Consider the following 60948-nt stretch of genomic DNA (forward strand, 5'->3'; position numbering starts at 1 on the left):
CCTTTTTGGACCATCTTGTATACATCGTGATTTCTTGGTAGGCACAGGCATACATCGTCATCCTGAAGTTCACCCATTAAAAAAACAAGTAATACAGTATTGAAACTTAAAAAGAAAACTATTCAATGTTTCAACACAATCTTGCAAGCGCGGGAGACCAGACAAACTGATCAGATGTTGACAGATTACTGTCCCATGATATTTTCCAGAAAAACACAGGTCGTTGCTCGAGATTCGTATTTTTTTGATGGAACGAGCTTGTAGCGTGTACTGTTTTGAGATTCATAGGACACAGTCATTGCACAATTGGAACAGTATCTATAACTCGTATAGTGTCAAAAAATCGAACTTTGCTGTTATGAAATTCGCGACTGTAATTGGTGATAACGATGCAGAATAAGTCCATGGTAGCGGATAGTGCTATATATTGTTCGAAAGCTTGAAGCCACCGGCAATACAATATATCCAAAAATCTTTAAGTTTTTCACAATATGGAACCTCAACTTAAAAAATGGAAGTCTTCAAGGTTCCTCAATTACAAAGAATCTGGATCACTCCAGCTTCATGAATCATAATCATAAGAAAAGTGTGCCAAGAGAAAGCAGATTCAACACAGAAGAATTTGAGATAAGGAACATAGAGTCGGAGAAGCCACCGTTACGAGATATGGGCTGAAACATATCGAGCTCTGCCATGTACCATCGTCCATAGGAATTACATGTAAGTAACATGTATGAACAGGTAGTGACGTTGATGATGACGTACAATGAATAGCGACATTTATTGACATTGATTCAAGCATATAAGTTACACGCATCCCATTGGAAACTAGTGTCATAGTATTGACACAAACAGGTGTTAACAACATGCAATTAGGTACCGAACAACAGTTGTTCAAAATGAGGACGAGCAACGAGCATACGAACATACCAGCAGTGTACGATATTTTGTAGGACCCTTTCAAATATCCCTGGCGTGTTACGAATCGCATTACAATCGGCAACAACTAATTCCATGCCCGTATCCACATGGGTCTCATAAATAAACCAGCCTCCGTGGTGGAGTGGTTAACGCAGCGCGCTAAGCATCCAGGGGTCTCGGGTTCGAATTCCGGCCTGGGCATGGGTATTTGTGAGTGAGTAGTCCCTTCATCAATTTCATCATATCATAACTCATCCTCACGATTAGCCAATAGTGGCAGAAAAGCGAAGTGAAATAAACCAAAAATCAATCAATCAAATCTCATAAACAAGTCACTTGAGATATCCCCAGACGAAATCTCGAGTGGATTCAGGTCGGTCGACCTCGCAGGCCAGGGAATAGAGCCTGACCGTCCAATCCACCGAGTAGGAAAGGTAACATCCAGATGATTTTAGACTTCCACACTGAAGTGAGGCAGAACTATGCAGGCTTCTTTGACCCTATTTTCCCTATCGCAAATTGTTCAATGGTGAATCACCTATTTTCTGTTCTCTTTTTGAATTTTTTTTACTGAATAACCCTGTATATTAACACTAGCTGCTTCTATGATTGTATAGGTCATTCTTGTGCGTTTTAGAAATATATACGAGTATTTAGTTTCTTTCTCAGTTCAAGTCTCTCACCTACAGACATCTAAAAGTAGTACAAATTAAAAGTTGTAACGTTGAGCACTATCATAACTAGAGCACGGATTTTCTAAGCGCTAAAATTACAGAAACAAGCTTGGAGAAAGTCACTAAAGTTTTGGAAAGGTAATTGATATTGAATAGCATGATAATGAAAGATCTATCATCAGTTAACATAGGCGTCGCTAGTTTCGATATATTCGGGGGCTGGCGACCATTAGGCACAGATCCGTATGCATTTCTGGGAGAAGAACAAAGCAAATCGTCGTATAAACAACATGGAAAACAAACCACCCTTGAATTAACCGAAACTGTTATTCTTATTATTTTGTCAGTGTAATTTTCATCATCACTATGAAAAATAATAATATTTTCAAGAAGGTATTACAAAAGTGAACATAATTAGTGGAGTGTAGTGAATTAATAAAAATTATACTCTTAGAAAATTAAGAACCTAAATGTAGCAAAATTCAGAAAAATTATTAGGCTTACTTGAAAAATAAATGATCTTATCATTATCTCTTTAAGATGAGCATTTTGCCTTCTCAGCAAGTATCAGAAATAAATTTATTTTGGGTTATGGCACCGGAGCATGTTTCATGAAACCATGTGAAATATCCTGTGCGACGGTTCCACTCTTCTCTATCTATCTGCGGAATGTTTTTAGATAGTCAGTATCATCATCCTCACTGTTACTATTCAGTCGTCATGTTGAATGTAGTCTCTGTTCTCCACTGAAACCTTATCTCTCATAGAAGCCCCAGAAATTTTGTTCTGTTTCCTGGCTGCCTTGTATCTCACCTCCTTATTGTCCACTGCATCCATCGCCGTCTTCGTGGCATTTTTATCCCATGTATCCGGGGCCCCGTCTTCAACAGGAACGAAAAGCATGAGAGGACGAAATTAGGAAAAACCCTCAATCTAACATGGCGGCCGCCACCTTTCCCAACAACGAACGTGGCGGCACACAAAGTACAAAGCCAATCACATGCAGAGCAGTGACGTGCACTGAGGAGTAGCTAGTCTAGCAGAGATAGATCAATCAATCTCATATCTCGAATTATATTCAAATCACAATATTTATTGTCTTGTTAAAGCCACCACAGCTCATATGCATCACCTTTTTTTAACACGCTCTTCTCGTCCATCGGTGTTCTCCGCGGGCAAAGCTGGCTGGATACCCTAGCTCGCTCTTCTTCCGCCAGACCAGTTTCCAGGTAGAAACGGCCGGCCCAAGCAAAAGGAAGATTTTTTATACCTCTACCTCCCTTGTCCCCTCGCCCCCCGCTGCAATGGATGAAAGTCCAGAATTTCAGGTCCCCCAGTCTATCTCCTATAGGACAGATAGGGGATTGGTTTCTCATAGATGTTTTGTAAATCCTCTAAAGAACACAGGGTAAAATTTTCTGCAGTACTTATGTTCTCTGTATTTACACAACCTTTTACACGTTGTACAATATGTGCGAATGTTTAATATGGGATATAGTTTTATTATTTATGAAATGGGAACGTGTTATGTGCAGACAATAATGTTATGCTTTCTTTCTTTTTCAAATATGGAATATATAATGATTATATTACAAATATGTGCTCGGGCTCTCTCTGACTCTCGTTTTAGTAGTGTTTTATTTAAATATACTACTCTTGGTCTCTAACAGTCATAAATACGGATGTATTTATTTGGGCAAGAGAACGCGGGTTCATATTGTTGTTGGTTTGGTTTATTTTACTTCGCTTGGTTATCGCGAAAATGAGGATTGAGTGATGATATGATGAAATTGGTGAAGGGACCTCATATGAACAATCCAGGCCAGGATTCGAACCCGTGATGAGTGCGCATTCTTGTCCTATGTGTTGCAGTGAATAATGAAATAATTTGGAATGAAAAATGTATCTCAGAACTCAAAAAGTCAATTGAATATCATTGAAGAAACTACAAAAAAGTGTGTTGTGTTTTGTTACCTGTCACCAAATCAACCAAGCGGGGGGAGTGGTTATCACAGCGCGCTACGACACCAGGAGTTCCGGGTTCGAACCCTGGATCTCTGGCATAGAGTCAAATCAAATAGTTTTTTTTTATTTTCGAATGTGGGTGGGGGTTACGTGTACTTTTTTCTAGTACTCATTCATAATTTTGCAATCTTTTCCTGTTATTGACATTCTTCTCTTTTGTAGGATACTAGCCCTAAAGGGGGGAGGGGTGTGACCCACACCAACCCCCCCTTGAGCACGCCACTGACTGCTTCCCCAAGTGTCGACGTCACCGCACGTCACTGATGCAGAGAATATAAAATCAACGATTGCACCAGGCGTAAAGGACTTGTACAGACATTGCAATAACTATTCTTGCCAAGAAAACGACAAACTTCGTGAAACCGAAACAATAGCTTCCTGGATCACTAAAATTCACAACTGGCTCCGTTTGCCTTCCCCTACACACACACGTGTTGGCTCCGATAACGTTTCTGACGGCCGGACCGAGAAATTGAAGGGGACGAAATTTGGGGCTCCCTACCTTACTGGAAAATAAATCGAAATTAATGCGCGTTAATTTGTCAAGGTCAGAAATTGAAAATATTGAAAGCAATGGACATTGATTTCATGAAATGAATATTTAGTTTGCAAAGACAGAGAAAGACTACCCTTCATCTTCAAATAGACACTATTGTTTTGAAGGAAGAAAGAGTTTGAGGATTTTCCACTTTCTTAATTTTTCTGGGGCTGCTTTCCCAAGGAGAAAAGCCACCACACGTCACTGTGCAGGAAGCTGAAGAGAATGAGGGAAAGGAAGAAAAATAAGTTACAGGGAGAGAGATGAAAGGAAAGATAAGATAAACAAAAAGACGAAGGAAGGGAAAAGAAACTAATTGAAGAGATAGGAAGAAAAGCCAAAGAAAGATCTCCACAAAAGAGAAGACTATGGAGTTGTCAACTATGAACAACCAACGCTAAATTTTTCGCTCAATACTTCGAAATTTCATTGTAAATGTTTCTAATATCATTATGGTTGAAATACAGCAAAAATAAATTGGTATTTCATTCCCGCTCAATTTATTTCCAGTAGCTATTATGCAATTTTCAATTTCCATGCAGACATGGATAATAAATTTCCAAGAACTATTTGGAACCCAATATTTGTTCGAATGGGCAATGTTGTACCCAGCTAGACTTCGTGACCAACGGGCACTGTTCCATAAACAATGGTATGGGTGATGTGAATGAATTGTCCATACAACATCAGTCACTGCACGTCTTTGCAACAGTAATAGGTAATTTTAGGTGCAATCGTAGGCGAATCTAGACTCTTCTTCCAAGTGTGCGAATTAACAGGAGGGGATGCCGGGACCTCCCCCCCCCTCGCAGAAGAAAAAATCCTCACAGGGATGTTCTTATCCCCGCCAAAGAAAATTTAATTGGAAGCATATACACGTACGTAGTGTACCATTTCTTAACTATGGAACGAACATCAGTGAAAAATCATTCGAGAAAACAGTTAATTAACCTTTGAGACAATTGCATTCTGTTTCGCGTCTGAAGTTATCTTCCCATTGCCAATAAAGTACTAAAGCCAATAGACATTTGGTCAAGTTTTCTCGGTGTTACTAGTTCAATATCTCTTTTGTGTATCGGTTTTCTTAGAATGTAAATACACTGTTTCTAAATTACTACTAAATGTTATCATAAGATTTACTGTCCTCGGTATTTAGAACTGGCACGCAATACTAGAGTTTACTAACTGGTAACACACAAATTTTCATACCTAACCCCCCCACCCGAGGAAAGAGACACTGACTGGGGGCACCCCCCAAAAGCAAAAAGCTTAATCCGCACACTGCTTTTTCCCAGGGAAGGGCAAATAATGTGCTGTGAGCATATAAGTTGTAACACTGATACGGTGATATAATGAGCAGATTTTTCGAGATATTAAAAAGCCTTAAATATATAGACAGTTACATGGGATCAGTTTCAAGTCCAATTCTTGGTCAGATATACTAATCGGGACTGGACCTTCAAAGCGAAATCCGAAACACTGGACAATGAACCTCCACCAGTAAACAAACCCAGACCCATTTGGTCATAAGATGATAGCACGGGTTTTGTTTGTTGTAGAGAGAGAGAGAGAGAGAGAGAGAGAGAGAGAGAGAGAGAGAGAGAGAGAGATATTTTAATACGAGTATTAATTTCTTCACGGGAAACTGTCACAAACGTAGGAAATATTTGACCTATAACGGTCTCACTTTGTGTTATTAGTTAACAGTTAACCTTATTGCCATGTAGTTAACAAGTCCCTGATTCAATTTCCAGTGTCGGCTTTTTTAAGTGTTTAGTTAATCTAATAACGATTAATACATTTGTACTAAACTTAATTTCATGTTCTTACTATTTGAAAATGGATGGCTCGAACAACTTCTGTTCGATGTAACATCATGCTATCTACACTTAGTCATCCATTTTGAGAGGAGGGACGTGCCCCCGCGCCCCTTCCGCTAAATCCGCCCATGGATATAATGAAATGCATCCGTTATTCGCTACAACTTGCTTATATAACGAGAAACCTCAAAATCCGTTCAGAGAAACGAAATGGGTCCAATCCGTGGTCTAGTTATAATTATTGTGCATTCCTAATGTTTATTAAAATTACCTTTTTATTATACGGAAGACTTCTACTGAGGAAACAAGCTGCATTTGATGCCATCTTGGATAATTACACTACACAATTTAGTAAATTGACCACAATTATTTTTGATATGGTGCTGCTGATGAACACTACAAATTTTGACTAACTTATACGCCAAAGATATAGTAACAAATTCTTGACGGTAAATTGTTGTGCTACCATTGTTGATTCAAATTTAAGATTCTCAAGTACTTAAATTAATTAATAGTATATTAATTATAAAGCATTTATGTATTCATTCATTCTACGTCTAATTTATTTTCATCATCTAATATTAATTCAATTATATTATTGAATATCCTTTGGTTTCTCGGAAATTTGTTTGAGGTCTTTTACGTCTATTCTACAGAAAACTGAAGCTTTGTGTGCATTATTAATTATTTGTTTTCAGCATTAAATGAGTTAAGATAATCGACATACATGTAATATACAACCTTAGTGACAATGAAGTTCGACCAGTCACAAATATAGGAGTGCGTTGTGAAAGAAGGAGAACACTTGCATATGCTGAACATATTTTATTCAGCAGGCTACATGGAACAAAGGAAAACATAAATTTCCGCTGCAACGCAGCAATGTATGGTGTCCACACAAAATAAAACATTTTCGTCCATCTACACGTGACATTGAAGTTCGACCACTGTTAGAGGGGATCCTGTTTACCATGGTGTGACGCCGCCCCGTCGGCGAATAACTGTGGCAATGCGTCGGGGCATGCTGCGGACGAGTCGTTCAAGGTATTCCACATCGATGCGGTGCCATTCCTCCTGCAGGCAGGCGATAAGAGCAGCCAATGTCGTGGGTCCCCTCTGTTGCACACGTCGCTTAAGAACACGCCACACATTCTCAATGGGCGAGAGGTCGAGATTCGATGGTGGCCATGGCAGAGTTCGCACGTGATGGCGAGTCAACCATTCTCTTGTCAGCCGCGCTGTATGAGGCCTGGCATTGTCGTGTTGAAAGATGAGACGACGCCTGTGGAACAGGTGCCTTCGCACCGTGGGAAGATGCCGCTCCAGTATGCGTGTATAGGCGTGTGCATTCACAATGCCCTCACAGACGTGTAGTGGACCAACCCCAGATGCCGTCATGCATCCCCATACCATCACTGACGCAGGTTTCTGTACCCGACGTGCATAACATTTTGCTTCATTCTGTTCCTCCTTCCGACAAATGACTGTTTTCCGTATTTTCTCGTACACAACATTGAAAATGGATTCGTCCGTCCACAAAACCCTGTTCCACTGCCGAAATGTCCATCCCCGGTACATTCGTGCCCACCGTAGTCGATTGCCTTTGTTCAACATGGAAAGGAAGGGTTTACGTTTCGCCTTGTACACTCGGTAACCGCATCGCTGTAGGTAACGGCGAATGGTTCTGGTTGACACTTCAATGTGAAAGCGTTCTCGAGTCCACAGTCGTAATTCGGCCACAGAAACATGATTGTTGGTCTGGATATAGCGCCTAAATATCCGTAGGTCACGCACGCTCAGCAGGCGTTTTCGACCGGGGGCCTTACCTGGCTCTGTAGTACCCGTATTTTGGTGGTGTTTGATGATGCAGTGGACGGTTGACTTGGGTAAGTTCAGTTGGCGCCCTATTTCCCTTTCACTGAGTCCATCCCGTTGCAACTCCACCACTCTTCTCCCCACGGTGTTGTCAATAGGTTTGCCCCTGGCCATGGTGATGATGCACTGCGGTTCCTCGGTGCACAGCACGCGCTTATATACGGCGGACTCCCTTATCGTGTCCGTGACGTCATGCTTCCGTCGAATGCGCCACTATCTGTAATTTACCGTATGGGTCTGGTGCCTGGTCGAAGTTCAATGTCATGCGTATTGTTCCCCGTTTTCGTTCTTTACGTGACCTTGGGTGCAACATGCTGGGATCACGATTCTTGCCTGCTCACACGCCTCCTCTTACAGACATGCGTCACTTCTGCGGGTCACCCATTCCACCGCCTTTGCCTCCGTGCATTTAATCACGTATTCCTTTCTGGTCGAACTTCATTGTCACCAAGGTTGTAGGTTCGAAGTAAAAAAGTTTTGAAATACAAAAATTTCTACATACCATACGGTTCCTACATTTCATAAGTAAAAATCCGAAACTCTGCTGACCGGAAACCTGATGATGTTGGGGGAGGAGGGGGGGAGGTGGCCCCAACAAAGTAGTACGTATGTACATCATAATAATTATGGACTATACACTGAAACTGCCGTAGGATTCCAACGATGATAAGGTATTTCAGAAAAGATTTTCAAGGACGCGGAGGATAATGAAAACACCGCATTGTAGCCTAACTTTAGGAAACATCAAAAGTCACAAAAACTGAAGGCTTAAAAATAATTTTCAGAAAACTATTATGTATCTTACTTACATAATGCATGAATGTATAGGAATGAAACAAATACGAAAACTATAAAATGGAAGAGAATAACTGAAATTCAGCTCTGCAAACCCAATGAAATAAAAGTAGCTGTATTACTATAATTGTTTTCGGCAAGTGCACTGAGCGCCGTCATCGTGAAGTCAAAGATCGTAGTAGGGATTGGGTGCCAAAAATGAAGGTAGCTAGCTATACCTTTTCCGCGCTTAGAAGGGACTGCACTGTAAACACAAGGGCAAAGGTATTACTCCGCCAGGCTTCAGCGATTGGATGATAGAAAAGCTTCTGCTGCTTCCACCACGTGTGAGAGAAAGTTGGAGCGAAAGCAATGTTACAAGCTACGAGAAATTAAATATAAAGGAAAACTATAACTATTCACAAGATAAGCTGAACTTCTGTACTTAAGAATTTAATTTGAAGATATAAAAGTGTTTTACTTGCCTAAGCAGAGTCAGATAGAAAGTCGATTCCTTCCATAGATTCCTCCCCTTCACTGTTGGTGCCGCCGCTACTGCTATCAGCTGGATTGATAACAAGTCGGTCAACAATCGTGTCGCACATGTAATCTGATTCCCAGAAGCGTTCCTCTTCTTTCTCCAATATGCAATACAATAAGGCGTCTGCCTTTGCCGGTCGGGTTTCTTAGCCCTGTGGTTAATCCTTAGAGGAAAGTCTGTTTTTTTAGAATTTACGGCAGAATCTACCTACACCTTAGAAACAGTATGGCCTTCATTCACCCACGTTTCATCAAGGAAATACAACTTTCGCCCCTCCCGCCTGTATTCGCGTATTTTTCTCAGGTAGTTCCGGCGCCACAACAATATGTCTTCTCGGTCAACAATAATATTTTTTCTGTTGCGTTGCACAAACTCGAAGCTGATTTCTTTCAGAAGTGTGTGGAAACTTGTTTTCTTAAGGTTCGGCAGATCCGGATCACTATTCACACTCACCAACACTTTATTTATTGTTGGCGCTTCGTTCCTCTCAAAAAAGTGATGAACCTTACGACGGATGGCACTTTTCGCAAACTCATCGCACTGAACTTGTAACACAGGCTTTTGACGTTGACGCTTTTTCCCTGGTGTTGTTAAAATGCCCTTATTTAGAACCTCGCTGCGCGCAGATTTTACACTCTTAACAGAGACACCAGTAAACTCAGATGTCAATTTCATCACGTCCTGGATAACCATAGTTGGATATTTCTCGCAAAACTTTGCGAACACATTCAATACAATTTGTTTCTCGGCGCTTTTCAACGGTTTCCCGCTGCAGTGTTTAACGTAGCCAACGCGAACATCCATCTCGCACAAATTGAAATTCCCTCCCGCATGCCCAGCCTTTACGCATGCGTGTTGTACCCAGAGTAAAAATTGTCACGTCTTGTGTATTTATGCCAACCTGGAGTTCATTTACATACTAAATATTGGTTATGATAATTCTAGAGTACGATAATTACAATTGTGTTGAAGGAATGTTCTATTCTTGCAAGTTAGAAAGTGGACTATATTTTGTTGCGCGTGGCAGGGTCTGTTGTTCAAGCAGACTCAACGAGAAGTGTTGCCAATCCGCCTATTCTTTTGCTAAAATTAGCTGTTTTGAACTTTTTGGTCCTGCATTGGTGACAATAATGGCTTTCAGATATTTGCACAGTAGTATCATACTTATTTGACTTCATTCAAAAATAGGCACGGAAGTGACCTATTTTTCGTTTGTTTATTTATTTTCTTTAACAGCAGTATTAATCCTTGTGGTATTGTTGCAGATGTTCCTATTCGAACGTTGTCTACGTCGCTGTTTGTAAATATGATGCTAGATTTTCAAAATTTTGAAAAATGGAAGAAATAAAGTGGCTGAAGTTCCATTTCGTTGGTAATTTTCGATTCGTCAAACCTCTTACGATTTTTGAGTAAATTAGACGAAATTCTGCACATATATTCTCTACGTCCATTGCAAGATAGGGTCTACTTCATTTTTTGATAGCATAAAAAAAGAAAGTCGCGGATCCACGATATTGGATTTTTTTTTCAAATTCTCTTACAATTTTTGTCCAATTTGCGTGAAATTTGGAAAACTCTAAAAATGTATGCAAAACTACTCTAGTTATGTGAATATGTTTATACTACATATATATATTTAATAAACCTACGGATATACAAAGATAACACTCGGAAAGAACTGGCCATTCAAAAAATGGCTTTTCTTATGAGGGAAGTGAGGAGGAAAATTTGTATTCTTTATTCTATGAAAACTAGCAACAAATAGGGTATGACGTGTCCACATTGTGATTATGGTGATTATCCATAAAAAGCATTTCTACAATATAATGTAGAACCCTACACACTGTGAGAATTCGCTTTTCGCTATATTCTGCAGTTATTGGTTGGCAACACTGTATTCATACACTTGCATTTGTTTACAGTACAGTTCCTTCTAAGTCATAAAAATAATTTCTACAATATAATGTAGAAACTACACACTGTGATAATTCGCTTTTCGCTATATTCTGCAGTTATTGGTTGGCAACACTGTATTCATACACGTGCATTTGTTTACCGTACAGTTCCTTCTAAGCGCGGATCCAGTATAGGACAATTTACTTTCTCTTTAGTAGACATGTTTAAGTTAAAGTTCTTGTTTTAGCTCCACTTTTATGCACAGAGGCTAATCGGGACTGGGCCTACACTATGTGCCTCCACCAGGTGTTAGTACAAAAGGCTTAGTATTAAGAGGCCATAGTGCAGGGGCAAAAGTGGGGTGGGGTTGGGCGGTAACTCCCTCTAATCGCTGCCACTGCTGGTAACCTTGCATAAATAGTTATAAAACTAAAACTACCCAATATTGCAGACTGCAGACGCACTTATGGAGCATGCCTGGCTACGCAACAAGCACATTCATTTACAAAATTCAAAATTTTGACAAATTTGAAAAATCATTGATGTTATTTTCATCTTCACTTGCTGGAGGTATATTTTTAAAAGTTTCAAAGAGAAAGCCTGTGCTTGATATTGAAAATGACATCCCCGTATGCCTACTTCAGCATGATGTTAACAAAAAGCTCATTTGAAAGAGATTGGCCTTGAAAAGCGCTGTACAAAATAGAGCTTTAAGAGGATGCTTCATTAAAATGTTCTTAATTGAGTAGTGGTGGGAGATTACACTTGGAACATTGCTTGCGAGCTGCCTTGTGTAAGTACTTCTGAGTAACGTTTGACATCAGTATTCGAACTAAAGAAAATGCAGAGGGGAAAACTTGAGAACTACTGATCAGTGGCGGCGAATAGTGGGATGTAGTGGGGCATTTGCTTCCCCCTCCACACACACTTGCTAAGCCTTTTTACAAAGAAAATTTTAACTGTCCTTGATACCCCACCCCGTTTTGGAACCCAATCGCCGCTACTGATGTCAATGTAGAGTCCACCCGTTTACTTCGTTAACGTCCAAGAAGTGAAGAAAGCCGCCACCACGAACGTGGATGGGGATAAACAGCGGGCGAGTTGTTTTCGTCCAATCACACTCAACCTTCAGCCAATGGGTGCAGCTGTCATTCGTCTCGTCTACTCCACGTGGAGTCTCAGTCACATGACTGCGAATACGCTGTTGCCGTACTTTGCAACTTCAGTGTGGAGCAGGGACTGCAGTTGAAACCTACTTTCAGTTTCAGTTTCAGTTCGGCCCGGAATGAAACATTGCGGTTCGCTTTCAGTTCTCGAATTGAAACTGGAATGAAACCGGAGTATATATGTCCGAACCAGAACTGGAATGATCTGATGTTTTACGTCCAGTTCGGCCCAAAATGAAACCTTTTGGTTCAGTTCTCGAACTAAAATTGGAACGAAACCAGAGTATATCTATCCGAACTGTAATTGGATGGTCTGAACTTGCACTTCCAGTTTGGCCCGAAATGAACGTTTTCAGTTCAGTTTCAGTTCTCGAACTTAAACCGTTTCCAGACCCAAATGTTAAGGATCTGGGCACGTTTTGCGATGTTTGAGATCAAGAAAAATGCTGAGTAACTTTTACATTTTCTTCATTTAATAACTGTATCTCACATTGTAATGACAATTGTAATTTATTTGTAATTATGTGTAAAATGAAAACGAAAAGTTTATATGAATACGCCGCGTCACTTATACTGGAGTCGATTCAGTTCAAAATTGCATCGAACAATGGGATGAAAATTAACTGTGAAAAAGTTACGTATCTTCTACTAAGAAAATTAACTTAAATCGATACAAAGTGTTCATACAATCATAATAAATAAAGCAATCTAACCACATTATACCTCTTATACCTCATGATCCCAAAAAAAGAGTTTGGCTGCTATTAGATAAAGTTTATATGAATACGCCGCGTCACTTATACTGGAGTCGATTCAGTTCAAAATTGCATCGAACAATGGGATGAAAATTAACTGTGAAAAAGTTACGTATCTTCTACTAAGAAAATTAACTTAAATCGATACAAATTGTTCATACAATCATAATAAATAAAGCAATCTAACCACATTATACCTCTTATACCTCATGATCCCAAAAAAAGAGTTTGGCTGCTATTAGATGATGGTATAAACTTCTTTCGAGAATTTCTTTTCAACATTGTAACATTTTGACTTTTTGAGAAATTGTGTTGATTTGAGTCAAATCATTTGACATAGAATGACCCAACTATATATTGATGAAGGAATTGGGAGCATAAAGGTAGAAATATCAATTTTCCTCAAATATCGCTCTGAAGCTCGCAAGTTGAACGCTCATTCACCCCACATTCCACCGGATGCAGAGCCGAGCAACAAGAATTTTCCACTCGGCTCTGCACAGTCAGCAAGGCAACGGCCCTCGCCAGCGGTGAGTGCACCTCCACTGTAAATTTCCATCTGCATCCAGGGATACCCCAGGTGCACAGCTGGAGGTGCAAAGTCCACCAAGTCATGACTCAAATCCAAAGTATAAAACCGCTGGAGACGGTAAATCGATCTCTCACTTCGCTCCAATATCACCACCAAACTGATCGACGAGAAGACGACGACGGCCTGCTGAGAGATCGCGACGTTACGAGGTGGCAACAAGCGAGAAGTCCATAAACAGTCCGGATTAACCAGCCGAAGAATCTGCAAGCCATAAGACAAGTCGCCGAATTGCCTGCCGTCTCTTATCGCCACCTTCGATCTCTCCAGCGGGCACCTGTCACCTTGCAGCCGTCGACGACGCCAGAAGCCGAGGGCCAGACCTACAGCAAGGGGTGAGTAGCGTTCAACATCACAGGCTCCCAACAATCCTTCATCAGCTTCCTTAAGGGTAGAGGTGGTTAGCCAAGTCAAACTTAAGACCTATCGTATTTATCTCAGCTACGTCCCGGCGTGACTCGATTCCGTACCTTACCCGACGTCACGCTACAATATATTTATACGGGCTGCTTCAAAATGATGTGAACGATTTCAAATCCTTATATATTTTTTTATTTTTCGTCCAAATTGCTTTAAATTTTACATGTAATTCCTAAAACTGTCAAAGTTTTTTTTTAATAAAATTTTGAACACAGTATCTCACAAACGTTCTATGTGAGCCCCATTTGTTACCCTGCATATATCCATTCGGTAATCGAATTCCACCCAGACCTGTTTCAGCATGTCTGCATCAACAGTTTGCACTGCAGCAGTAATGCGCTCTTTCAGTTTATTGACATCTGCGGGTAGAGGAGGTTTGTACACAATGTCCTTTAGATGTCCCCACACAAAAGAATCACAGGGGGTTAAATCCGGGGATCTTGGTGACCAACGTAGTAACTATTGATCATTTTGAGTAGATTTGGTAGTCCAGTGTTCCGCAACCTTTTTTTTACTCACGGCACACCACAGACGGGCCTAGACTCAACACGGCACACCAAAATGTCTGTCCCCTCAAAATCATATGAATCTTAATATAATTACGAAATATTACGTCATTATGTAATCAATTATTATTATTATCATCATTTTTGTTATTATTATTATTTATTATAAAACATGAATAGACTTATGCATTTATTAAAAATTTATTAACTTTAATTCACTGTAGAAAATACACATTTCTAATACGAATTTTAAAGTAAATAACTCTACTCATACCTTCAATGTGATATTTGAGCCTGCTTAGCTGCACACAGACGGCTGATTCGTGGCGGAATCGTTGACAAAGCAAACCTCATTTCTTCATCGATGGATTTGAGTCTCTCTCTCCTTGATGTTTTAATTGCAGTCAACGTCGAGAAGCCCAGTTCACACAAATAAGTAGTTGAAAATGGTAATAACACATTAACTGCCATCTCAAAGATAGCCGGGTATTCATTTACTGCTTATTGACAACCAAAATGTATCCAAAGGCACTTCGAAAAATTTTAATTTCAATGTTCTGTCTGCCTTCAAATCTGCCAGTTCCTCTTGTAAGCGTAAATTTTTCGGAAGATATTTCGAATCCATACTGAATGAATCACGAACCCAGTCAAAATCGTCAACGCTCTCTCCAAAATATTTTTTGAAAGTCTGCTGCAAGAGTACTAAATGTTCTTTAATTAAGTCCATCAACACCTTGTTATCGTCAGCAAGGTGCCATACAGTTTGGAACATCTCACACGATCCATTTACAATTGTTTGTATCCACAAGTTCAACTTATTAATAAATCCTTGAATCTTATCCATACTAGTCAGAATATTTTCGTTTCTACCTTGCATTTTTCTGTTTAGTTCATTCAAGTGTACGAAAATATCGGAAAGATATGCCAACTTAGATACCCATTCATCATCTGCAAATAAATCCGCATATGCAGAGCACAGGTGTGATAGAACTGAACTGAAATACTGTAATTGTTGTCTGACAATGTGTGGGTCCTTCGGCGAAGGAAAAGGGCAATAAAGTTTAAGAAGCGCCGACAAACAGGCACAAAACAGCCAGTCGTAGAGTGCCACACACGTAAATTTGCCGTTGCGTAGAAACGAATTTTCGTTTCGTCTCCCTCTCTCTTAGCATCACGTGTTCTACCCTGCTCGAAAACCTTCGCTATTGTTGCCACATTGTCATTCCATTCCGGGACACACTCGCGCAAACATAATTGAAAACAATTGAATAGCGCTCCATCTCGCGGTTCCCACCGTTCGGTAGGGACGCTAATGTGGCAATATAGCACGGCGTAGTGCTTGCTTCTTTTATGCAGTGCATGTTCATTGGCTAGCTAGTAACTAGTGTTGCCAACTGTAATAATGAAGCACTATTTCTGTCACGGAAGGGGAAAAGGCAGGTAAAGTGGCGGTGAGTTTTGTTGGATTGGAAGCACCATATTTTTATTTTATACTAAGTATTTGACCGGTTTGACGTTGTGTGCGTGTATTGCGTGTGTGTATGTAAAAGTGTGTGTTTGCTAATGAACGTTAAATTCCATAATGCCTCCAGTTCTGTCGAAGTTGAAATCAAAAACCTTGCATAGCCAAGCTCGGGAAATGCTAAGCAACGTGCACGAGTTCATGAAGGAGGAAGCCAGTCATTGTGTTAGCATCCCAATAAAGCATTTTGGCAAGAGAGCAGCGAACAGCAGCAACAAATTGTTCATATTTCATAATTTTGGAATTATTCAAAATAAATAAATTATGTGGCTCCAACATCATTTCAACTCTGGCTCCGGCACGTGTTCTTGTAGAAATTGCATAGAGGAGGCTGTCATTTTTGCTGCTTAATGCGGTACATATTGTTTTCTGTGTTAAAATTGCCATGCTTTGATGGGTGACCAAGTTCATAGCAGGGCCGGCGGAAGGGGAGGGCGAACCGTCCCATCGCCCAGAGCGGCAAAATTTGAAGAGAAGAAAAAAATAAGCCTATTGAAAACTGTGATCGAGCGATATATTCTTTTGCGCTGAATATTATTGAAATAGCTTAAGAAGTCTCATTATTTATTTTATATTTTGATGTTTTATTTAGGAATATATTGATTTTCAATTTTCCGTTGCTGCGTAATGACCGGGGGGGGGGGGTCGAAATCTGCCGCCACCTCCCAGGGAGGCAAAATGACTAGCGCCGGCCCTGGTTCATAACAAAATAAAAAGCCGCGCAGCTTATCGTCTAGTGGCAGTATATGTACTTGTTATTGTTGTGGAAGCCGGCATCCTTTGTAAATGTACAACAAAGGCAACCGACTGTCGCCGATCTAAGAGAGGAAATAATAATACTGCTTCAGGAGGAGTGTTATGGTGCAATTGTAGCGGTTTAACACGTTGGCATGTTATTATCTGCCGTTGCAGTTCCATACCAGTGTATACGGGTTTTGGGAGTGAAAAGTTAGAACGCCACCAGTGCATTAATGCAATGAAAAATAATATATATATATTTTTATTTTGTTTGAAATCACTCAAATAAGGAATCGTATGAAGAAGTCTTCTTTGCAGCATTTTTGGTAATTTTACTTATGTGTTAGTTCATATTTTGCGAATTTTTAGTCCATATGTATGTAGCTACATACAAAGCCACTTGTTAGTACATATTAATCCTAGTCCTGGTATAATGCATGACGTTTAAAACTCAACGTTAGATAGACCTGAATTCTCTAATTTTATTGTTGTACGTAACAGCTGTGCATCGGCGCACTGCAGCGATTTTTCTATCTGCTCCATTAGCAACACTGCTTCTTTAGTTGTTTCGCGCATAGCACGGCAGAATTATCTGCGCTGGACTCTACACAAAAGATGCAGTGTTACAAACAAAGAACTCGCTTGAATAGCTCTATTGTATGATTGGTGCGGGCCGCTAAAAGGCTTGCTAAAAGTCTCACGCTATGTCCAACGTGGATACGGGCAAGGCGGTGCGTGCGGTGTGATGCGAGCGCCGCACCGCAGATATGTGCGTGAACGCAGGGAGTGTCCAACGTTACTGCGTGCGATTGTGTTGAGCAGTTGCGACGAACATGGCTTCCAGTTCGGTGCGCTCCGTGCTATTAATGGAAAGTAGTGTAATTAAAATGAGAATATTGAAGGAACACAAGAGACGTCACAGACAAAAGACGCACACAAACTTCAGGAAAAGGTTGTCGTATGGAGAATTTCATCATCTGTATCCGCAGCTACGAGCAGATGAAAATGCATTTCATCAGTACACAAGAATGACAATAAACACCTTTGACTATATTGTGAAAAGATTGGATGGTGCTTGTTATCATTAATTCCTGTACTCTCAGCTACGGAATCCCACTCCTTATCAACAATTAAACGATCTTTGTAACGAGGGTTTCTTTTATCCCACAACATATTTCTTCTTTGCACTTCTGCAATAAGCCCTTCCATCTTTCTTGGCGACTGGCCACCGGACGGCAAATGCGATACAAAACAAACCTGTTTGAAAATCAAACGTTGCGTGCGTTGCGAGCGGACGAATCGCACGCGTCACGTGTCTACGTAGGACGGGCCCATTTCTGACTACAGGTTTGATCGGATACGACTCCCGCGTTGCTCGCATCGCCCCGCACGCACCGTGCTGCCCGTATCCACGTTGGACATAGCGTTACGCGGCTTTCTTTGCGGTGAACACAAAGCTTGCCGCCTGTAACCCATCAAACCGGCCCAATATAACAGGCGAGAATACATATAAGATGAGCAAACTATAACAATATTAAGTAAATAAATTACATTTAATTTCTTTGAAAATATAACAGTTATCAGCAAGAATAAACAAGCACCTTCTTACTTAAAGTCGACAATTAATTTCTTACAATATTAGGTAAAAGTTCGAGTCACACCTTTCACCTTGTGACGGCACACTAATGTGCCGCGGCACACCGGTTGCGGAACACTGTGGTAGTCTGTTATTAAGGTAATTTGTAGTAAGCATGTGTAGTCTGTTATTAAGGTAATTTGTAGTAAGCATGTGTAGGAATGTTTGTCCAGTCACAGTTTCTTCGTGAAAGAAGTACGGACCGCACACTTTGGTAGATGAAATGGCCCAAAACACATTAGTCTTCTGCAGTGGCGGATTAAGCTTCCTCGCCGCCCCTAGGCACAAACTTAATGTGCGCCCTTCTCAAAAGAAAAGTAGTAACTTATTTGCAGTATTTTTACAGGCTAATATAAAAATTAGTGAGCATACTGAAATAAAAAACAAATGATAAAAATCAATAACAACAATTCATTTTATGTATGTGCTATACCTAAAATTATGTAATGTATTGAGAAATTACATTCACCAGTCATAAATGAAGCCGCTTCCGCCTCACTTTGGTTGCTGCAAACTCGTGTATAAGTTCTTCAAAGTTGATGTGTCCATCAGTTAAGATGTCTGCTTCGATGTGGAGAATAGATAACTCGTTCAGTCTTTTATTACACCTTGTCTTACCTGCTATGAGTCTTTGCGATTTAGAAAAATCGTTTTCAGCATTCTGATTAATTCCACGTCTTAACGGGCCGCAACCTGATGACAGTGATGGCACCAGGGAAAAGTGACGGTGGGGAAGGTGGGGAAGGGATCGACAAAAATATTGTTGGGGGGCAGTCCACCGGTATTGGTGTGACCCAGAGTTGCCAGATAAAATGTGTATGGCGCACACCGCCCTTTTAGTAGTTTTAGGCCAATGGTACCCATTTACCATGAATATTCTTCTATTCACTGTAGTCCTCGCGATTTCCCTGTCCATTTAGCCATTTTGGCTGTGTGACATATTACACATCAGACAAACGCTGTGTGTGCATTATGGTTTTCAACCTCCACTAGTTTGGAAATTACAGTATAATTTGAACGGGGGGGGGGGGTATGAAGCAACATCCACACGATGAGTGTGCGTTAAAGCGAGCCATTTACAAAGAAAATGAGAGGGAAATGCTCCCTTGACGTTGGCGAGACGCTGTGATTGCCAAAAGCTAAAGTCAAATCGTTGCACACTTGCAGCTGGAAAATCAATGTCATTCATTCCTCGTTGCATTTTCTTGTCTTCAGCCATCCATTACATTCGGTCAATTTCTCGCAGCAAGACCTGGCTGCTATAATTTCAAAACACAGAGTCGCTTGTTTCAATGTTATTTTAGAGAGCGCCCTTTTTAAAAAGAAAAGAAATTATAGATTCTGTTTTTTTTTTTTTTTTTTTTTTTTTGCAATGAGAATTGTACATACAGCTGAATGAGTTTAAAACTGAACAACAGAGAAAATTACAGAAACTGTTAACACAACGACGAAGCTTGCAATCACGTATCTAGAAATATATTTCGAGGGGAATTAATTTATCCTTCATGCATTTCATGAAATCAACATAATTCCCCCTTTGGTTCCGTCACCAGTGTAACCTGGGCCTAAGTTTGGAAAGGCGGGGAGGGCAGAACATGAACATTAGGTTCCAAAAGGGTTTTAAAAATTTCTTCTACCATTGTACATTTTAATAAACATGAAAATTTGTGGGGGAGGGGTTGTCCTGCCTTGCACCTTTCCCTGTGGTCTACAGGGATTAACCCGCACAGCTGAAAACAAGGATACTTTGTCCTAATCTGGGATAAGTAAAGGATGCCTATTAATTTTCCCAATCAGAATTATATATTTCCATTACTGTGATAACCCTAATTAGTAATTACACAAAGATGCGAATAGAAATGGGGAAATGAGGAAACAGGGACCTTTCCTATACAGGATGGCACAAAAGTTACGTACAGCTGATGTTGCCTTTTCTTTTACATTCCTAGGTTTTAATTCTGTTTTTTTTCTTCCAACCCGGATTTCACAAGAACCAATCTCTTCTCGGATGAGGCTGTGTTTCACGTTAGCGGAGAGGTCAATAAGCAAAACATGCGATACTGGAGTAAGGATAATCCACATTGGACCATGGACAGCACGGCAACAGGCTGTGAAAAGATATTGCTGTGGTGCGGAATTTGTAACATGAGCATCATCGGACCAATATTCATCGACGGAAACCTCAAAGCCGAAAGGTACCTGGACTTGCTGGAAGATTCTGTAACACCCATGATGGCCAACCCTGATGGAACCGCCCCCACCTTCTTCCAGCAGGACGGGGCCCCTCCACACTTTGGGATTGACGTGCGGGCTTGACACAAACTTCCTGGGGCACTGGATCAGGAGACGAGGTCCTATGGAGTGGCCAGCGCATTCGCCTGATTTGAACCCACTGGATTTTTGTTCTATGGGGTCACGTGAAAGCTAAGGTGAAGAGAAAATCAGGAGCTTGGATCACCTCAAGCAGCGCATCCAAGCAGCATGTAATGTCATCACGGGACACCCTTCAAAAAGTGCAGGATGATTGGATGGCCCGGATTCACCTGTGCATGACGTTTGAAGGGGGACACATCGAGCATGTTCTTTAAAAGCAGACCTATAACTATATTATTCATGTTCAAGCACTGTAAGTTCTGTAATACATGTCAGTAAGAAATACATAAATGTATACGTTAGCTGTATGGTGACTTTTGCGCCATCCTGTAGAATCATGTCGCCCCTGTTGATGTAAGAATGTAAAAATATGCATATAGACTAGCATTAGGATCGTTTTTTTTTTATATAGTTTTGATTTAGAATGTATATTTTTAGCACACATCCTCAATACAAGCTTGGGAACAAATAATTAATAATAATAATAACTGAAATTCGGTATTACAATATTTATAAAATATTCATAATAAATTAATAACCATCTATAATGATTACATCAATTAAATACAGGAGAGCTTACTGTATAATACTGACGGTTTATTGTAAGAGAGATAAAAATATTTAACAACAACAACAAAGTTTTACATTTTAAAATCAATTAAATTAACTTTTATTTGAAAAAAGAAATATATCGAAAACGGTTCGTTTGCAAGATATTTTAGAACTGCGATAAAAAAATGGAATGTGGAAGAAAGTATCTACGAAACAAATGTGCATTTGCAGCTTTATTATCTTTATTGTGCCTAGACGGGGTGTGCAGGATCCCGAAACGTCGGAACGGGATTGGGGAGGAAAAAATTCCCGTCCCGATCCCGACTTCAGGAAATGACTTCGCGACTTTTCGGGATACCGAGCAGTCGGGAAATACCGAATACTCACTTTAAAAAGTCGTTGATTCTCGGCGTTTTCTGCATTGTAAATGTCTGGTGGAACTAATCGGAAATTGTTAGTTTTTGTACCAGAAATGCAAAAACATGTTAAAATTACATGTAGAATTCGAAATTTTTAGAGCTTCGGAAAATTTCGGACATTTCCCGTCCCGAAATTTTCCCGACAGTCGGGAAATTGCGAATTTTTCCCGTCCCGAATATCGGGATTTAAAAGAGATCGAGTCTGCTGCCACGCACGTGTCAGCAGTAAGAATAAGCGTCAAATTTGCTCTGCCACGTAATTCGTCTGCTAAGAGGATGTTACAAATCTTAAGAACAGAGAAATGCAAGTTTATGATTAGTGGGAATGAATGTACAGATAATTTAGAACAATTTTCTTTAGAAAGCATTTAGCGATATTATTTTAATGCTAAAGAAGAATGCTGAGGGACCTAACCTTAAAACATTTTTGTGAAAGTAATCGCTACAACTTCACAGTATGTGTTACAGACGTAATTGCGTACATATCAAGATGAAATTACGATAAAACAAAGACCGAGTCTACTGCCACGCGCATCTTTTTTAAGGTTCCAGCAGAAAAAGAACGTGGCAGCAGACACTACCTTTTAGGGCCTCAACGCATGAAAAATAAGTGGATCATTTATGCTGTATAAAAAAGATCTTGTGAATCAGCTGATTACAGCTGAAGTGAAATTTACACATGACAGAGGCAGACGTGGTGTTCCATTTGGAAAACATTATTTAGAGGTAAGGTGATAATTGAACAGTTTTGTTTGCTTCATATTTACACAAGCTAATGTCAACAGCAAACGTTTTGTAATGACAATAATTAACTTAAAGGTACGACTAGATTTGAATAGAGTGAATTCTATACCCATGTCAGCGTGAAATATTGACATTCACGAAAGAGAAAATATTTTATCCAATATTTCCCATCATTATCAGAACTTGTATATGAAAGTGCTTTAATTAAGGATGTGATTTTATTCAAGATCCTACAGACATTCCAAAAGAAAATTGATATGAATGACATTGCACACAATATAAGCTACAATTATCATCATTGCCAGTGCTATATACAGGTGTGAAAATTCAAGGTTACGTATTCTTGAAATTAGAATTGCACGTTAATGCAGATCTTATGAAAGTAAATATTCCTTAACTTCAAAACAAGCAACAAAGATTACGATTTGTTTTAGTTGGTCCTGCAGATGCAGTATGTAATTTTTTCAATTTTGGAACCACTAGCAGTTGCAACAATATCCTAGTCGAACATCTGGATTTACCACCAAATTTGTCAAATTTATTTATTCCATTTAGGCCTATATGACGTTTTGTATAAGATATTTATTTCTCTGTTATACTTTTGTGCATTCCAATATTATTATATGTTGCATATCTGTACCTTCGTTTCAAGTCGCATGTTTCGCAAACCACTATTTCTGGACCTACATGATTCTTAAGTTTTATATTGGAATATTAATCGCATAATGCAATCATGTGATGTAGAGAGAAAGAGAGACAGAAGCGAATTATTGTAAGAGCATTGTCTACTATTGGTTGCCTACTCGTAGGAGGGAAAATCTTCGGTAATGGTTCCGATTGTTTTATAATTTGGTAAAAATTTACTATCCTTCGGACACATGTAACTTCTTCGTTTCGTCAATTTTTGACATTCGTATTTACCTATGTGTTAAGCGGAACATTCCTTAAGGTGTATTGACGTTTTTTTGATCCCAGTAATTGCAATTTTTCACATTACGAGTACTTCTTTCTTGTAGTCTTTTCACTTACCTGAGACACAATATGGCACGTGCAACTTCCTACATAATCGCGCGTCGTGCTTCTGTTTTGTCGATTGTCAAGAAATACCCGTGAACAAAGCTCATCTGATCTAATTTTTTTAAAAACTTTTTCACATTGTTTTACGAAGAAAATTGTAATGTTTCGTGGCGCTATCCGTGAATGGTTTTTGGGGCTATCCGTCCCAGAATAAGTGGGAAATTTAAAGAAAAAAAAAATTTCGTTTTAAATTTTTGAGTCCAAATTTCCCACAGATTCCGGGCTCCGCCCCTGGGGTAATTGACCTACCGTGGCCTCCGCTCCGGCTACCCGGCATTCTCCATAGAGTCCCTGTTAAAGGCCTGTTAGAAATTGGCCGGAGTCACCTGCCCCCAAATGAGCCCCAAACTTGTAAATTTGAAGAAATCAGTTTCCAGGATACGGAAAATTTACCTGAATTTCACCACGACACGTCATATTAGGCATCTACCCACAGCCCATTCCTTCTAATGAGTAGCTTACATTCACTGCCACATGTTGGACATTCCTTTTCTTTCTTCACGATCCCGTGTTCAATTAAATTAAGAAATCCACTGGATCTTCCACACCCGGTATGAATTTCACCATGCATCCACAACACGTCATGTTTCTAACTTTTGTTGCAATCACAGACAGTTCGAATCACCCAATGAACATGAACAAAACACAATCACGATGCATGATTATGTACGAAGGTTGGAGAATTAATTTTCAACAAAGAACATGAATTTCCCCTATCATACATTCCCACATCACACAAAACATTTTCCCTTATTACGTTAAGTAGTTTCTTCTGTAAAAATGAAGAAATCTGTCCAAACAATAGTAAACTAGTACTGTTAGGGGGAATGAATGTAGAAGAAAATTTATGTTAATGCTAAGACAACCATACCTGACCTGCCTAACCTAACCACGAAAGCATATATTGAATCGCTTAAACTCCGCAGTATGTGTTAACAGACGTAAATCGAATTTCTTATTTTTGTCTCTTCTATTCCTTCTCGCACAGCTGTTGTGTTATTTGTGAATGGAAATCTTAAAACATTGTATAGTTATATTTCTATTGCCTTAGGACTAGGGTTACAAGACCTCCATTTTTTTTTTTTGTGGACATGTCCTACATTTTAGCTTAAAGTCCAGCAGTCACGTAATTTGAAAATATGTGCTTCAGTCGAAAAAAAGAGTAATCAAAGGAAACATAATGCATTAAAATTCTACAAAGTTACTGAACAATAAACCACCCAAATGAAACTTCTGGAACCATTTCAAGTTATCTCATGGACATTATGTTTCATATTATTTCAAGTTATGTTAATTCCTGAATATTTGTTTGTCATTCCAGGTTATAATGCAAATGTTGAGAGAGTATTTTCATTAATGTCAGCACAATGGAGTGATGAAAGAAAGGAATGTCTCAGGCAGTCTGTAAGAGATTTTCTACTGGTTCAGTATAATTTCAAAGAGTTCAGAGTTCCATGAATATTTTCTGCGAATGATTTGTGACCTACATTTTTGGATAGGTAGTCCTACTTTTCCCTTATGGTGATCTGGTAACCCTATTTAGGACCAGATAATAGGCCCATTCTCCAAACATGACTAGTTTTAGCTATGTAGTAAGCTTTTAATTAACAATAATTGAAATGTTTTAATGTGGTAGAATAGACAGTCATCCATCAAAGTGCTTTCCAGACATAACACTGCTTGAATTTTCTTTTCACTGGATTACATTAATAATCTGGCATATTAGATTCATTTCTTCATCTAGACATTTTGCGAATGTACCTTCTTGGATCTCATTTGCCTATGGCAGTGATTCCCAAAGTGTGCCTCGTGGTGCCCTGGGGTGCCTTGGATTGCTTACAGGGGTGCTGCAAAATGTTCAATATTTTCACTGAAATGACACTTACTTGTTAGTCAACACGTGGTTTTTAGATATAGTCTTAGCTCGCACAGAGCCATCCAATCTACTCAAGCACGTTGATGCCGCTGCTGCTGGGAATGCTGGTAACACATGACAACAGCTGCACCGCAGGTTAGCTGCGGTCAAGTGATCAGATGCCTACTAGGAGCATCTGCTTTATTTAAACTCGTTTGTACATATGATACAGAAAAGGTTACAAGTGAAGATACAATATGAGCAAGGTACAGAAATTCTGGTATATTACATACTCTCCTGTGGAGACCAGTGACAACAGCTTGATTATCACAGAACAAGTGAACTGCATTCAGTCTTAACACACAACAAGGTGCCAAGGTGAACCAGTTTCCAGCTGAAACAACAGTTCTCCATCCTCAGTAACTGCATATGTAACAATATGTCTGAGGTGGCATCAGAAAAGAGATCACAATATCACAGCATGCAAATGCAAATGTGATTCATGAATGAAATAAATCTAAATCTATATAAGTCCAGAGCTAGCTGGGGCCGTAAGGAGAAAGGAACTTCGATTATGCTACGAAGCTTGAGCACAGCCCAGTCTGGTGCGTTCAGGAGAATGGCGTTGGTTAGCGGATGTGTCACTGAGGTGGTGGACACAACCCACGTCATGAATCTGGCATGCACTTGTTTAACACTGCGGAACCGAAGAGCCTTCCGGGGGATTTAGTGAAGCAAAGGTAGGTATTTATATAACACTGAGACCTGCAGGTTAACCAGGGACACCGGGATACCTAGGTGGATCACTTCACGGACAGGAGTGACAGTGCACTTATCCGTGTTCAAGGAGATGTCGTCCATCTGCACTTGTTGGGGAAGATCCTGAAGTTGGCCCGGACGACCAACAAAAAGCACATCATCATAGTAGACAAACACTAAAATCTGGCATTGTACTGCTAACTCCTCCATGTACAAGTAAGAAAATATTTGCATATAATAAGGTACCCATGGGAAGCTTTGTAAATCTGAAGATGTTGCCACCACACTTAACACCAAAGTACTGTCGAGTAACTGGCGCAAGCTGCACATGATCAAAGCTGTCTTTCAAGTCCAGTTTAATCATGTGGATGAAAGTTGAAGGAAGATTCTGCAGTTTATATGGCGTAGGGAGGTGGAAGCTAAGACGAGGGTATTTGCCGGTCCACTCACTACAGTTGTATGTGACATGAAAGGGCCCGGTATCAGAAAAGACTGCATTGAAACTTAACTATTGTTTTTGTGATGCACTTTTACAGCAAATGCAAGCTGTGCCCCATTCCACGACTCCACCATAACTGAATAGTAAAGCAGGCACTACAAGAGAGCGGTAGTCATCTGATATTCAGTGTTGCAAAATCACCCGATTCATGGATGTACCCAGTATTTACACAGAAAATATATACAGGATGTTTAATAAATACTTGAGGGGGTTACAAATATTTATTGCAAGTAAAGTATTAAACTTACTTTAATGAAACCCGTTCAGAACGAACGAGGAATTCAAACTTTTTTTTTTAACACTTACAAATGCTCAATGTATTCACCAAGGGGAACATTGCATGCATCAACACGATAGTCTACTTCTTGTAACACTTGTATCAACATGGGCCTGTCGATAGTGTCTATCCCTGTGATGATACGCAATATCACACAGGATCAGTGAGACGTATACCCTTTCTTTGATGAAACTCCACAAAAAGACATTGCGTGGTGTAAGGTCTTGTGATCTTGGGAACCAAAACATTGCACAAAACACTGTGAGCGATGTGGGTGATTGTCGCTTAGCGTCAGGGATATGAACTCTACGCTAAATGAAACATGCACACACAAACTGTTTGCATTTCTATCACGTGTTGATGCGTGCGATTTCACCTGTGGTACATTGCACATTTTTAGGTGTTAAAAGAAACTGTTTTGAGTTCCTCGTTCATTCTGGACTGGTTTCATTAACGAAACTTCAATAGTTTACTTGCAATCAATTTTTGTAACCGCTCAATTATTTATGAAACTCCTGGTATAAACATACCTATCTTCAGTTCCAAAATTAAACTTTTAGTTTGTCTGCAATTATATATTACCCACCACAAGCCCTTCCTCAACAAATGTAAAGCTTTCCTGGTTTACTATGAACTGCAGCAGCATGACCATCAGGAGAGGATCTGTGCCCATGCTTGATAAAAAATCAGGTTATGTTTTCATGTTCTGCCATTTAATTCAAGGAATAAATGGTTCCGCTCCCAAAATTCGAAAAGTGAGATTTTTGTGTGTAAGCCACCTAATATAAAAATTTATGACTAAAATTTCCCCTGAACTTTTAAAGCTTTTTTTTAAACAAAATGTACACAAGTTAGTAACGCAATATATTGACTGAATTTCAGTGTGCTAACTATATGAAATGTACAAAATAATAATTATGATGAAAAAATTGAGTTAGATATTCATGCATCTGATGGATCAAGTAGAAAAACTTCCGCTGGGATGTAATAATAATAATAAATTTGGAATAAAGTGGGTTTATTTTATTGGTTGATGTTATTATTTTCTGCTGATAATTATTATTATTTCTACTGTACAAGTTATATCAACAGTGTGACCCTACTTACAAAAAAATTCTGGTGACATCCATGTGCAGGAAAAAATTTAAAAAAAACATTAAGAGAAAATACTATTTCTGCTACCAGGTTAACTACACTGATGATTATAAACTATTGGCCAAAATAAATGTGTATATTAGAGCCTCCTGTTCAGAGCTTAGTAAATTGTTCAGCTCAAAATCACGCAAAGATAGGGTGACCATACGTCCTGTTTTAGAGGCTTGTCCCGTCCATATTATTAGAAATCCGATATTCCTCATGTTTTATAAAAGTCTAGGAGTTAACTTGAAAGCCAAGTCTAAATATTTCAGACATTTCATGCTAAGAAAGATGTTTTATGTGTGTTTCATTATTTGTAGAGCAGTGAATAAGCTTGCAAATTCTTTGTGGAATTGCAACAAGAATTTAAATTTCCTGTCTTAACACAAATTCAAAAGAAAAATCTAAAGTTGTGTGTGTGATAGGTGGGGTAAAGTTTTTGACGGAGATTAAGTGGTTGATGAAGAATAAAGCTTGTCTCAAGAAGATACTTCTGGCATTACTCAAATTCATCATAAAGGTTGATCAGAATGGATGAGAAATGCTTTGTAAGTCATACCAAGATTATAATAATTAATACCTTTTGACAATGGGAGATCATATCTCATTTATTATTAAGATGTATCATTTATGTGATAAATGTTTTATTAATTAATAACAATATGTTAATAATAATTTTATGATTCTTTGGGATGGGGGAAGAGTAAACTGATCTCCTTAGGATGTCCCATTTTTGGGTCAAAATATTGTGGTCACCCTATGCAAAGAATGTTCATGAAACATAACACATACATAATATTTATTCGTTATATGACATTTTTCCACTGCAACCACCAGCATTCCAGAACATAAACTGCCATTGGTTGTAACGCTCAAAGACTCGGGGTTACAAAAAGCTGAAATGTCTTACCTATTATGTACTTAACGTTTTACTCAATTTACAGATCAAGATTTGAAAACCACTTCGGTTGCCAAGTAAGTTCAATGGTGTACTTATAATTTCTGCTGAAAGTCTGGGTTCAAATCGTGCCAAACCATGGATCATGGTTCACACATCACATGGATCACACATCATGTGTGTCCTCATCTTTTGCAATTAACCTATTGAGGAAATATAATGGCAGATAACCAAAATTGGTATGAAATGCCCTGAAGGTAAGTCAGTTATGCCAGGAGTGACTAAAAATACATATTTCTTTACACTTTTTCTGCAAGAATACTGAATAAAGATTGATTACTTAACAGATGGGAAACAATGCGAGTAAAGGAGATGAGAAAAATCAGACACGACTTACAGCTGAAGAGAAGCAGGCTCTACAAGCAGTGTTTCATAATGCATGTGGGCAAGCATCTTCATGCAACAGGAATTGCTTGAAGGTAAAATATGTTTTCATATCTTCTGCGTAAGTTTTCTTTTCTTTTTTTGACATGACTTATGTTTATTTGCAAAGTAATCATTTCATTTATTTTCATATGTTATTTAAATGATTGTATTAAGTCGACACAGGACCTTATCTTTCACTCAACAATGTACATAAAATTGTATGTGAATACCTTAAATGAATTGTGTGCCTAAAGAATTGACTGATTTGGTGTTTTAAGGCTAATTGGGACTGGATCTACTGTTTAAAGTGGGATCCAAACTACTATGTGCCTCCACCAGGTATTGAACCTGGGACCCCTTGATTACAGGGTGATGATGCTACCACTGTGCCATCGGGGAGGCACTATGTGCCTACATAAATATACCTAATGTACTCATGTAAGCACACAGGAGCAGGATGGGAACGTTGTTATGAAAAATGCAAAAGTAATTTTGAGGGTTAGTCATTATGCAACAGGTATTTTATTCTAAAGTGCATGATCACATAAGTTGAAAAGTTATCAGATTTTTATCTTTTTAAGCTTTTAACATATTTTGAACCAAATTTTGTCCAGGGTCTTGATGCAGCCACGTGGTATTGTTAGCTAGAGGGAAAAGAAGCATGTACAAAAAAGTTGTTGATTACTTTTGGGAAAATGTTGGCATGTAGTGTGAGTTATGCTCAATATGAAATAATTAGGACTGGACCTACAGTTAATGTCGGGGAGTGTAGCCCCGTTCCAGTTTGTATCCAGAAACTGTCGGTAAGGCATAGATTACAAGGATAAATATGCACAAACACAACGACGTCATGCTGCTTTCTCGAAGACAGTGTTGCCAACACCTATTTGGCAATTATCATTCACAAAAAATGTCTTGGCCGCCATATTGGATCCAAGACATGGTGGGGACCAACAGTTAAGTTTGCATCAGAACCACTGTGCAATGAACTTCCACTGTGGATCAGATCAGAGACTCCTTTATTACAAGGCAACTGTGATACCATGCCATCGGAGAGGTTCCTGTGCTCAATATAAATAAACCATTTAAGCATGAGTCATGAACTTTAAAAATGAACATTTAATTATAAAGTATGTTACTTTAGGTAGGGAAGAGTCACATTATGTTATGTTTTTTTTTCCTTTTTTTCTGAAAGTGAAATACCTCTTGCACATTGCATATAGCACCATGCCATAAAGACACATTTAGGGGAGTCTGGGTTAGGACCCCACACATTCTCGATCTCTGCCATTTTGGAGGTGATGTGATCAGCACCATGCTGAGCCACCTTTACCCCCCAGGGCTGCCCCCTGGTACACATTGATTTGAGGCTGGGTGAGCCCCAGAGCCGCTTTATGTGGGAACCAGGTGGAGAAATTCTGACCTTAAATCACCCACCCTGGGAATCTAACCTGGGTCTTCCACATTACAGTCAGACGCTACTGACTAGACCACCACTGCTCATAAAGTTAAATACTTCCTGACCTATCTGCATGGAAATTGTATTAATTTATTTACACACTGGATCTAAATAGACTTTCTAACTTGAACAACTGTTCGTTGTTCTGTTTGTTTTGCAGAAACAATGGGATGGAGTGATCGAGGAGGAATTGCTGGAAAACATTTTGAAGTACTTGTTTCCAGGGAATGAGCCAAGGAACTTGAACTTCGAGGGATTTGCCAAGCTGTTCGTATGTATGACGAGGGGAGGAGTTGAGGAGAAAGCCTCAACACTGATGGGTATAGCTTCACATGCAGGAGACCAAATTTCATCTGAAGCATTGATTGAGGTAACTGTTGCATGTGCAGCAAATTATTTTATTTCATATTTGACTAATTTCACAAGACTTCAGAGAAACACGTGGGTCGATAATTGAGCAAAAGTGCGCAGTGTTGTGTTTTGCAACCTTTTTTTTCCCTTTTTGGTTATTTTATGATGCTTTTCTACCTCTTGGGCTCATTGCAACAATGAGAATGAATGATGAAATGGACAATGGGACAAGCACAATGATAGCATGAGCTATCTGCATTGCTATCTGGCCTGCAGGACTTACTGAACTTGCTTGGTCATGGATTCAATAAATTCTGACACATTTGCTGCACTTCATCATCATGAAACCACACCTTAACAACAGTGGAAGGAGACATTCTATTGTTGAGCAGTCCGGCTTTCCTTCTCTGTTCTTCACTAAACCCCATAAATTCTCTGTGGGATTTATATCTGGAGAATTTCCCGGTCAATCTAGGACACATATTCCATTGTCCCTCATGAATTTGTTGACCAATGGCATGGAGCGAGATTCTGTTGAAAGATTCATTCCCCATCTGTAAAGATCTGAAGAACTAGTACTACTTTTCTTCTCAGTATTTCAGTGTACTTTTGCAAGTTCATTGTTCCCTTAATAGGTGCAAGACATCCTGGCTCACTAGATGAAAAATATCCCAAAAACATTTGGGGAGGGGGGTGTTTTACACACTGTTGAATATGTTGAGGCCTCGGTGGCTCATCATTGCTTCATCACACTACAGCACTTTTGTTTCCTTGCACTACAAATTGAGTTTCATCAGAAAATATAACCTTTTTCCAATCATCCAATATTGGTAATTTTTCACCCATTGCACATGTTTTTTGTTCATCACATGGGTTAACAGTGGCCTTTTGATAGGTTTCCATGCTCTGCGCCCAGCTTCCAGTAACCTTCTGAGCACATTAATCAGTATGGACTCCAAAAGCTATCAACTCCATCTGTAGATCCTGGCTTGTCTTTTGGGGATTGATTTTACTGTTTCTCAGCAGCCATGTGTCTGTTCTAGGTGATGTTCTCCATTTTCTACCACATTTTCCTTTCTGTTTACCAATAGATGACCCAAATTGTTCGTAGTCATTGACAATTTAACTCTCAATGGATTTTCCAACACCAACTTTTGCCTCAATGTCTCTTAACAGTCATAGAGGTCTCTCTTCCTTTGATTGATGTCCATCACTTAACACAAAGCAGGAAACAGCAACATGCTCCAGTGCTTCACAATACACCATATGACTGAAAGCTCTAGTTCACAAGTGAGGCTTATATTTAGCACCACCAGGCTATCATTGGTCTCTCACTTGTTACAGCAAGTGAACATGTCCTAGATCTACCACCATATACGAGGGCCATTTTTCTTGTAGTAGCAACACTGTTGGTATATGCTTGTCAGTTATCATTGGGACAAATGACACGGATCACTAGGATCATGTGTAGGTGTTTGGTGCTGAATACTACTGTTGTGTGGTAGTTAGAAGACGTTAAAGTGATCCGTAGTACAAGACATAAACATGACCCGATCGTCTTTTGCCACAGCGACAACTAACAAGTGTATACCAACAGTGTTGCCACTACAAGAAAAATGGTCCTCATATGTCAACTGACAGGAAAATGCTCTTAGCTTTGCTCTCTCAGAGCAAGTACACGTTCCATGAAAAATACAGCTTGTCCCAATTAATTTGACAGTACTGTAACTTGGGTGGGTGATTCATTGCATATGCACAACCATATTCTGTTTTGGTCAACATGATACCAGCTTTACATTCAGTATTAAGAAAATCATTTCCTGAACCTAAATTGTGCTGCACGTTATGCGTAAATATGGTATACCTGGCAATTATTTAACGTACCCCACTAATTACAGAGAAACTTAGTACTCACATTCTCATATTTTCGGAAATGAAAGAGACTGTACAAAATAATTACAGAGAAACTACCCCATTAATGTAAGCATTTTAAAAGGAAAATTTTTTTTTTGGCTTAAATAGAATCTGTCACTTGGAAGAATGAAACATGCTTAAAGTCATCTCTAATTTTGTGATTCAAACTCAGTTGGACGGCCATATGACCTACAAATTATAATCCTACTTTAAAAACACAATGAAGGTTAAATTGTAGGTATATTTGGTACTAGTGTGCTAAAATAAAAATATATGACACACACACTTTCCCCAAAAAAACAATTCCAGTAAATTTTATGATGGAACATTTTCATATTGGCAAAAATTTCACATCGGTCGATTCTCAATATATATTTGCTCTTGAAAAAGATATACTCTATGTGATCAAAAGTATCCGAACACACCACGAAACATGTGTTTATCATAGAGAGCGACACAGTACTGCCATCTACCATGTGGAATACATGGTCACCGATCTCTGTAGTCTGCAGACAGAGTGAGACAGCAGTGTGGGACGGTCTGAGGAACTCAAGGACTTTCAGTGTGGTCAGGTGGTTGGGTGCCACTTGTGTAGGAAGTCTGTGCACGAGATTTCCACCCTCCTAAACATCCCTAGGTCCACTGTTTCCAATGAATGTTGAAGAGGGTTGTACAGTGTAATTGTCAATCATCCATCGTCATCATCACACAGGAATTCCGAAGTGCATCAGGATCTACTCCAAGCACCATGACTGTTCGGCGCAAGGTGAGGCAACTTGGTTTCCGTGACCGAGCAGATGCCCATAAGCCAAACATCACACAGGCAAATGCCAAATGCCGCCTCCCATGGTGCAAGGAGCTGGACCATAGAACAGTGGAAAACCATTGTGTGAAGTGATGAATCGTGGAACACAATGTGGCGATCCGATGGTAGGGTGTGGGTGTGGCGAATGCCTGGTGAACAACATCTACCAGCCCGAATAGTGCAGACAGTGAAATTTGGGGGTGGCGGGGTTAAAATGTAGTCATGTTTCTCCTGGAGGGGCTTGACCCCTTGTTGCTTTACATGACAATGTCACGGCACAAGCCTACGTTGACATTTTAACCGCTTTCATGCTGCCTACCGTTGAAGACCAGTTCGGGGATGACCATTGTGTCTTTCAACACGACCGAACACCCATCCATGCTGCAGGGTTTGTGGGGGGAGTAGTTTGACGACAACATCGTCCCACTAATGGACTGGCCTGCACAGAGTCCTGATTTGAATCCCATAGAACATCTCTGGGAAGTTGTGGAACACCGACTTCAAGTTAGACTGCACCGACCCACATTGATACCTCTTCTCATTTCGGCGCTCTGCGGGGAATGGGCTGCCATTCCCCAAGAAACCTTCCGCCACCTGATTGAAAGTATGCCTGCGAGAGTGAAGGCTGTCATCAAGGCTAAGGGTGGGCCAACACCATATTGAATGCCAATGTTTCCGATAGAGGATGGCCCAAACTTGTACTTAAACTTATATTTAATTTTCATGTGGGTGTCCGGATACTTCTGATCACATAGAGTATATGTACAACATCAAAACATTGGGTTAAATTTTTGAGAAAATTTTAAAAAAATAGCTTTGAAAAAACAGAAAGTTCGTGTTTATAATATTATTTGAAAATGTTTGAATGGTAGAAAAAGTGTGTGTCCTAACCCAGCCTTTAAAAATAGGGAAATAATTAAATAGAATATTTTTAAAACAATGTAGTACTTGTACAGCAGTGTTTGTACTGGTTGCCAGTAACTGTATGTGGTTACAACCCTTTATCTCATTGCTTTTAGTACATCAAGATGGTTACCAGTTCCTACATAAGGATTGTGACTGAGAAGAAACAGCTGAAAGGCTACGTGTGCCAAGAAAGTCTGAAACACTTTTGTCACTCGTTAGCACATGATATTATATTCAAGGGACAGTCGCCGAAAGATACGTGGACGGAGAGTGAAAAATCCTGCACATTTAATCAGGATGATGTAGAAAAGTGGCTAATGTGTTCACCTGTTCTAGTGACAATGCAGACTTGTGTTTTCCGTCATTTGTACAAAATGCCCGTGCAGGACGAAGACAATTTATTTCCCATGTGCCGTGATGTTGATAGCAAATTCTTTCCCTCCATGTTGGACCTCACGAGTGTTTTGTTTTTGAACTCTGCTTTACCAAAAGAAATGAAGGACCAATGGAGGCTTCTGTTCTCGACTAAAGTCCATGGTGAAAGTTTTTCGAAGTTTCTCAACCAAATCAGTGATAAAGGAGCAACGGTTTTGGTGGTGAAAGACAAGGACGATCATGTGTTTGGTGGTTTTGCCCCTGTCAATTGGTATTTGGGACCAAAGTTTATAGGTATGTAAACCCATTCTTTTGTCTTTGACCAGGATATACAAATTTGATAATTGAACAAATAAAGGACATGTATAACATGCACAAATAACCATTTGAGTGAAAATCCAGTAAAATTGGCAAATCTTATTTCACATCTTGATCATGAAAATGTGAAATGCCTCTTTTGTGTATACCCGGTGGAGGCAGATATTGATTCGGATCCCACTTTAAACTGTAGGTCCAGTCCCAATTAGCCTTACTGTGCATAAAGTGGACTTAAAACACCAAATCAACCAACCAACCAACCTATTTTGTGTATCAAGTGCACTCACTCACTTAAAAAAAAAAAAAAGAACAAGAAGATGTGATATGGAATGTTTGTATGTTTGTACATGAAGTACAGATATATCATTTAGTGATCTGATAAAATTATAAATGTTCCATGAAGACAAAACTGGGGTATAAGAATTATTATATGTTTATATTAGGATTGCCAGACATGGTTTTTTCATGGATGTCCTGTTCTATTTTCATGCCCTTTAAAAGTTTATATTATTATTAGAATATCATTGTCTTGTATTGCCAAAGGAGAAATGTGGCAACCCAAGTTATATCCATAAAAATTATATCAAAGTGGAAGATTTTTGCAATAAATTACACTCCACGTAAAGATATAGTGAATTAATAAGAATATATATAATTTGAAGCGCTCTGGTTTAAAATATGATAAGTGATATTTTGGTCATTTTTGAGTTACATCACAAAGTAAAATGTACCATACTTCAATTTTCGAGTGAAATTGCCATGTCATACAATTTGCATTGGACTCGCTGAAGCCTTCTGAAATTGGTAAACACAACACAAAATCAATTTATCTACAGTATAGCTTCTAATAACCTTGTTTTCTTAATGAACTTAGAAATTACCAAAATGTCTATATCAGCCAATACTGATATACTGAGACGTAGGATCCCACTACATGAACTTCAATTCAGAGCAATTGGACAAGAAACCTACAACAAAGAAATATTCTGCACAACAATCATATGGTTATTGCTTACTGAGCACTTAATACTTGATAAGCAGTTCAATAAGGTCTCCAGCCAAATGGACATTTTTAACTCCTATTTGACTCTTGTCGAACTTGGAGAAATGTTCACAATTAATGTACTTAGGTTTGTGCCATCTTTCTCTTGTTACTGTTTTGGTCCTTTGTAGTAAACCCACTGTTATGAACTGGAGGAATATTTTTAAGAAAACTAAATAAATATGAACATTCAAGTGAAATTTTTCACACTCTGATTTCCTTTGGTTTTTCAGGTGATCAGAGTAGCTTCCTGTTCAGCCTCACACCAAAAATGGGCATCTACAGCAGCACAGGATACAACGAGCATTACATGTACTTGAACATTCAACAGCAGACGTTGCCAAATGGATTGGTATGTGACGTTTAAGTGTATGTACTCATTTCTATGTATGCATTTCTTTCAAGTAGGGATGGGCCGATATGAAATTTTGGCCGATACCAATAAAGTACCAATATAAATTTTAAGGATACTGATAACCGATATTCCACTGATCCAATATAAAATTCCAAATGGTCCTTGGAGAACCTGAATGGTTCATTGACGTCCTTAATAAATGTGTGTTTCAAGGTGACTGCAGTGCAAAAGGAGTTTCATATTTAGAAATTTAAAAAGTAGGGCATGAAGATTATCCATAAAAATTATAGCAAAATGGCATAATTTTGCACTAAATTATAAGGTATTTATAGATATATCGGTACCTTTAGATTTCGAAGTAATCTCCATCAGCATCCAACACCTTTTGCCAATGTTCCTGCACCTGCACAATACTCTCGTGATAAAACTTGGCGGGCTTGGATGCAAAGAAGTCCGTGAGTGTGTTCCGCAGGTCTCCCTCATTTGCGAAGGATCTCCCACGGAGGTGGTTGTCGAGGGAATGAAACAGGTGGTAATCTGTTGGTGCAAGGTCCGGTGAATATGGTGGATGGCACAGTGTCTCCCAGCCAAGTTGCTGAAGGGTCTCCCGGGTCCTCTTTGCCACATGTGGCTTGGCACTGTCGTGCAGGAACAGCACACCCTTGCGATTCACCAATGCCGGCTCCTTCTGTCACAATGCACGGTGCACCCTTTGCAACTGCTGAGAGTAGAGGTCAGCAGTGATGGTCTGACCAGGTGGAAGCAGCTCGTAATGCACCACTTGCCGACAATTCCACCATACAGAGAGCATAACCTTTCGTGGGTGCAGAGGTGGTCTTGAGGTGTGAGGAACAGGGTCACGTGGCGACAACCAATGTCTGGTATGCTTGGGAGTGTCAAAGAGGACCCACTTTTCGTCACCAGTGAGCAAGCGATCAAATATGGATGTGTTCAGTTGCCGAGTGAGCAAGGACAAACAGGCTGTCACTCGTTGTTCCTTGTTGGCTGCCGACAATGTGTGGGGTACCCACTTGCTTAACTTGTATGACTTCCCTATTCCATGCAGGTGCAGTCTGACTGTTTCAGCGGAAACATGGAACCTTTCTGCAAGTTCATCACACGTTAGACCACTGTCCTCCTCGATGGCTGCTTTCAGGGCCTCGTCATCCAACACATGTGGTCGTCCACTGCGAGGTTCATCCGAAAGGTTCACATCTCCCGAATGGAATTTCTGGAACCAATGCCTGGCAGTGCGTTCGTTCACGGCTTTCTCCCCAAATGCCTGGCAAATGCAGTGACTTGATGCGGCAGCTGACAGGCCCACTTTAAAGTCATACAACAAACACACGCGAACAAGCTGCTTCGATACCTCCATTTCTCTTCGACACTGGACGAGCTATGACTGCTGTGTGTGCGCAACGTGCCTGTATTACTGACAGTCGATGGTCAGACTAACTCCCGATCGCTTGGCAGGCACGTACATCATTTCGTTCTCTCTCTGTGAGCTCATGATTAATGGGACGTCAAAAATGGCAAGATCTTTTTTGGTTACCTTGTACATTCAATCTTGATGGTCCCAACATAGCAAAATGTTATAAAATTTTCCTCGATTTTACATTTTCCTGTATTTTATATTTTTTTAAGCTTCGTCCCCTAAAAAATGTAAAATCTAAGTTCTAATATACTCTGCTTGAGCATATACAATGGAATGTCATTTTAATGTGCCAACAATCGTATACACACACATGTAAAGTATCCACCTTGGCAGTTTCAGCCCACAATCATGTATTTCAATTTCATATATCACTGTATATTGGTAAGATAGACTAAACTGCATTTTAACATGGAGATGATGACTATGTTCACTTAAGTTTCAATTACACTGCATCACTTGAGGGTCCACTACCACAGACAAATTACAGTTATACGTGTACTACTGAGCTTTGAGTATATACCTGTGATGATCACTGGTCAATCATTTGCACGCTTACAATTTGTTCATAAATATTTCGAACTAAAACACGAAGGTGAAGATACAACTTCTATGGGTCTATATATTAGTGAAATAACTGAGCAATATGCAGTTCACTATTACATGTATTTCCAATTCAATTACATTCATTGCTATATACGACTATTGATTTTCGTTGCCATATCAATGTTAGAATTCTAAACATTACCTATTTTATACAGTGTTTAGCTTAATAAAAAACATAAAACATAATTAACGTTGTACAAAGTAATTATTATCAGTGCTCGGAAAATTTTCTTCAAAGCTAGATGCCAGCTCTGAAAATCAGGCACCAGGAAACTACCTACTAGGAATTGTGCATATTGGAGTGTGTTTCAAAAGTCGCACAACCCAAACTTTGAAAATGTATATCATGAAAACCGCAAGAGGTATTTACACCAGGTTTTCTGCACTAAACTAATCATGTACGCTATCACTGGGTTAATAAATTTATGTTAATATGTATCCAAATAAAAGCAATTACATTATTTTAAAAATAATATTGTTAATTTGCTGAAAACATCTGAGAATTGATTTTCAACAATATATACCAACGTAGAAATTTTCAACGAAAAATGCAGGTTCGACCAGGACTCAAACACGGGTCTCTGATTTACTGTGCCATTGCTCTAACCAGTGAGCTACTGAGCCAGCCTGGCCTCGCCTGATTTTTCGCTGTCGCTGTTTTACCTGCGTGGAATCTTCTCTGCCAGTGCTACCGCAACGGGATCTGTTGCCTTTGAAATACAGTAGACTTCGACGTTGCCTGGTTCCTCCCAGCGAAGAGATGTTAATTATTGAAGATCAGGCACACACAGGAAATGTACTACGTAGAAATTTTCAGCGAAATATGCATTAACATCTCTACGCTGGGAGGAACCAGGCAGGTAAAACAGCGATAACGAAAAATCAGGCGAAGCCAGGCCGGCTCAGTAGCTCAGTGGTTAGAGCAATGGCACAGTATATCAGAGACCCGTGTTTGAGTCCTGGTCGAACCTGCATTTTTCACTGAAAATTTCTACGTAGTACATCTCCTGTGTGTGCCTAATCTTCAATAATAATACCAACTCTTAACAATTTTTGGGATCATTTGTTGGTGTTTGACTAGTCGTAAAACAGTTGCTTTGTGAGGTACAGCAGAAGCAGGGGATTTTTCATGGAAAACCTCTTGCACATGAGTGTAAGAATGAGTAGTAAAATACTCTTCAGCAATGCACACGCGATGCTCCAAAGAATACGCCATGCTGAATCAATTAAAAGAACAGGCATAGTAGCGTCGAAAGTGAGCGAAGAGAATTCAGAGTAACCAGAGGCAGACTAGGATTCTCTCAAGAGTCCAATTTCGGCACAAAATCTTGGTTTATGATTTTTCACGTAAATGTATAGCCAATACTTAGGCACATGTGGCGAGTGTCTGTTGACAATATTTCGACCTGCTAGCATTGCCATGTATGTCCCAAAAATTGTACTTTTTCACTCAACCCATAAAATCGTCAATAAAAATCCATCAAATGTTGCACATGTCGCAAATGATAGATTGACATGGCATCAGTCATCACTCATCAGTCATCTAATTATGACCCTTTGATAATTTCTTACGTATTTTTCTCATTCAAAAGTGTATTTCTGGAAAAATTTTAACACTGCCTTCCGTCAGTTATCAATTTATCTAAATGTTCTGTATGGAGAAAACTGATAATTTTAAGCATTGAAAAATATCTCAATGGATGAGACTTTATAATGCAGAAAACCCGGTATAAATATCTCTTACGGTTTTCATGATATATATTTTCAAAGCTTGTGTTGTGCAACTTTTGAAACACACTATATAAGAAGTTGAGCATCAGGGTATTCAAAACATCACTAAATCATTCGAGAAAACAGGAAATGGTGTGTTGGGGGGACAAAGAGTAAGAAATTATTACTGACTCTCTGGAATGTTCACAACGTTGATTTAAAAAAAGAAATCATTTGCTAACTTATGCTGTACTGCAATTTGAACTTAGAATCATCAAAATTTAATACATATTACAGCATAAGATCACAGTCGCCAGGCTGAAATTTTTAGTCGCCATGGCGACCTGGCGACTGGGATTTTTCGAGCCCTGATTATTATACTTTTTTTAAACCGTTAATATAAAGTGATTTGTATAATATGAAATTAATAATTTCAATAAACATATAATTATATTGTGCAGATCGACAGGACCGTCACAACATTCCCCTCCTCCGGGAAAATGAAAACTACAATACACTAAGGAGAAAAGTTTACATTTACAAATCATTCAGTTGTTTATGCAGTGATCAGAACGCTACATTTTAAAAGTAGCTTCACTACAGCTACAAATACTCTTCCAAAATGTAGCTTTGCTACAGCTACAACTACATTTACCAAAAAGTAGCTCGCTACGCTACTCCTGTTCGCTACTCGCTACTTCACTACTTTTTGCGCTACTTCTGCATAAAAAAATGAAAACAACCATATGGGTATTAAAAAAATCCCCTACTACTGGTAAATAGATTCTGTTATTTATTATCATAATTCCAGTCATTCGATAATTTTGATAGCAGTGTTACTTCAGTTACTTATTTTTACTATAGTTTTGAGAATACCATACCTATGCAAGTGGCATATCAATTCAAATTTGATATATGAATATTGCAATTAGGGTGTTACCCAAATTAATTATTACAACTATACACAAATAAAATTTGGTAGAATTATGTATTTATGTTCACATCAACATATTTTTCTTCAGAATAAATATTTCATTTTTTATAGACTGATATGAAGTCCGCATTTTGAATGAAAAGTACCTGGAGCCCTTTGACTACAAAAGGGCCCGAGGTTCGATACCCAGCGGAGGCACATAGTGGTTAGGATCCAGTCTCAATCAGCTTATCTATGCATAAAATGGACTGAAAACAAAAACTAGGAAGTTGGGAGGATGAGATCCTCCTGCTCCTCCATTCCCCACACTGCTCATCATTCATCATTCTTCCTCATTCTCACAATTAGCCGAAAGTGGCAGAAAGCGACTATAGATAAGAGAATAATTAAATAAACCATTCATCCTCATTGTCATGATTGAGAGAAGTGGAAGAATAGATGAGGAAGTGAACAGAAGAGGACAAATGGGTGGTGGACTATATCAAAGCATTCAAAGATTAATATGGAACAGGGATGTACCTATGAAATGCAAGAAGGTAATATATAACACATACTATGTGCCGATAATTATGTATGGAGCAGAGACTTGGACAATAACAGTGAGAGACAAAAGAAAGATGCAGGCAGTGGAGATGAAATTTTTATGAAGTATATTGGGGAGACTAGAAGGGATAGAATAAGGAATGAGGAGATCCGACAGACAGTGGGTGTGGTGAAGCTTCAGGACAGGATAGATCAGGCACAGATGAGATGGTTCGGACACATGAAGAGGATGGATGCAGAAAGACTACCAGTAAGAGCTTACAATGCACAAGGAGTTGGAATAAGGCCAGGGGGGAGACCAAGATGTCAGTGGAAAGTGCAGATAGCGGAGAGTGTTAGGAGAAGAGGATAAGATTGGAACACCTTGGTAAGAGAGGAGTGGTGAAAGACCAGGAAAAAATGGAGAGGCTTGACTTCTATGTCGACCCAGCCAGAGGCTGGAAACAGTGAAGGATGATGATGATGATGTCATGATTAGCAAAAGTTACAGAAAAGTGACGCAAAAGTAGGAGAAATACATAAATTTGAAAACTATGTATATTAACTAAAGAAAATTGTCGTTTCTGCAGGAAAGTCAATAACCGTACATACTTTTTGCAATATGATAAAATTATTGAGGAAACTGTCGTGTAAACTTGAGTGTTCTAAACGCATTGTAATTTTAAAATTTGTGAACAAATACTATCGCGAAAATAATTGTAATTCCAGAAACTATCATTCTTGTAACAATAATTTCTTGCTGGTGGGATCCTATATACTGACGATGATCAATGCTGTTAATGTACTGAGCCATTTATTGCTGGCACTATTCCCTTGTCAGTGCAGTGGAAAATCCATCGCTCGTTTTTGCACTGCAAGTTGTGTCTTACACAGCAATTAATGACATTTTGGTGTCTCTTACACCATGAATATCCACAGGATTTGTTCGGGACTGCTGCAAACGAGGCACTTTTTTCCAGTGGTGCAGCAAACGAGGCATGTTTCTCCCCAAAATTGCGATGCAGCTAAAAAAAAAAACGTAGCTGTTAGCGGGAATATATTCATATACGTATGTCAGTTAGTTATCTGGATATCTGAAATATTCACATACTAATTAAATAAATTACACAGATATCTATAATCTACAATCTAAATAATCTGTATCTCCATGTAATAGACTGTCTTTATGAACCCCCTGAAAAATTAAGGGTTATTGTCGATTTTTTCTGACGCTGTTGCCACATTCAAAATTCACCTCAAAATACTGAGAAAAAATGTAGCTGTAGCGAAATTTTCGCTACAACTACAGGAATTTTGTAGCTTCGCTACCGCTACAACTACAATTTTCAAAATGTAGTGTCGCTACAGCTACAGCTACAAATTTTGTAGCTAGCTACAGTAGCGACGCTACAAGTAGCTCGCTACTTCTGACCACTGTGTTTATGAACATAAGTAAAAGAAAGTTATAAATGCACAATGTTATCTGACATTCGACAGCACACAAACAGATTTGTGCCTAACAGGTAATAACAAATCAGAACATAATACAACATTCAATTGTACAGTATCAGTATCTACTCTCATAAATTTAATTCTCAGTCGTTAAACACTCGATGATTTGAAAAGTTCACCTTGTCATTCTGATTAAGTGTGTAAAGAATTTTATTGTCCTTAAATTCCTTAAATCAAAATTGAGTAGTTTCTGCGAATTTTGAATTTCCTGTTGAGATTCTATGAGTTTTGTAAATTTTAGCTCTTGGGTTTCCTTGATTTTTGTAAACTCAAGCTGTTGAGACTCTTGGGTTTGCCTCATGCACTCTTGAGTTTCCCTCATTTTTGTAAACTCAAGCTGTTGAGACACTTGAGTTTCCCTCATTTTTGTAAACTCAAGCTGTTGAGACACTTGAGTTTCCCTCATTTTTGTAAACTCAAGCTGCTGAGACACTTGAGTTTCCCTCATTTTTGTAAACTCAAGCTATTGAGACACTTGAGTTTCCTTCATTTTTGTAAACTGAAAGCTGTTGGGACTCTTGAGTATGCCTCATGGACTGTTGAGTTTCCCTCATTTTTGCAAACTCAAGCTGTTCAGACTCTTGAGTATGCCTCATGAACTCTTGAGTTTCCCTCATAGAAGCTTGAGTTTCCCTAATTTTTGTAAACTCCACCTGTTGTGTCTTCCTGATTTTCATTTTCTCTGCAAGCAGATCAAACATTTGAAAAGGAACATTACTTTGCCCCGTTGACGTCTTGGCCAACACAAAAGGACGAATGTTAATTTCTTGAACATTTTCCTGACTTCTTTTCCATTGCACGAAAGCTTCAATACTGAACGAATCATAAGATGGATCACAATCTTTACAGAAATAATTTTCATTTAACTGATATAACTCCGCTTATCGGACAAGCCCAAACATTGTAAATGATACCAATGGTCACAATTTTCACAAGCTACCAACCTTTACTTATCGGGATCCTTGCAGCACTTCACCATATTCATGGCACCATTCCTATTTTGTGATTCATTAGATTCATCACCACAATTGAGAGATCTAGCTGTAAGACTTGTTTTGTATCTCAGATTATAAGGATTACTTCAAGCGTACATAATAGAACTTTATGTACAACTAAATTCACGAGAACAGTGCTGTAAGTTAACACTTAAGCAAAACACATCACTCAAGATCGTGCTGGTAACGTTCCACAATACTGGACTACCAATTATACTGTGAGGATCACTGCACTATTACTATTCGTTCATAAATATTTCAAACTAAAACGCGAAGGTGAAGATACAACTTATATGGGTCTATATATTAGTGAAATAACTGAGCAATATGCAGTTCACTATTACATGTATTTCCAATTCCATTACATCCATTGCTATATGTGACTATTGATTTTCGTTGCCATAGCAACGTTATAATTCTAACCATTACCTCATTTATACAGCATTTAGCTCAATAAATAACATAAAACATAATTAACATTGTACAAAGTAATTACTATACATTTTTTTAAACCATTAATATAAAGTGATTTGTTTAATATTAAATTAATAATTTCAATAAACATATAATTGTATTGTACGGATCCACAGGACCGTCACATGCCGCTTGTTTTAGGTTTGAACAAAGGAGTTCTCAAATCCGTATGCTATCTATCATCGTCTGTGCAAATTATTTGGAACTAGCAAAATTATCTCCTCCTCACATCACGCTATTATATACCCCCTCCCCAACTTAACCACTTCAGTGGCTGAATACATTGACTCATGATCTCACCTCTAAAGGTTAAGTGTTTGATTCTTGGCCTTGGCAAGAGTGTATATACCTTCTCAATATGTGATGTTGGATGAACATTATTGGACATCATCATCACAATCCCACTGGTCTGGATTTCTGGAAAAATCAGGAAAGTAGTTTTCTTTTGTACTCACAAGGTGCGTGTTTCAGTTAACTTTTTATTGATATTATTAACATAATAATAATAATAATAATATTGAAGAGGTTTTCTCATGCAATCAGCCAGGTGATTTTCGGAAAGGCTTCCGAGCTTTTGAGAGCTAATGTCACTCTCATCTTCCATGATGGCTGATTGCCCGAGAAAACCTTTTCAATATTCGCCGCCAGGAAAGCTTCAAGAATTATTTCATAATAATAATAATTTTCCATTTTTAAGATTGAAAATAAATTCCATCTTTTCCATCAACCAAATTGTTGATAGAAGACATTTTATATAAAATGTTTTTATAATTTATTTTTGTTAATACTGGCCACTATGCAGAGTGGTTAGCACCGCATGTTAGGATGCTAGGGGTACAGGGTTCGAGTCCTGGCCTGGGGTTGAGTGTTTTCTGTGAGTGTCCGTTCATCACTCATCCTCACCTTCACAATTAGCCAAAAGTGGCAGAAAAGCAAAGTAAAATAAACCAAATGAATCAATAATTTATTTTTGTTAATTTATTTTTAGTGCTGGATGAACTTTTATTTCTCTTGAATAACAAGTGTTATTAGCAGGAACGCATTTATATGTAAATACATATTTATGTATGAAGCTGAAATCAGTTATATTTTGTATTATCTTGGCACATCATGGCATGTAGACTCGAAACATTCCGTTTTTATTTTCCATATTTGTACATATATTAAGTTTTGGCTCATATTTTAGTTATTTTTACATATTATTTCCATATTTCAGAACATTTCTCAACATATACTCCATATTCGCGCAATAACTACACGTCCCCATAGAGTTGGTGAATTTATTGCGAATAACAAAGTCCGAAGCGACATTAAACAAACTAAAGTGTATGACCTTTTTTATACCCTTCAATTGTGTTAATTTACAAGTTTTCTGTTATCCGAATAATAGTTTTTTTTTTTTTAATTTTACACCTCCCAGCGATATGCTTTTTGCTATTAATTCCTGTTTATTTGCAATTGTTGTCAATACTAGAGAATAAGGGCTCAAGCATCGGCTCCTGGTTTTTACCAGAGTTTTTTTTTATTTTGGTAACATTGGAAGAGAATCCAAAGTCGATTAGACCATTGCTAACCTCACCTTCGCTACTTGTTGCACGTCAGACAGCTGCACAAGAAACAATGATTTTGTGGCACACATATGGGATTTTCTTCTGTTTTTTCTTCAAGACAGTCACGGTAATAGTTACAATACCAAGACTGTATTTTATGTAGCTGGTGTAGTGTCTTATATTATTAAAAAGGTAAAATGTTAACTCCAAATTTTGGTGATAATAACTAAATATGTATTTACATATTTAGCTCATTTTTACTACATATAAATCCGTTCCCCAGTTATTAGCATATTAAAGCACCAGAAAATTGTGTGGAAATTTATTTTAAAATTTATTGGAAAACCTAGAAAAGTCAGGGAAATTGCTTCTGTACATGCATTTTAAAAGCAGCTATCCTCAGACCAAGACTCTAACCTAACTCTAATTAAGTGGATCATTAGTTTTATATTGATTTTTGGATTTTAAAGTTCCATACAAGAAATTGTAAGAATGTATATTATAAACCAATACATTTACTTGGCGATAATCTGCTTTCAGCCAATAAATCGAACCATTATCTAGTTTCAACACTTGTCATTGCAGGTAATAAAAACTATACCTAAGTTTTACAAGGTTGTAATTTGTGTGAAAAAAATGCTTTGTATTGTAGGGAATGGGAGGTCAGTTTGGATATTTTGGTTTGTGGCTGGATGCTGACTTTGGCGAGGGACACTGCAGCGAAACCTGCACCACATTCCATTGCCCTATGCTGTCGGGCAGCAAGCAATTCAACATCAGCCATCTTGAAGTGTGGGGCGTCGGTCCACCTCCCCTAACAGCACATGAAAAGGTAGGTGTTGAGTGGCCTGAAATAGTTTTTACTTCATTTTTTTTTAGCATGGTGAACTCTGTAGGGCAGAGTTCACCAAACTACCAATTACAAGCTACCACTGACTTGCAGAGATACTTTCAGAGACTCGTGCATCATGTCTTCATGCTGATTCCACCCCCACTATAGACAGTCAATGTTTCAAGAAGTAATAACAATAATCTAATATGCTAAAATCGTTCCCAGTCTCGCATGCAACTAAACTAGGATGATCACTCACGAACCAAGTTTTACCATTCACTAATTATATTTTCTTCTCATGATCATTACTGTTTCGCTGCTACAAAGCGAAGGGCTTAAGATCAAACAGCTTGGAGGTTGCAAGGAAAGAGCTGCTCCTGCGCAGAAACCAATGAATGAATGAAAAATGTTTTTGTTCAATAAAGAAATATGTATGGGGATCTAGAGGCTTGATATATATTTTTTAATGAAATCCAGGTTGCTCTTTTAAAAATATTAATTTATCTCTAACCTGTAATAAAATTGGTCGGTAAGTAGTCAGTATTTGGTCAGTTTGTGTGATATTTTGGACAGTTAAATTAGTAATTTTGACCCTTTCACTACTTTCCATCCGTGTACAAACATTAATTTTACATTCGATCAACAGATTGATCAACAGTATCAATAAATTTTCTAAAAGACATAAAATTTACAAGATTCCAGCAATAGAGTAGTCTTATTCAGAGAGTTGGATTAAACTGTGCTTTTCTGTGACTTACGCATGACACAGTTGCATAAATTCTTTATTTTAACTATTCGTCATTGAAATGCACTCAATAATTTGTGATCACTACGAGCATTATTTAGAAATTTTGTTAAGGATTTAAATCCTTGGCAAGACTGAGGTGTTCATTCTATTATCTAGTCCGTTAGTTGATTAGACATCCTTCGCATCACAATGAACATAGAAGCAGTGGTGAACCGTAGAGTTCCTAGCAGGGTAGGCACAGAAGTGTGATAATTTCCATTAGTTGCTTAAATCTGTAAAAAGAAAGGGAGGGGGGGGGAGGGCTATGTCATTGAGAGTGGTTCAATGTTATCCCTTCAGGGTAAACGAAACTGCCTACCTCTTCGCTTGTGTCGGCTGCATAATAAAAAGGCTGCTTGTAATATTTATTCAACGACAGTGTTAATGCATTAAATAACGTTTCAACAACTTGAATTTTTTTAAATATTTTGCTGTCACTTGCAACTGCTACTTGCAAAGGAAAATATAGTTGAAAACATTTTAGAAATGATTGTTATAAGAAGGAAACATGAAAGGCCAAAAGTGGGTCCTACCTTACTGATGATTACATCTTCACTCAATTAAGGACTCGATTGTTCTTGTTGTTCTTGCATTTCAGTCCAGCACTTCTTGCATAAATCTGATCGCTGCATATGACACGAATCAAAAACAAAGCTCTACCATCACGAACCTCGCGCTCCGAGCCAAGCTCCCTTCTAGCGTCGTGAGCAGGAGGCAAGTTTTCACAGAGGGGGAACGAGAGAGGGAATCCCCGTTCACGATAAAAATAAATTATTCTATTCCCAGTGAAAGTAAAACTACTTTGTAAATATAAGGCGTAACTATCATTTTAATGTACGTAATTTGATATGAAGACTTACTTTACAAATATAAGTTCTTTGGACTTTCTGTTTACGCTACGGTGTTGGGTGAATCGACAAGACCATCAGCACTCTGACCAGAAAACGAAGTCAGAACTACAGTACTCCGTAATTTTCAATTTCACTTACACTTGTCGATGAAAGGAAGGAAAACCTAAGTTTTGTACAAAATATGGAGAATGTACAATGAAATAGAAGTCTCTCTGCCCGAACACAGACTAATGTTTATAAAAAATTCTGGTACACCACAAATTTCCAACCCTGGCGGAAATGCAGTGTTGCTGACATTCTCTTCATCCTAGTGGGTAACACCGCGAGGCCAGCCTCAGGAGTACGTTATAAGCATACGTACAGTACTCGTAAGATTAGGCTTCCCGCATATACGACCGTAGGACGGAATGTGAAGAGAAGAGGCCCTAGCAAATGTGCCTCACTCCGTGGAAAGTTCGTATACTGGACAAGGTTAGAATTTTTTTGTAATTATCATAAATGAAAATTCCAAACTTTTCCATTGCATTACATATGTTTTGACAAAATAAGTAAATACACCTTTAAAAGAGTAATGGCGTGGGTAGGCCCGGCCTCCTGGCCTCATAGGACGCTTCGAAACTGCATAGAAGATAGAAATGTAACATAAAATATAAAATAGAAGTAAAATTGTGGCTGCAGCAAATAAAATACATAACTGAGTAGTGTTGAAGGAAAATCGTGCACATTTTTTTTTCCAGAAAAAGAATAATTCCATGTAACTTGCAAGAAAATAACATATAATTTATTCCTCTAACAATTTTGGTGACTAAGTACCAGAATTCAGAACATGTGAATGGTTGTAGTGAATGACTGAAATAGTTACACAGAAGTATCTATATTTGTGTAATAAGTTAATTTTAACCATGTTTGGGGTATGAATTATGTAAAAAGAAATATTAAAATTTTCTATCTACATTGTTATGAGTTACATGTCATTGTCTGAGAGCATGACTCTGTAGACTTTCAAAGTTGCTGAATTCAAGTCCTGGATGGGTGTTGTTAGTGAGTGCTACTTCATCAATTTAATCTAGTCCTCACTCCTCATTCTCATGATAACCAAAAGCAACATAAAATAACAAAGAGTTTGAATTACCCACAAGGTGCATATCGAAAGTAATAAGCAACAATTTTCCATGAACCGAGTTTTGGTTATATTGAAGAAAAACATGCTGCATCATAATCTACAGACTTTTATTTACTTTCCAACAGTCTCCATTTCTTTGCATGCATTTTCTCCTTCTTTCTAGAAGTTTGAAAATACCCTTATGGTAGAACTCAGTTCCAGCTGCTTGCAGACACTGACAGACTGATTTCTGTATGTGCTCCGTCGTCGAGTAGTGTTGGCCTCGTAACTGTTTCTTCACAAAACCGAACACATGATAGTCAGAGGGTGCAATGTTGGGACTGTAGGGAGGATGAGGCAGAGTGCAGGCATGGATCCAGCAGGAACAAATTTTTCAATAGCCTAACTGTGCAGTCATTTCCCGCACTGCACCGCATCCTATACATTACCTCGACGCATTCAGTAAAGTTTGTATTTTGCGATGATTTACTTTGTTTGCATGTATTGATTCTGATTTTTGAAAAATTGTTACTTATTACTTTCAGTTTGCCCCTCGTATTATTATTATTTTGCAAACTTTTACCAAGTTTTCAGTAATTGGAAAGAATGCAATTTCAGTTTTTGTGGAGTTGGTAATACAGGGAGAGGTATTTCATAGTTACAGTCAAAGCTCACAATGGTTCTCATTACAGGGGGAGAGAAGCATCCTGGATGCAGACCCAGAGGCCCAAGCGATACTCGAGATGATCGGGAAGGGAAGGCACAGCGAGGGTCTCCGAGAGCCAGAAGAAAATGAAGAACTTTGAATGAATTTTGTAAAGGTTGAATGTTAGTTTATGTGGTGATGAATGTATTGTTAGGATGATCATAGTTATTTATGAAAGACTACTTACATTAGAACAAACCAGCATTGGCACAAAATTTGTAATTGCAAAATATAGTACTAAACTTGTTTAAACTAGATTATATAATTTATTATGGGGGAACATTAATTTTTGTGATGTGTATGGTGTAGCTGACGTATGTGAAATGGTTACATTTTTTCACACCTGAATAAGTCTTGCCATCCTGTATTTATGTAAGTGTACAGTAATGCATAGTATTAAACATAAGCACTAGTCAGTGTTTGTTCATTATTTCATCCTTCAATTTTTTACTTGGGTGTTAGTATTATTATATATTGTCAGTAATATTCTCTCATATTATATTTTCTATTTACAAGTAAACATAGGTTTAAAGGAGATGGTTTATAATTATTGCTAGAAAGTGGATTTGTGTGCCTTGAGAAATGACAAAATATGCAATAAAATTTCATTTGTTCCAATGTGACTTTTGTGGGGCACATTTCTGAAAATGCCTTATAATCAGTTATCCATTTTACCTGGGTTTAAAAAAATATATATTCTGCATGAGATTTTGGAAGGGATGGGGTTGCAGATAAAAGTTAGACAGTAATGTCACCAATGAAATATTGAGTGGAAAATGGAGGAAGGTGAGAATATCTTGTGGGTGTTTTTCTCCCAAAACTCTCTCTTTTGGTGCATATTTACGTATGCTCTTGGATAAAACTTATTGCACTGTTGTATGTTTTATGGATCTTTGAACAAACAACTAAGAAAGACACTAATGAAGTGGTTTGTGTGGAGTGTATCATCGTATGGTGAAGAATGGAGCATGTGAAATGGACAAAAGCAAGGAATGCTTGGAAGTGGGAAAGGAAATAGGCTAGCACACTGGCAAAGAAGGAACTGCTTGCTGAAAGATGCACTCAAATGATTGGTTAGTGGGGAAAGGATCTGAGGATGAAGAAAATGATAGATGATATGAAATGAAGTGCCTATGCTGGCATGAAGGGTAAAGTGCAAGATTGAAAAGTCTGGTGGTTGGAGTGAAAAACCTGCCTATTAAGGCAAAGAGTGACAGTTTCGCACCAGGTATGCATTTATTTCAATGTCAGAGTGGGCACTGCTACTGAAAGAAATAAATATTGTACAAGAGAGTATGAATTTCTCCCCGTGTTGCAAGTGGAAATAGTTTTTGAAGTTCAGTATTAAGCTAGATACAATCTAAAAAGTAGACTACCATGTATTCTTTATGGACTTTTCCTAAGAAAAAGTGTTCCCCTGTGCATAGCACCATGCCATGAAGGCGTATAGGGGGTGTGGGGGTAACGCCCCACACTTTCTTGATCCGGTCGTGAGTGGGGGTGATGTGATCAGCATCACGCCCCTGACCGCCTTTACCCCCCAGGTACCCATGTTATTCGACGCTGGGTAGGCGCCGGGGCCGCTTCCACCGTTAGAAAAGTTCCCGGATTTGAACCGGCCGGGGATCGAACCCGGGACCTTGAACATGGTAGTCAGACGCGTTACCGACTGAGCCACCGCGGCCACCTAAGACAAAAAAAAATCATCAACCTATCCTGTTCCCATTCATATGTTTTTGTACACCATTGGAAGTTTGATATTCCCCAGAGAACAAGTAAAATGATACTCCCATCAGCGTAATGCTAAGTTTTCTGCCCCTCCTATAACCATCCAGAGCGCACACCTCTTTTTCTGTAGAGTGTAAGGGGTGGCCTTGTGGTAAGTTACCCCACGGTAACTGCAATACTGCACGCCAACAAGGCTCTGGCTTCTTGGCCTACAGCCAGTATAATCCTCCGTAGTGTTGTGGTGTCCTTCTGTGTCAGAGTGTCCCTTTACAGCCTCAGATTTTATTAGGAAAGTGTATATTAGTCCTCATAGACAATACAGTTTTAGATCGTCTTAAGCAATGAATTAGTTTTAAAAATTGAATAAGGAAGTTTTTAACTTTATTTTCTTGTTAGAGGTTTGTCCTCATTTTTGTTTTAGTTAAGAGGAACGTCCCCATATTGTATGACGAGCCAATATAGCCTGTGTCCTGTAGTGCCCACGATATCAAATTCAATCAATCAATCTCTTTCTCCAGCTCACTGCAGGGAAAGGTTGGTGGGGGAGGAGCAGTTTTGGGCATCTGCCTGAACATAGAAACTGTTCCTCGTTCCCTTAACAGTTAGCAGCCAGCTGAAATAAATATCTTCCCTCTGCGCGTATTGCACTCTGGTCATCGGGGATATGTCGTCTTCCAAGTAGCACATGGCAGCAATTAATGTGCCATTTCCTCAAAACTATACATGATATTTTGAGTTCTGTCTTTTTCAAGATCTGTCTTTTTCATTCATGTGTATACATATCAAGATATGACCTACTCAAGTCACAAAACTATGTATCCATTGTTACTACTATTAACAAATGGAGTTTGAAAATGTCTTCGTTTTTCCTCACAGTATTATCGGATAGATATTTATAAAACATTCGACCACCACTTTTTTTGCTGACTTGTTTGACTGTTACATGTGATAACATGTAATAATGAGAGTGGGGCACAGAGGAGCAATTACCCCCTTCAATTTCAAATTTTATGCAAAAAAAAAAATATATTTTGTAAAATTTTCTTACTTGCTTTGCTCGCATTATCTGCTTTTCTTGTTTTCGTCAACTTCAGAGCTATAGCTAGGGGTGGCGGGAGTCGGCCATGGGTGCCGAATGATCTAAATGAAAAAAAGTTGTGAAAGAGAGAATGCCTTAGTGCCCCGTGATATTATTTGCTCCTTATTAGGGGCAAATGGGAGGGGGTTAAACACTGACGGCCAAGGGCACCTGCGGGGAGGAGCAATTACCCCCTTCGATTTCAAATTTTATGCAAATAAAAATACATACATTTTGTAAAATTTTCTTGCTTGCTTCGTTCGCATTATCTGCTTTTCACAGCTGTAGCTAGGGGCGGCAGGAGTTGACCATGGGTGCCGAATGATCTAAAAAAGAAAAGTTGTAAAAGAGAGAATGCCATGGTGTCCAGTGAAATTATTTGCACCTTATCAAATCAATATTGTTTACAATTGCAAAAATTGGATCTAAAAATTTTCTTGCTCGCTTCGCTTGCAATCTACTTCTTTTCTGTAATGTAATGTATTTAAATAATATGTGTTGTATATTTGTATTGAATAAGCTTTGAATACGTACACAATTTAGTGTTAGCTTCTTGCATGTGTATTTTCTTATTTTATGTCGCTCCATGTTGCATATGTGAAAAACTTATGTTGTACATGAAAATTACACTCATATAACTTTGGAATGCATTTATCATTCATTTTCTGCCATTCAAAAATATGGTGGGACTGTGGGAACCTTTTTTGTGTCCTTGATTTCCATTATTAGCTAATGTGAAATTGACTGTGTTGAAAAAATATTTCAAATCGTTTGTTCAAAACAAATGCCTTAGTACAGACTTCTACCCCCTTTAATCATAATTTATGAGGATAATAACTACTACTACTAGTAATAATAATAATAATGTCATTATTATTATTGGTACGTTTATCCTGGTACTTGCCCCCCCCCCCCCCGACAAAAATCCGTGGTTGCATCTCTGGTATTATATTTTTCCCAAGATCAATCCAATCTTTTCCATCCAGACTGATTTCTTTTAGGTCCATCTCAATGTTATCCTTCCATCTTTGTCTTGGCCTTCCTACACCATCAGATTTCCCAACAAGGATCATTTAAACTTTTCTTTCCTCTCCCATTCGTGCCACATGGCCTGCCAAACTAAATCTTCTTCATTTAATCATTCTAATAATATCTGGAGATGAATACCTAATTATCTCATTAACTGTAGACTGAAATGCCTCAGGCCCGTAGAGGCTCGGAATATTCCAGGTGCCTAATTTAATATCCTTATTCCTACTGTACATCCTATCCTTAGTCCAGGGACCTCCCAAAGTAGTCCCCACCAGGTAAAATAGATCGGAATGGAAAACTATTTTACCTTGGGAACATCCGAGATCTCATATTGCTGATTCTTGACAAATCTTTTTTACAGTGCAGAGTTGTAAACTAACCACAATCTGAAGGGAGAACCGCACCTGTTGTTGGTCAGCAGATCCCTTGGATCTAGCTGGAAGGACCACATAATAGTCCACCAACCTACCCCACCTCTGATAGAAGGATATCTGTCCACAGATATGACATGCATTCGCTCCATGGACCTCCCACCAGCACCACCATTACCCAGATCTTCATTCTTGCATTTAATCATAATTCATTCATCCTCATGATCACGAGTAGCCAAGAGTGGCAGAAAAGTGATTTAAAATAACACAAATACAAATAATCACGAACTTGCCCAATACTTCTGTCAAAAAAAAATTGTTGAATGTATTCAAAACTCTGGATGAAGAAAATTCCCTTCCATGCAAAGACAAAGTAACTCAATTTCGTTACTACTTACTTGAAAAAGTATCTCTTACTTGTAACAACATTGAAATTAACTCATTAATTTGACACACTGACCCTAACCTAGTGAGAAAAGCAAAGTGCATCCACAAACCCAACTGTATGCACCCCTTCCCCTGAATACATTCTTTTCTTCAATGGATTAAATTTGATGCAAACGTTTTTACATATATTTTTAGAAAAATATATAAATGTGGAATTCTATATTATTTCAAGGGACCCCCCCAAATTTCGATAGCGCAGTCTGCTCCATAATCTCTCACTCTCTCTCCCTCCCAGCCAAACACATTTTTTCCTTGTCCATACACAGGCCATTTTTTGTTAAACTATACTAGATATAGCCTTATTAGTAATTTAGTACTAGTAATTTCAAATGTAAATTAATGTTCTCGAAATAAGTTTATGAGAGCAACTGTACAGCCTCCATGATGGTTCAACGGTAACAATATGTTTGTGTTCTTATAATAAATCTTTCCCGATTCTGTTCCCTCTGGAAGTTTAAAACTGCGAATGGAACGTTGGTGTCAGCCAGTAGCATACGCAGAATTTCATCAAGGGGGGGATATTTCGAAAACTTTCTACAAACTCACATTACCATAGTTTTATTATACTTTAATTAATAATAATAATATTTAATTAATTACTAATAATAATACTACGAATGCAGCTGCTGTTACTACTTGTATCACGTAGTAGAGATCTACATAAACATATTTATATAAATATTATATAAATATATAATAGAACAAAATTACATTTTTTTTTGTTTCTTTGTTACGAAATAACTGTCTAGTCAACGATTATTTGTATATGATAGGTGAGACATTTTAAGTGTGAAGAAAATCCATAAAAACAAGCAAATATATTAAATTTATTGAAATAATCAAAATATGAAACTCATTCAAGGAGCCGCGGTGGTTTTGTCCGACAACCTCGTGGGAGATCTGGGTTCGATTCTCGGAATTTGTTGGAATTTATGCAGCCTTGTCTCCGCACCCAGCCTTGTCTCCGCACCCAGCCTCATATCAATGGGTACCTAAGAGCAACCCTGGGGGATAAAGGCTGCCAGAGCATGGTGCTGATCACATCACCTGCAAAATGGCCTAGATCGAGAATGTGTGGGGCCCACAACACCACTACGTGTACCTTCATGGCACAGGGATATTTACATTACCTTTACCTATGGAACTCACCCAGGAGCAGGGCCGGCTCTACCATACGTGCATTTGCACGGGGCGGCAAGCTCAAGGGGGCGGCAAAACAGTAGCGTACGCAGGATTTCATCAAGGGGGGTGTTATTTCGAAAACTTTCTACAAATTCACATTACCATTGTTTTATTATACTTTAATTAATTAATTAATAATTAATTAATTAATAATTCTTATAATTAATTAATTAGTTTAATTACTACTAATAATTACTACTAATGCAGCTGCTATTTATGAAAGAAATAGAACAAAATTACATTTCTTTTGATTCTTTGTTACAAAATAATTGTCTAGTCAACGGTTATTTGCATATGATAAGTAAAGCCCGGATTTTTATGTAATATCAACCCCTAAAATATGTACATAAATATGTAATAAAAATGTCTGAAATATGTAAAAAAATATGTAAATTCATAATGAAATATGTACTATAAATATTTATTCCAAACGTTACTTCCTATTTTTGTTACATTTTTTCCTCACAAAGGGATATGTTTATTTCAAAAAGACTTACAAAAATTGAAGTTACAATATTACAATGCTTACATTAAGTATTTTTTATGTTCTTATAGAGCAAAAATATTAACCACAATTTGAATATATTCAATATTTAATATACAATGTCACCAGGTACCATTTAAAATGTTCAGTAGTAAATTTTCGTTGCCCAAATTTTTCACTCAAAAAGCACTTACAAAAATTCAGGTTACCTTTGATCTTGGGGCAGGCACTGTATTTAATTATTTAACTTACAATATGTTACCAGGTACATTTCCAAATGTTCAGAAGTAAATGTTTGTCGCCGATCAGATAATATGTTCTTGTATGCAGAAAAACTTCTCTCCACGTCACAAGAAGTAACTGGAGCGTACTTCAGGAGGTGAATGTGGTCGGGAGAAATATCATTGGGAGGGTTAACTGTTTCACCATTGAGAATGCGGCTCACTGTAAATAAGCTGACGTAACCTGGGTTTCTTTCAGTCACTGCGTCAAATTTTCTTCGAGCTTTCTCTCCCACATCTCCTCCAACAGCAGAGAGTTTCTTTCTTGCATCCTCATATATATCCATGGCTTCCAGGAGAGGAAGCCCAACAGTTTCAAGTTTTTTTATGCTTGTATCAATCCAACCAAAATTGCTGTTTATGTATGCCATATCGCAAGCAAGTTTGGTGTCCTTGAAGAGATTTTGAGCAGTGCGTACTGATACAGCTGAGTCCGCCGAAAATGAGTCAAGCACAGATTTCACATCTTCAAAATGTTCGTTGTAAAACTTACTTGCCCGGATCCAAGTGCCCCATCTAGTAAGAATAGGTTCCAGAGGAAGTGGTACACCTGGCAATTGTTCCTTGTAAACTTGCACACTTTGTGGTGCCTTCAGAAACACCTTTTTCGTGGAAGAAATAAGTTGGTTGACTTCCGGGAAATTGCCTCTCACCTCCTCAGCAATGCGTTGGAGAGCATGTGCCAAGCAAGTAAAGTGGATCAAGTTAGGATAAAAGCTGCCGTAGCAGCTTTTAACATGTATGACGCACGGTCTGTGAACATGAGAAGAACTCTCTCTTCTTGTACGCCATCCGGATACAACAATTTAAGACTGTCATTCACAAATCGTGCTATGGTGGAATGATTAGTACGCTCTAGAACTTTGCATGCAATGAGATGTGGTGTAGATGGAGAATCAGCAATTAGCGTTCCAACAATGAAATTACTTACATACCGTCCCAAAGCATCAGTTGTTTCGTCGATGGAAATCCACACATAGGAACTGCCTACTTCTGCCCTAATTGATTCTAAAGTTTCTTTGTAGGAATGTGGAAGATATCGCTTTCGAAGGGTTGACTCGTCAGGAAGTTTACGGCCACAATATTTTTCCAGAGAATCCCAGAACTTCGGTACTTGAATTTTATACCAAGGGATGTTTGCTGCAATCATTGCTTCGCACATTTCCTTGTAAAACACACTGAATGAAGAATCCTCTTGCATCTGGGTTAGTAAAACTTGCTTCTTTTCACTCCGTAGTTTTTTTTTTTTTCACATGAAGTGAAGTGCGAACATGTTGATCTAATTGAGACTTCATAGTGCACCCAACTTTTTTATCGCACACTCGACAAAAAATAACTTTACCATCCGTAGTAAATGCATCATCAACTGCTATCCAAGATCGCAACTTTTGAGATAACGAGGAGGTAGGCGGAGCCATTCCAGCTTTCTACAGCTAAAACACTGTTTAAATACTGAGGCAAGCTCTTCTTAAAACTCCAATGGTTAAAATGAAAAGGCGACGAAATATATATACGAAATTCTACGGTTGAGTTAACAATACTTCATTCAAGATTTGTCGCCGCCGGCTGCAAAAATCAAAACGATCACAACAATGTACGGATGAAAGGTAAGTGCCTCTCAGCGTTGTACTTGCCGCCTTACATTGTTGGTTCTCTTCGTTCGCTGTGTGTTGCTTGCCGCTCCATGTTACAAACTGGAAACTGAAACACTGTCGAATCTTGATGTAATTGTTACGATGCGGCGAATCAACGAACTGCTATGTACGTACAACGAAGGCAAATCGCACTTTTAAGTTACTATATTTTTTTAGACCTGGAAATGGGGAGGGGAAGTGAGAAGATACTTTTTTAACTAGTAAGCCAAAAGTTCATTGGATTTTTCTCTTAAGGACTGTTTTATGTAAAAAATATTTCATATCTTAGGAATATGTAACATTTAGTAAAATATGTAAAAATATGTAATATAAAACTTCACTGTGACATCTCTACTGACGTAATTCGTCAATATATTTTAATTCCACGCTTGTACATATAAAGGAAAAAATATGTAATTACATAGAAATCCGGGCTTTAATGATAAGTGAGACATTTTAAGTGTGAAGAAAATCCATAAAAACAAGCAAATATATTAATTTATTGAAATAATCGAAATATGAAACTCATTCAAGGAGCCGCCCTGGTCTAGTCTGACAACTTCGTGGGATATCCGGGTTCGATTCCCGGAATTGGTTGGAATTTATCCAGCCTTGTCTCCGCACCCAGCCTCATAGCAATGGGTACCTGAGAGCAACCCTGGGGGATGAAGGCTGCCGGAGCATGGTGCTGAACACCACCTGTAAAATAGTTTGAGATCGAGAATCTTTGGGGCCCACCACACCACTACAAGTGCCTTCATGGCACGGTGCTATATGCACGGGGAATTTACATTACCTTTACCTATGGAATTCGCCCAGGATGATGATGAAGCGCGAGAATACATGTTGCTAAATTCCACTGAGTCTATGTTTTCGTTCAAAAGTAAGTTTATAGACATTCCAACACATTTATCACTTCTAGGTGATTCACAAAGCACTTCTTCAACATTATTTAATGATGTGGATGTAGACTCAGCATCACTTGAGAGTTCACAAGGGAATGCGAAATCAGTACCGGGAAGAACGTTTGCAATAAGGTCGGCACACTGCGACGAAGCAAGGAATTTTCACAATTCTCGCGAGAGTCACTGCGTGACTTTTTGCAAAAAAAATTGCAAAATTGAACTTTGCGGCCGCTTAGATTGTGTTTGGAATGTTGTGTTTTTCTTCATTCTGCATAGGAATAATAATTCAAATTATTATTATTATTATTATTATTACTGTCGCAGATCTTTGACTGTAATAAATTAGCCATTTTTAATTTTTTCTACAGCATTTTCCATAATATTTCAAAAGCTCAAGGGGGGGTTTAAACCCGGTAATTCCCCCTTGCGTACGCCACTGCGGCAAAATGTATAAAAAATGGAAGTTGCATTATTTGAGGCAGTTTGGTCATCTTGGGGCGGAGAAAATTCAAATTAAATCCATTTGCATATGCAGTATAAAGCAGAAACCGATAAGAAAAGCAAAGAGGTACTGCGAAAGAAAGCGGTGCTGCAGCTATTATTGTTTTGTCTGTGAAAATGGTAAGCAACGTCTACTGTGTGGGTGTGGTGCCAAGTTACAATGCTATCTTTTGTTTGATTGCACACCAGTCCTCCGCCCCCACCCCCGCCCCCTGTTATCGAGGTTTGAGTTAAACTGACGTGTCGAATTCGGTAGTCAGAAATACTTAGTCTGGCCATAAACACTGTTGCACACTATTTTGTGAATAAATTGAATATGGTTTCAGATTTTTAAATGTTCTTGTAGTATGTTACA

General features: G+C 38.6%; 1 protein-coding gene across 3 annotated transcripts; it reads left to right on the top strand.

Annotated features, from left to right (window-relative positions):
- Positions 1-22485: 22485 nt before the first annotated feature.
- LOC145992016 (MTOR-associated protein MEAK7) lies at positions 22486-51366 on the top strand. Of its 3 annotated transcripts, none has more exons than XM_083128030.1 (7): positions 22486-22559; positions 29334-29465; positions 31032-31241; positions 34961-35516; positions 36816-36934; positions 47325-47504; positions 50937-51366. In XM_083128030.1, exons 1-7 carry the CDS (start codon positions 22539-22541, stop codon positions 51048-51050), a joined length of 1332 nt encoding a protein of 443 aa, XP_082984156.1. In that variant the 5' UTR covers positions 22486-22538; the 3' UTR covers positions 51051-51366. The 3 variants fall into 3 exon arrangements, with proteins under 3 accessions (XP_082984156.1, XP_082984154.1, XP_082984155.1); XM_083128028.1 differs by lacking the exon at positions 22486-22559 and adding an exon at positions 22690-22801; XM_083128029.1 differs by lacking the exon at positions 22486-22559 and adding an exon at positions 24887-24965.
- The last annotated feature ends 9582 nt before the right edge of the window (positions 51367-60948 follow it).

This window comes from Lepisma saccharinum, chromosome 9, assembly GCF_977018435.1.
Source record: "Lepisma saccharinum chromosome 9, izLepSacc3.1, whole genome shotgun sequence".
NCBI lineage: Eukaryota > Metazoa > Arthropoda > Insecta > Zygentoma > Lepismatidae > Lepisma > Lepisma saccharinum.

Coding starts and splice junctions, on each gene's coding strand:
- LOC145992016 (XM_083128028.1), top strand. CDS start 22,742: ATGAATGACATTGCACACAATATAAGCTACAATTATCATCATTGCCAG. Junction 22,802..29,333: donor ATTGCCAGTGCTATATACAG/GTGTGAAAATTC, acceptor ATTACTTAACAG/ATGGGAAACAATGCGAGTAA. Junction 31,242..34,960: donor CATCTGAAGCATTGATTGAG/GTAACTGTTGCA, acceptor CATTGCTTTTAG/TACATCAAGATGGTTACCAG.